General features: G+C 50.3%; 2 protein-coding genes across 2 annotated transcripts; both read right to left on the minus strand.

Annotated features, from left to right (window-relative positions):
• Nucleotides 1–800: 800 nt before the first annotated feature.
• LOC136118061 (plasma serine protease inhibitor-like) lies at nt 801–4765 on the minus strand. The gene is made up of 4 exons (XM_065871192.1): nt 4159–4765; nt 2553–2823; nt 2046–2193; nt 801–989 (listed from the first exon to the last, which is right to left on the minus strand). Exons 1-4 carry the CDS (start codon nt 4763–4765, stop codon nt 801–803), a joined length of 1215 nt encoding a protein of 404 aa, XP_065727264.1.
• Nucleotides 4766–16482: 11717 nt separating this feature from the next.
• SERPINA4 (serpin family A member 4) lies at nt 16483–25008 on the minus strand. Its single transcript, XM_065871631.1, is given in 7 exon segments — nt 16483–16662; nt 17451–17610; nt 18347–18366; nt 18368–18621; nt 22434–23009; nt 23012–23095; nt 24978–25008. Coding segments are annotated over 7 exon segments (1305 nt in total).
• Between the last annotated feature and the right edge of the window lie 34400 nt (nt 25009–59408).

Genomic DNA, 59408 nt, shown 5'->3' on the forward strand with positions numbered 1-59408 from the left:
AAAATGCTTCATTGTTATTGCTGACACTAAAATCCACAGTTAGTCATCAGGGTCTTCAACTGATACTCTAGTATTTGCAACAGGCCTCCATTCTCCCACCCCCAGCCAAGCCCACGAGGTTGTAAATGTACCCACAGGACGGTACAAACCTGGGATGGCCGTGTCCACCCTGCCGTCCACCTGCTTTCCTTAAAAGATGGGTGGCACTTGGATGCATTGAAATCACCTGATTTGTGGGGAACATTCTACACTTTTTATATGATTTCAAGGATCCTCCAGTCCTTGACCTGACCCTTCATCATATATGTGGGGAAACCGAAGTCCAGAGAGCGACAGTATTACCCAATGTCACACAGCTGGGACAGAAGCCCCACTTCATACCCCCATTCCAGTGTCCTTTCCAAACCATGGCAAACTGGTAGCTGGTATTACAGACAGGTGGGGAACTAGGCTTGGGAATATGCTTCCTGGTGGAAATATCTACTGGAACAATCCTCCTGGATTGGATTCTGAGCTTCTCTCTGCCACTGGCATGCTGTGTGGCTTCTCTGGATCTCAGTGCTAATCTCCATGGATGAAAGGTGAGAGCAAAACCAAATGTTCTCCAAAGCACCCATCTTGCAATCGTGTGAAAAGAAGCAATCATCAGTATTTCAATGTTATTGTTATTATTATTATTTGTGGAAGCCTCAGTAGTCAATTAAACCTGTGTATATCACCAGCTCCCAGCAGATACATGGCCATAGGGCACCCTCATCTTCCACTATGGAAGCCCGTGCCTTTCAGGAGAAATCCCCATCTCAAGGGCGAGTCACTTTGCCGAGGAAAAGGATGTGTTTTTTGTTCTCCACAATGAGCATCAGAAAGGGCCTGTTGAATACTATCTTTTGAGAGCTCATCCGGGCAGATCTGAACATGAAGATTGTCCCCGTGGCTGCAGCCGCTTGGGTTCCCGACTCGTCCACCTCCACCATGGCTTTGTGAACCATCTGCAGGGGAGACATCAGGCGTCACCGAGCCACCAGGGGCTGGGAGATGCCATCAGGGGGAAACGGACAAGTTTCTGCCAGCAGCATCACTGTGAAAGTTTCTGTGCTCCTGAGCCATGAAGCAGATAGGAGATGATGTGATTGAACAACCACTGCGCACCATGGCTTACAGGTGAGCGCATGCGTGTCTTTCATTGAATTCTCACTGCCTCTAGCAGTAAGGGTGTGACTCTCCAAGTTTATAGAGAGAAAGGAGGCTCAGAGAGGTCAAGTAATTGCTGGAGGATTCTAGCTCCTTCACACAACGGCTGGTGAGTGAAGGAGCTAGCATCCAATTCTTAGTTTTGATTGCTTCAGACAAGACACCTTCCCCCAAGACACAGTGCTGGATAGGGTTTCCCATTGTTCAGAGGACAAGATGCAAAGTGAAACCTTTGCTTCCTGAGGGAAAAGAGGAGAGAGAGAGAGAAAGGATTTGGAATGAGGAATGGGATAGGATAGGATAGGATAGGATAGGATAGGATAGGATAAGATAGGATAGGATAAGATAGGATAGGATAGGATAGGATAGGATAGGATAAGATAGGATAGGATAGGATAGGATAGGATAGGATAGGATAGGATAGGGTAGGGTAGGGTAGGGTAGGATAGGATAGGATAGGATAAGATAGGATAGGATAGGATAGGATAGGATAGGATAGGATAAGATAGGATAGGATAGGATAGGGTAGGATAGGATAGGATAAGATAGGATAGGATAGGATAGGATAGGATAGGATAAGATAGGATAGGATAGGATAGGATAGGATAGGATAAGATAGGATAGGATAGGATAGGATAAGATAGGATAGGATAGGATAAGATAGGATAGGATAGGATAGGATAGGATAGGATAAGATAGGATAGGATAGGATAGGATAGGATAGGATAGGATAAGATAAGATAGGATAGGATAGGATAGGATAGGATAGGATAGGATAGGATAGGATAGGATAAGATAGGATAGGATAGGATAGGAATTTCTGAAAGCAGGTGCTCAGGAGCTTCTGGGCTCACCTCAGACACCTGGATGTTGGAATGGTTGGAGATGCCTGTCAGGTCAGCATAGGAGGTGAAGACATCTCTGATCCCCAGCTTGGGGAGGACTTTCTCCAGCTGATAGGAGCCCTCAATGGAGAACTTGGGTAGGTGAAGCTCAAGCTGCCTGGAAAGAGAAGACCTTTCTTGGACTCTCCCAGAGCACTGGCTCCCTGAGCTCACATTCCTGCCATCTCCTCTTGGTTTCATAATGCTCCTCCAGCACGTTGCCTACAATGGAACCCATCCTACTCTACACTTGGACCTGGGCTGCCCCCAGAGGTCACTGCCCACTCTGACGGCCCCGCCAGAAAACACAGCTTCCAGCCCTGGTCCCTCTATCTGGGTCAGGCCAGAGGGCTGGGACTTCATATGACGCCTCTGGGCTGGGAGGCGGCTCCCAGGCCAGGTGAGTTCTCCCACCACTGCCGTGTGGCCCTGCAGATGTGCAGCAGCAAGCTGGCCCTGGAATAGTGTGAAGAATACCTCTTCATGGATGTCTTGAGCCACTTCCTCAGTGTTTTCTCTGTCAGGCCATTTTCCACCTGTCCCATCCCGCCCTCGCGGGGGAGAATGAAGAAGGCGGTGGCGTTCCCTTGGTAGGGGACCCCTACCACCCTGCAGGAGAGGTTTCGGTCCAGGAGGTAGTAAAACTGATCCTCTCGTTTCATCATGGGTACCCGCACCACCGTCTCCGAGGTCACGTGGAAGTCCTGCTCGTGGGTGCTTTTGCGGTTGAAGCTTGTCTCCCACTTAGCTAAAGATTAAAATGCAAAAGGAATTAAACATTCTCAGCTGCCAATGAAAAGTGTGCAGACACTAAACCTACCAAACAGACAGCATCCTCTTTGCAGCAGTCTTATTGGCAGAAGTGACTGCCAAACCTCTTGAATATAAAGACAAGCCACTTCCTAATTCGGGGGACGGGCTTGAACTTTTTGTGGGGCTTTATTTCCGCATTTGCAAAACAAGGAGGTTGGTTTTCGTGTCTTCAGAGACCCTTCACCCCTAATGTCGTTTGTCTGAATCTCTGATGTTTCTACCCAAGGTCAAAAATCCCAGTGAAAAGGGTAACTAGTATGTATGGCTGACAAAGCTACACTATATCTGGGTGAGTTATTCTCTTTTTCAGTCTTTTCCCAATATTTGATCTCAATCTGGGTTTGGGAGAAAGGTTGGAAAGGTTCCTGCAAAAACATGATTTTTCCTGCTGAGAAGTCTGTGATTATGCTTCTTGCTTTGTCTGCTTGGGACATTTTGTTCAAAGTGGGACAAGTAATTGTTTCCATTTTCTTACTAGTTATCAAATATAGATCCCTCCCGCATGCCCCACTTAGATTATTTCACATCTGTCCTCTGCAGCCTAGCCCTGGACCAGGGGACAAGAAATCTTAGAGTCCAAGCCTGATACTCACCATCTGTGGCCACGGGAAGAGGGGGGCTTGGTTAACAGTTTAACTATTTTCCTCTATCCTTTTCCCTCCCCGCCCCTCCCCCATCCCCAGCAGGCCCCGCGCAGGGTGCTCAGCGGCTCAGCATCTAGAAGGAGAAGCAGGTGTACAAGCTGAGATGAGTAGGGATATTTACAAGCAATGCCAGGGAGATAAAGATGGGGGGTCAGCTCTTGGGGAGGGGGGAGAGGACTGTTCAGGGGAACAGGCTCTTGTCCCAGGATTTCTCGGTTGAGGAAACAGCCCCTAGGAGGATATGGGTACCAGGGAGCATCTGGGAAATGCCCTCTAAGGCCCTTCTAAGGCCCACAGTCCTGCCCTGAGTAGCCATGCTGTCAGTTTCTCTGGCATCGTGGCCTTGAAAAACTCATGCTTCATGCTCTGTGGAAGCTGTTGCTTTAAGTGCCCCCAGGGGCACAAACAGGAACCAGCTCTTCCCCAGTGGAGGAAACAGCATCCGGGGTCTTTCACTCCACCTTATGCAGTAAGAAGACACTGTCTCACCCAGCTGCTGTTGGCTTCAGTCTATCAACAGGGATCAGAAAAGAATAAATCCACTCCCACTCTTTCATGTGTGTGGGAATTGGCTTGGTTTTGTTTTTTGACAAAAGCATCTTAAAAGAGAAAGTTCAGGGCCTTACCTTTAAAGAAAATGTAATTCACTATGACCATGACCTCGGTGCCATCCAGGCCCTTAACCAAGTCCACAATCTTGCCTTTCGTTTGCTTTGCCACGTAATCATTGATCTGCTTCTGGGCCCCTTCAGAGTCCTCAAAGTCGGTGGGGAAAGTGTCTGCCAGGTACAGCGTCCTTATGGCGCCCAGGAAGGCCTCCTCCATGGGCACCGTGGGCTTGGTGAACAGAGCGTTGCCCAGGCTCAGCTGGAGGCCGTCTCTGGGCCGCTCGAGCTCCCACAGCAGCCGCTGGGAGGCGCTGTGGAGCTCCTCCTCCTGGCCCTCCTGGGGGCTGAGGCCCAAGCCCGCCAGGACCTGCGCCTTTGTGTTGCACCGCGCCCCCAGGGAGAGCATGGCCAGGCTCACGGAGATGCTCAGAGGGGAGAAGAAGATGTTCTGGTCGGGGGCAGCTGCGGCCAAGGCCCTGTAGAGGTCGAAGACAAAGTCCCGGCTGCCAGGGGCCACCGTGGCAACTGCGGGCGGCAGCTCCTGAACTCTCTTCTTCTGGGGTCGGCGCAGGGCGGCCATCCGCGGGCTCAGGAGTAGCAGGCACAGGAGTAAACGGAGCCGCATCGTGGCTGCCCAGGCCTGAAAGGGAGGGTGGGCAGGTCACAAGCAAGGCTGCCATTCCGGGAGGCGGCACCGTCAACCAGCAGCCTCAAAGGGCGATGCTGAACCGGAGAGGCTGTGAGTGAGCGTTTAGGTAGCGCGGGAGGGACCGCAGCACAGAGACTTGAGGACATGGGCATCGGTGGGTGGGGAGAGCAAGCACCAGGCGGAGGGGCGAGATCCCAGGTGGGGACTGGCCACCAAGGCGAGAAGCCTCCCTCACCCACGTCGAGGTACACGTCGCAGGGGGATGGGCCGTGGGGCGGAGGGTTCTCCCGTGTTCGGCCGGGTTAGCGTCTCTGAGGTTACCGGGACCTGGCAGCCTGTTTCCATACACGGCCCCTAACCCTCACTTCCTTCCCTGGGTGTAGCATTTGCAAGACCTCGTGTCCTTCTCTGAGCTCAGGGCAGCTACCCGCCGTGGCCCCTGCCACACTGCTGGATTCGTCCCTGTGCATTGAAGCATCTACTCCATGGCGTGGTGGCTAGCGTGCCAGCCTCCTGCAGTTCATCAGTGAACACACGACGCCATCAGTCCCCCTCTCCTTCCCCAGGGGCTGCTCCAGGACCCCTCAAAGCCATCCTTGTCCGTCATCAGAGGCACCTTCCCCCCTTGAGGAAATTCCACCCTCTTAACGTGAGCCCCCCAACTTCCCTTCTTGTCTGTGATGGGCTGAATTGTGTCCCCCAAATCCATTCATTGAAGTCCTAACCCGCTGTACCTCAGAATGTGACTGTATTTGGAGACAGGGCCTTTCAAGAAGTAATAAATTAAAATGAGGTCGAGTGGGCCCTGATGCAATGTGGCTGGTGTCCTTATAAGAAGAGGACACTAGGACACAGACACACACAGAATGAGGGGCGACCACGTGAGGAATGTGAGGGCACAGGGAGGAGGAGACATTCACGTACAAGCCAAGGAGAGAAGCCCTGGGAGGAACCAGCCCTGCTGACCTTGGACTTCCAGCCTCCAGGACTGTGAGACCATAAATGTGTGTTGTTTGAGCCCCCAGGCATCTCTTCTTCGTGTGTCCCCCAGGTGAGGAGGCCCTCAGCTTCCTTTTGTCTGTCTACAGCCTCTCAGGTGGGCCCTGGGGGCTCCTGCATCATTCTGGCCTTGTCCTCTGCCCACAGTCTCTCGCATGACCACCTTCCTAGACCCCTCCTCTGCATCCAGAAATCCTTCCTGTGCCCGGGCCTCCTAAAGCCCTCCTTCCACCCCCCGTGAACATTGCAGAGACTCTGCAGCCCAGCAGCTTGGGTTCAAGTCTCAGTCCCACTGCTTCCTTCAAAGTGTGATGTGGTACAAGTCAGTTACACCCATGCCACTGCCCCACCTGTACGATGGAGGTCGTGACAGAACCTCCACCAGGGGCTGGGGCTTTAATGATCAACATACGTAACGTGCTTGGAGCAGTGCCCGGTGCAGACATGCTGTCCAGGTGTGAGTTGTTGGTGCGGCAGCGACTGGCCAGAGCCCCACCCGAGACCCCCGTTTCCCCAGCTGTACCGTGGGGTACATGCTTTCACACACACACTCTCGTGGCAGCCTGGTGGCGGCTGGACAACTAATTCCCACGGTGGCCTGACTGACCCCTGATGAGACCTCGCGCTTGGCGTGCATCCCCCGGTGGACGCCGTGTCATCAGGTGCCCCAGGCCCAGGGCGAGCACAGACGCAGAGTCACAGACCCACACAAAACCAAACTGCAAAGAGCCCCAAAGAGCTGCATTGGACGTGGCTGGCGTGGGGGACACCAGGGAGCTTGGGGATCGGCAGTCCTGGCCGTCTTTGTCTGAATGAAACTGACGGACTCAAGCAAGTCATGCTCACCACCCCTGGCCTCTCAACCGCACCTGAGCCCACAAAGGAACTTCATTTAGTCTATTCTATCTGCAGAACCTCCAGCTACCCTGAACCAAATACAGCGGCCCGAGCAGTCCCCATGCCCGTGGGAGGCCCAAGTGCATCGCCAGCACCCGCCACTGCTGGGTGCTGTGCTGTCTTGACATATATCAACTGCTTTAGCCTCACACCCGCCCACGGAGGCAGGTTCTATCACTGGCTGCATTTTACAGACGGGTCATCTGAGGCTCAGAGAGGATGACTTGCTTGCTAGTAGTGGCAAAGCTACTAGGGTTCAGACCTAGTTCTGACCCTCACAACTCACGCTCTGAACCGCCACACCATTTAGCTCCCCCAGATCCCTGGTCCCCCTCCTCTGTATCACAGCCTCCGGATCCTGTATTCTTGGCCTCCACGGTCACCACCGATAGCCCCTGCTCTGCAGAGAATTAAGGAACAGGCTCCCCATGCTGACACTCCCTTTTTGTTCCCACTTTGAGACTTGCCTTCACGGAGGTCTGTAGAGGACACGGGTGGGTGGTGTGACCTCTGTGTCCTTTAGCGTGTGGAGTGTTAGAATCACCAATGTAGCAGGAAGCTGCTGAAGAACCCCCCAGCTCCCAGACCCAGATGAACACCGAGCTGATAATTACCCTAAAAGAAATGCTTTCAAAGAATAGCTACAGACCGCAGAGGAGTTTTCTGCTTGGACGGAGCCCAGGGGCAGCTGGCGGGGGAGCAGGAGTGAGAGTTCCAGTCTCCCATCCTCCCACCCCCGCAGCCTGGTGACCTTGAGCCAGGCCCTCCTTCCCCTCTCAGGCTTCAGTTTCTTCATAAAAACCTAGAGGTCTGGTGCCGTGGCTCCACCACTGCCTGACCCCCCTGAAACACCAGCGATCTGATGGGCCAGAGCCACTTCTCTGAACGCCCCATGAGTCCCCGTAGAGAGCAAGGGCTCAGCTTCCCTCTGGCTCCCCTGGGCTGCAGGTTTGGGACCCAGAAAACCTTGCTCCGTTTAGCTCTCTCTCTCTCCCTCTTATTGAAGCCACTGTTTATTAAGGACCTGCTAGACACTCTATAAATATTACTGCATTTCATCTTTACCAAAAGTGTTATTAGCCCCATTTTACAGCCAAATAAACTGAGGCTTAGCAAAATGGAAAAGCTTGTGCCAGCCAGTGAGTGATGGAACCAGGTTAAAATCCAGATTCTTCTGACTGGTGTACACGCTGCCTCTTGGCTACCTTTTAGGGCTCTGAGGAATGACACATTGTTCCCCCTCCTCTGTGGCTGCTGGTGAGTATCCCTGGGTCTCTCCCAACCTGTTCACACGAATTAGCTCATTTACACTCCTCCATAGCAACATGGAGTTGGTGTCCTTGTCACAACTGTACAGAAGAGGAAACAGAGGGTCAGAGAGGTTACTTCTGAGAAAGTGGAGGCCCAGGGGTGCTCATTTCGGGTTTCCTAGTTTCTAAGCCCAGTCTTTGCCATTACGCTCCTGGGCCTCTGGTACAAATATACAGCTTACAGAGTTTTGTGCCAGCTTTGAGCCAGTGGAGAGTCTGCTCCAGGCTCTGTGAGCCTGGCTCTCAGGACACCAGCCCCCGCAGCGTGCCGGCAGAGCCTGGCCTGGCTGACCCTCTCCTGGGCCCCTGACGCCAGTGTGTCTGCAGAGATGCTCCCGCGTGTCAGAGGGAAGAGAGCAGATCGATCAGTTTTATCTGGCATCCCAGGCCAAAGGGACTTGCGGCGACCGAGGGTGGGCATGGAGTAGGCAGGCCCTGGGCGGTCCTTCCCCTGGTCTCCCACCATCCAGACCCAGAATCTGCTGGCGTGTATTCCAAATGTTAGGCAACAAAGTCCCACCGAGGTAGACTTTGGACTCAGCCATGGGAGGTGTACAGCTCAGAAGGGTCTGTCCACTATCTGCTAATTACGCAAGGAGATAGATACAAGATGTGGAGCCGAGGCAGAGAGCAAAAGACAAAATCACAACTTCCCCTGGATCCTAAAGACCAGGGGGCAGAGCTTCCTGGAATCAGTGACCTGGGGGACTTTCCTAAGATGGGGACTCCCTCCCCATCTCCAGACTATCAGCAAGGCTTGCCAGTTTCTAGCTCCGAATCTGCCTGCCTCTCCCAATTTTCCCTGCCACTATCCTAATGGAAGCCTTTTTTTTTTTTTTCTTTCACCTGGACCCCACTTCTCCTGGGCCTGAGAGCCATTTTACATACATAAGTACATTCTGAAAGAATCCCCTTCAATCACAAACGTGGTCAAGCCGCTCCCCTGCCCAAGAACATTCTTGCTGCCCAGTGGCTTGGTAAAACCAAACTGATTTGCACGATAACCCATGAGGATGCATGCAGTCGGGCTCTGTCTTGCTGTCCCCAGCCTCATGTGACCAGCTCTGTCTCCCAGGGCACACTTCTTCTTTTTCAATTCCTAACACAGAAGCCCCATCCCAGCCATGGGCCCTTGCACACTCTGCTCTCCCTCCTGGAGCCCTTTCTCCACCTTTCTCACAAGGACCAGTTTCTCCCTGAGTCCAGGCCTCCACTTAACCGTCACTTCTTGGCGGTACCTTGTCCACACGTGACCACGCCCTCTCCGCCATTATTCTCTATAACAGCCCCTTTGATTGTTTCTCTCATGGCTCCGTCAGCTACAGAAGTGCAATTATGTATGTGTGTGCTGTTGACCCCTCTTGTTCCGGCCTCTCCCCCACTAGAACATGTGCTTGTAAGAGAAGACCCGCATCTGTGCTGGTCCCGCCGTGACACTTTCAGTCAAGGGGTGATGCTCAGACACCCCTGTGAATGAATGGATGAGTGGATGGATGAATGGATCCTGTCTCCTTCTCTGTAGTTCAGAGGTGTTAGACCACATGCTCGCCACCGAGTCGTAGGAATGAGCCAGGCTGGGTGTCCAGGGCTGAGCCCTCGTGGCCCTGGGGCTAACATGCCAGCTGACCTTGAATAACTCAGCTGACCTTGAATAGCTCAGCTTCAGTTTCCTTTCTCTTTCTTTTTAAAAACCACTTTATTGAGGCTGGACTGACACCCCAAAACCTGTACATATTTAATGTAGACAACTTGATGAGTTTGGAGAGAAGTATACATCCATGAAACCATCACCACCATCAACGCCTGAACACATCCATCACCTCCCAAAGTTCCCTCCCGCCCCCTTTATTCTTCAAGCTGCAGTTTCTGGATCTGGCAATAAGGATGTTGGCCCAGGGGAGCAGTTTCCCTTTTATTGTTGCATTTCATGCCAAAAGCCCCATCCTTAGAAAAACTGAAAATGTCACTCACTTCACATCCACATTTTGTTTATCTAACAAACGGCAAAATGGCATCTGGAGCTCTAACAACCAGTCTGGGTAGCAGCCTCTGGGCAGGGCAGCCTTATCTCAGGGAAACAGATTATATTTGAACATTTTCCCTGGTTTCTAGAGGTCCAAGGTTCCAGGCACAAAAAACAGTAGAAGCTATGGTTTACCGAGCACGTCCTGGGTACCAGACATTTTGTCCCCGTTCAGGGTTTCTCAGCGCTGCTGGCATTTGGAGCCAGATCGTTCTTTGCGGTGGGGGCTGTCCTGTGCTTTGCAGGGTGTTTAGCAGCATCCCTGGCCGCTACTCTCTGGAAGCCAATAGCAACTCCCGCGCCCCAGTTATGACAACTAAAAATGCCTCCACACATACCAGCTGTGCTCTTCACAGTCACACCATGCAAGGGGTGCAATAATTTGCATCTTATCCACGAGGAAGCTGAGGCTCGGCCAGATTTAGTGTCATCCCCAAGACCACACAGCAAGGGGCGGGGTGTCCCCCACTTCTCTGCTCCAGAGGCCCTGGCTCCCTCCACACCACTGTGTCCTGCTCACCCTGGGGCACCTCCAAAGTTTCTAAGCCCTCCAAATCCCATAACTCCAGAGTCCATTCCTCGCCCCCGAGCCCACGGCCCTCCATCCACTGTGCCTGTACTTACTCTGTCCAGCGGCCGAGCGTGCACACAGCAGAGGCGACGGTCGGTTGGGCTCGGTAAAGAGCAGAGGGCTGGCTGGACTGGAGCCAGCATCTGTCACTGACTACAGCAGGGCCCTGACTCCGCCCCTCCCGTGGCCCCGCCCCAGCCAGCCTCGCCCTGTCCTATCCTGGCAGGGCTTCTAGGCCTACCAAGCCAAAGCCGTCTGAGCTCTGACCAGGGCCATCTCGTCTTTGCCCCGAAAGCCCTACACCAGCCACCACCTGCCAGCAATGGCACGAGCATCCCAGGCAGACCAGGATGGACAGGTGACCAGCTGCCGGCTGGTCCAGACGCAGGGAAAGAGACATCCTCTCAAACCTCCTCCCTTCCTCCAGGCTGATCCTTTTGTTTCCTGCAGCCCATTTGCTGCAGATCTGGAGGAGTGAGGACCCAAGCTCTTCAAAGTCTTGTGCGCTTACTAGATTCATGGACCCCCGTCGCCAGATCCCGGTGGAAATTAGATGGATTGAGAGGGTCTCACAATGGCTGAGATGAGGGATCACTGTATCCACCCCTCTTATTGCACTCATAACTGAACCGAGGCTCAGAGAGATGATGGAACTTGTCAGAGATGTGCATCAGTCAGGGACAGAGCAGGGCTGAGTGCCCAGGTCGCTGGCTCCAAGGCCAGGGCTCTTTGCTAAGCAAAGGTCTGTCTCCGGGATTTCTGTGGGCTCACTTGGACTGTCCTTTTCTACCTTGAAATTGGGGCTTCAGAACTCAGGCCCACACTTTCAAGGACATTTCCAAGTGCTAGGGTGTTGACTCAACCCTTGTTTCATTTCCAAGGTCGCCATGCCTGGGGCTTCCTAATACCGGGGTATCCAGTGTGTGGCCATGACCCAGAGGTTGTGTGGGTGACTGTTGCGTGTGGAGTTGGTGGAGGAAACAGAGGGCCAGGCGTTACCCAGAGGAAGCGATCCTGGCGCTCCGCAACCAGGGTCTCTCTACAACCTCTGAGATGTCCCCCTTCTCACTCCCTGATTCTGGGTCCAGTTATGGCCCATTACCTCTTTTAGTCCTTACAACCCCTCTGCAAAGGGCATAATACTGAACTTTATCTCAACCTAGAGATAAGCACAGTCACTACCAGGCATCAGGTGCTTGCTTTGTGCTCCCTGCCCTTGCAACGCGCTAGATGATGGGCACCAGCACCCCCATGGAATCCGTGAGAAGACGGAAGCTGAGAGAGGTTAGGTGATCAGCCCAAAAGCGCACAGCTAATAGGGAGAGGCATTAACAAGGAGGAACTAGGTCCCTTCTGTCCAGGTTTTGCTTTCTGTCTATTGTGCCATGTGACATAAGCAAGAGTCCTTCATCTCATAGTCTAGAGATTCCCAAACTACGTTCTATAGGAAGGGAATCAGTGTTACCTACCTGTAGTAAGATGGATAGCAGTCCCCAAAGATATTCACATCCTAATACTCAGAACCTGTGAATGTGACCTTATATAACAAAAGGAATTTGCAGGTGTGACTGAATTAAGGATCTTGAAATGGGGGGGGAGACTATTATGGATTTCCCAGGTGGGTCCTAAACGTAACCACAAGGGTCCTTCCTTATGAGAGAGAGAGAGAAAGAGAGAGAGGAGAGAGTGAGAGGGAGGGGTGGGAGATCAGAGTCAGAGGAGGCGATGTGATCAGGAAAGCAGGAGGAGAAAAACAATGTGATGAGAGGCCATGGGCCAAAGCACTCCAGAAGCAAACCCTGCCAACATCTTGATGTTGGCCCAGGAACCCGTTTGGACTTCTGACCTCCAGAACTGTAAGACAATAAATTTGTGTTGCTTTAAGCCACTAAGTGTGTCATAATTGGTTACAGCAGCAACAGGAAACTAGTATAATACTCCCAAACAGGTTCCCGAGGAAACTATGTGGGAAAGATGGGACTAAGCAGATGCTGAAGGACTTCTCCAGCCCGTGTGCCCGTCCGTGGAGACAGCCCATGTACCATGTCCCAGTCCTTACATTTTAAGGACTATCTTGAGAATTTGGGGATCGGGGCAAACCCTGACTGCTTATTGTCACTCGGAAGGGTTCTGAAGGAATGGGGGCTGGGAATGGGTACACTTGGAAAGGTTTCGAGGGTGTCTCAGGGCATGGATTAGCCTTCTCTGGCTGCCAGAACAAGATACTACAAACTGAAAGGTTTAAACGGCGGAAATGTGTTTCTCACAGTTCCGGAGGCTGGAAGTCCAAGATCAAGGTGATGTCAGGGTTAATTTCTGGTGAGGTCTGTCTTCCTGGCTTGTAGATGGTGCCTTCTTGCTGAATCCTCACACAGCCTCTTCTGTGTACATATGGGGGGACAGATAAAGAGGGGGAGAGAGAAAGAGAGGGAGGAGAAGCAAGCTCTGGTGTCTCTTCCTCTTATAAGGATACTAGTTCAGTGGGATTAGGGCCCCATCCTTATGACCTCATTGAACTTTGATTACTTCCCTAAAGGCCCTTTCTCCAAATACAATCACGTTGGGGGTTCAGGCTTCAATATATGAAGTTTCAGAGGACACAATTCAGTCCATGACAACTGGGATGAGAGAGTAAGATGGGCCAGTGGCCAGAATATGGGAGTTTAAAGGACCTGGTAAGTCATGCTAGATTTATTTTTCCACTGACATCAAGAGCAACAAAGAGCACAATCCCCAATAGGCGAGCTTCACCCTGGGCAGAGTTGGGTTCTGTCACCCCCCTGAGTGTGTGTGTGTGTGACAATGTGGAACAGAAATGCCTTTCAGTGGGGGCTCTTACTATTCCGCCTGCCTGGTCCCCACCACCATCAGCCCACTTTACCTGTTCAGGTGACCTGCCAGCTCTGGCAGGCATGTGAAGTTGCGACCCTGCTTTAGAGGAGAGTTGTGATAAAATATAACATGAAATAACAATAGTGAACATTTGTGGAACAGCAAAGAAGTGTGCTTTACATACACAACCTCATCCAGAATCTATAGTAGGCTTATGTGTTAGGTAGCATCATCTCCATTTTACAGGTGAGGGAACTGAGGCACAGAGGGATGGCCCAAGTGCCACACCGTGTCATGGGTTCAACTGTGTCCCCCCAGAATTGAAGACTTAACCACCAGTATCTCAGCATGTGACCTTATTTGGAAATAGGGTCATTGCTGCTGTAATTAGTTCAGATGAGGTCACACTGAACTAGGGTGGGTGCTTAATCCAATAAGACTGATGTCCTTATAAAAGGGAGAAATCTGGACAGAGACACACACACAGGGAGAACGCCATGTGAATATGAAGGCAGAGATCTAGAAGCCAAGGAACACCAAAGATGGCCAGCAAACCCCCAGAATCCAGGGGAGAGGCCTGGGACAGATGCTCCCTCACAGCCTCAGAAGGAGTCAACTCTGCCATCACCCTGATCTTGGTCTTCTGGCCTCCAGAAGAGTGGAACGGTACATTTCTGTTGTTAAACCACTCAGATGTGGTCCTTTGTTAGAGCAAAACTAATACACTAACCAACTAGAATACTCAGTGATTGGTAGATTCCAGGTTCAGACACAGGTGTTCTGACTCCAAAGTCCAGGTTCTACGCTCAGATGCTCTGTGGCCTCTTGGTAACTCCTGGAAAGAGCTTGTCACTGTGCCTCGCTCATTGCAGGCGCACAGAGCTTGGAATCCATTAGTCTCAGACCTGCTCTGTCTCAGAAAAGGACTCCTCACCTTCCCAGGCAGACACCCTCCTTCCCTTCACATGCTCACACGTTCACACGCTCAGTCAGAGCTAGGGGCTCCCAGGCCTGTATCTTCCGCGGATCCCACGTGCATCCACCACCCTGCCGCCCACTGCTACAGCTGCTGTGGGGTTACACGCCCACTTACAGGTGCAGAAACTGAGATCTGGAGAGGTAAGAGCTAGCCAGCCCCTCGGCACAGGTAACGGAGAAGCTGGGGCTGCAGGCTTTCTGTCTCACCCCAAATTTCAATTGCCTCTTCCTCCACTGAGGAAATCCCTCTGGCCTCCTGGCTAGTGGCCAGTCTCCACTCAGTAACTCTTTGCTGAGTGAGAGAGTGAGTAACCAAATGAACCCATGACGCTTCTCTCCACACCTGCTTACGAGGGCCGTGAAATTCGTCCCTCCACTGGCACCTGGGTCCCCCAGGCTCCACGATGACACTCCTCGTGACCCTCACTTGCCTCCCTCTGCCCTCCCATCACAAAGTACAAAAAAGATTTCGCCTTTCCTGCCAGAGGAGAATGACAGAAGTCGCTAGCATACCCAGCTGGTCCCAAAGAAGTGAGTGTGCCTCCCAAGAGGTAAAACATAGGTCACACACAGCCCCGTAGATCTCTTTTTTTAATGCTCCAAAAGGGCATTTTGAAATCTGAGAAGCTGGACTAAATATTGACCCGATCAATTCCGGGGATGTGTCAGGGGGTGGTGATGCAGAGCAAATACCTCGAGGACCTTGCTCAGGGCACAGCCTTTTCCATTCATTCGTTCATTCATTCAATCCACCAACTATTGGTTGGGCCTCAGCCACATGCCAGACCATACGATCAGCGCTGAGGCCAGTTACTGGGGTGAGAGAAGAGAATGCAGGGTGAACAGGGTCCTGCCTCTGAGATGTTCCTTCTAAGAGGGACGAGGGTTGGCCGGGATGCGGTGCAGAGAATAATGTCAGCCAATCATGTCTGATGGTAGGATGACAGTCTGCCTTAGGGAGGGGAGGAGGCATTTGCTGGAAATCCTGGTAGACTCTCAGGGATGGGGAAGGGAGAATTCTGGGTGATAGGGATCTGTGGGGACCAGAGGCCCGAAGGTGGGAAGCTATGGGCAACCTGGAAAGACAGCAAGAGTTTCCGTGACTGCAGTCATTGGGTACATGAGAGCAAGAGGAGGGGCTGGGGCAGGAGAGGCAGGCAGGGACCAGATCAGGGAGGACCTTGACTGCAGTTAGAGGAGTTTGAACTTTATCCTGTAGGCAATAGGGAGCCATTGAGTCCTTCTGAGCAAGGGAGGGATGAGATTAAGCAAAATAAGGAGGCATCACCCTCAAGGCTAAACTGCGGGGTGACCGCCCCCCTTTTCTCCCCTTTTTCACACCAGGGCTTCACTTTCACACATCAGCCCAGCGGTGTCATTGCCATAGTAACCCTAGGCCTGCATCTTCTTGCAGGCTTGTCTGGGACTCTTAAATCCACCCACCCCCTGCCTCTGCAGGGGCAGACTGGGGAGTGCGTCAGCCTGGGCCTGACCTTATTTCTGGCCTGTTAAAAAACAGAATCCAACATCCCAGCAGGCACAGGGGGAAATGGACCAGTTAAACCAGGGGGCGGCAAGAAGGGTGTGCATTCTCCGAGCCTTGGAGGGCTCTGGGTGCTGAGCACTTGCAGGTCCTTGACCCTGTAACCTGGAACTGGTGTGATTAACCCTGGGCTGGTCTTGCTGAGCGATGCCCTCCTGTGGGACCTCCCATCTGTCGGTGACTCCTGAGGCTGCCCCGTCCAGCTCAGAGCCGTGTTGCAGAGGCAGACTCCTCAGAGCCATCATTTCGTTTAATCCGTACAACTACCCTCGCTGGGGTGCGGGGGGGCGGTTCTGCCACTTTCCGGGGTGGAAACTTGTTCAAAGAGGTCAGATGATCTGTGTGAGGTGTCATAGCCCTGAGGAGCTGGGTATCAGTCCACACCGGTCTGGTACCACCCACATCCCTCACCTTCACCAACAACTTCTGTCCTGGATCCTCAGCAGCTCCTGTGTCCCCCACTCCAAATCCAGAGCTGCTCCAACTCAGCCCTCCAGGCCAAGTCCTCCTGCTTGTAACAGACAAGCCAGCCCTGGAGGGCTATGGCTTCGTGGAGTTGACAACCTTTCCCAGAAAGAGGATGCTCTGGTGTTGGTGGAAAAGATCTCCACAAGGAAGGGCCTGGTGATTGTCCTGGGACCAGAAGGTGACAAAGCCACTGGTGGCTGCTGCAGCCTGGGTGCCAACCTCATCCACCACCAGGATGGCTTTGTGGAAACTCTGGGAAGGAAATCACAAGCGTTACCTCTGAGAGAGCATGAGCTGGGGCTTAGGGAAGACTAGGGGAACTAGAGACCACTGAAGATCAAAGCCACTTGTTGGGATATCACAGCAAGAATGTCTATACTGGGGGGGGGGGGGGTTATTAAGCTGGATGACATCTTATTTATAAATAGCCATTGCAATCATTAATTGAGCACATACTATGTGCCTATGCTCTTTTTAATCTTCATAACCATCCTATGAGGTCAATGTATTATGTCTGTTTTATAGGTGAGGAAAATAAATCCAGAGACTGGGTAACCCTTTGAGGTCATAAGAGGCAGAACTGGAATTTGACCTCTCAAACCCAAGACTCTACCCTCTAGTGCACCTTTGTTATATGTAGCTGAGGTCATAGGTCCCTTTCTCTGGTCTAAGAAATTTATGATACACACACACACACACACACACACACACCTCAGCCTCATCTGTATCCTGCCTCTGTTTCTGTCATTGCATTTGTCAGTCTCAGTTGCCATGATCTATGAGGGCGCTGTGTCTCCTGGACTTGACTGGAAGAGCTCTCTGAGGGCGGGGACCTGATGGACCCTAGATCTGCAGCACCAGGCACCACGCCCAGCACATAGTGGGTTGCTTCTTGGGCTCCCTATGCCCGTGGATGATTAAATAAAACTTGGACTCTGAGACTTCACGTGGTGGCAGGGAGAGCACCCATCACCCAGCACCTTCCAAGAGGTGGAGGTTCCCCTCTGAGGTCTCTAGGAGTTGATATCCATTGATGTCACCTTGGACACCTGCAGGTTTAGCTGTCCAGTGATGCCAGACAAGTCAGCCCGCTACGAGAACAAGTCCGTGATGCCCAGCTTGGGCAAAATCTGATCTAATTTATAGGAGCCAGAAATGGAGAATTTGGGGCTATACGACTTGAGCTTCCCGTAAAAATACCTGAAAGAGGCACTGGGTTAAAACACTGGACTCAGGAATCAGCCAAGTGTCCCAGCCGGCTGTGCTCTCCTTGATTGCACTTGTTCACGGCCCACCCTGCATCTGAGTTCTGTGGTCACAAACACCCTTTGCCTGTGCCACTCCCTCAGATGAGTGCTGCCAGAGGCTTAAAGCCAGGCTCCTTCTCTGCACTTTGTTGGGACCCACTGATTTCTTTGGGTGGAATTCCTCCACCACGTGGGCTGTGTGAATCTTCCATCCACATGTGGCCTTGGCCTGAGGTCTTTTTCTTATGTGTGGCTGGAGACTTTTCCTGCTCATAGCCCCGTGGTGATGTGAAAGCTTCCCTGCCATTTCCTGGGGTGGGTGGAAACCTCTCTACATCAGCTCAGTCAACCATCTTGATGGGAAGTCTACCCATTCATTGCACAGGGTGGACCCTCAGAGAGCCAGTGTCACTTCACCCCAGACTTGTGAAGTACAAGGGCTACATCTAGAACCCAGACTCCTAACTCCTAGTCTGGTTCTCTTTTCACTGAGAGCGAAATCACATTTTGGGTACAATAAGAGTGTTCCTTATTTAAGGAAACCCAAGGAAAGCCTTGAAGAAAATAAGAATTCTTCCATGATTTGGTGATCCCCTCCACTCCCATTTGGGGCACTGGCTTTCATTGGAAGGGTCCATGTGAAGGGCAGTGCTACAGACTCTACACCGCACGATGCCCTGATGGATTACCTCTTCTGAAGCAGATTACCTCCACCTTGTCAGCATCTCTGGAGTCAAAACCTCTTCCACCTGCTCCATTTTCCCTCAGTTAGGAAGGATGAAAAGGGTTGTTGCGTTTCCTTTGTAATCCATCCATAACACTGAACAGAGCAAATATCTGGCGTGAAGATACCAGTGGTGTTGGGTATCCTGCAGCATCACAGGCACCTTGACTACTGTATCCTCATCAACATAGAAGTCATGGGGAGAGGTCATCAAGGGGATGGATGGTGTCTCCCACAGACCTGGAGGAAAGAAGGGAAGAAGGTACAGGGCATCTGTGGACCAACAAGCTGATCCTCCAGCCAGGGAATACATCCCCCCATCGTCACTCAAGACTCACCCTCCACCATTTCATCAGTTCAGCACCTGACCTGCATGGGGAATGGATCTGGGGGTTCAGGTAGGTTCTAAAATAAGAGACCCCAGAGGATATCAGCAAGGTTGTTTCCTGCCTTCACTGATTACTTGAAATCATTGGACTTAAATAATTTTGCCAACCTGATGTTTGTATAGTGGTGGCTCACTGTGGTTTTGACATGCACTTTCTTGGTTTAAAATAAGGTTGAGTAGGGCTTCCCTGGTGGCGCAGTGGTTGAGAGTCCACTTGCCGATCCAGGGGACACAGTTTCGTTCCCCGGTCCGGGAAGATCCCACATGCCACGGAGCAGCTGGGCCCGTGAGCCATGGCCCCTGAGCCTGCGCGTCCGGAGCCTGTGCTCCGCAACGGGAGAGGCCACAGCAGTGAGAGGCCCGCGTACCGCAAAAAAAATAAAATAAAAAATAAGGTTGAGTAGTCTTTAGTATGTTTATGGATCAACTAGAAGTTTGGGGGGATTTTTGTTTGTTTTTTTATTTTATTATTAGTATCTTTTAGTTCAGTGCCAGTTCACTATTTTACCCATATTTCTATAGGGCTGTTTCTTAGTGATTTGCAGGAGTTCTCTGAACTCTAGTTGTCTATCAGTTCTGTGTGTTGCCAATGTGTTCTCTTCCTCTCTGACTTGTCTTTTCACTTTCATAATTGTGTGTTTTGATGATTGAAATTCTTCACTTTATGCAGTGAGCATACCAGGTTTTTCCTTTATGGTTAGATCTCTGTGTCCTGCTTAGGAAAAATTTTCCTACTTCCAGGTCATGAAGATACTCCCCTATTTCATCCACAAGGTTTACCCTTTCCTTTTGCATTTAGGACTTTACTTCATCTGCAGTGAATGCTTATGATCTGTAGGACGGAGGAGTACGAAATCATTTTTTTCCATGAGGATACTGTCCCAGGACTGCTTTTTCAAAATCTATCCTTTTTCTCAATGCTCTATCATGCAGGCTTTGTCAAATATCAAGTGTCCATATATCCATGGAGCCATTTCTGGGTTCCATTCTGGCCTCTCTGTTCTGTCCCATTGGTCTATGCATACCACACAGTCTAAATTAATACAGATTTATAACCAGCATTGCTCCCCAGCAGACAGGTTCTCTCTTTTTAACTATTCTTGGCCCTTTGCTCTCTCATATACACTTTAGAATCAGCTTGTTAACTGGTACCAAAAAGAATCTTTTAAAAACCTGTTGGGATTACTTTAAAATATTTCGATCAATTTGGGCAGGAACCGACATCTTTACCATGTTAAGTCTTCCTATTCATAAATACGGTATATCTATTTTTTATTTGTCGACTTTAATATCTCTCAATATAATTTTATCTACAGAAATTCTGCATATCTTTGGTTTGTTTTCTTCTAAGTACTTTTCATTTTCTAAGATAAGCCACAGTTGTTCTACTACTGTCACCATGTAACCTAGACTGAGGTCTTGGGGCTACATTTGTGTCCCCAGAGCGATAGGCAGATGTGTCAGAGGGCAAGATTCTATTTCTGGAGCACCTCCTTCCCTGTGCCACGATCACTAACACAACTGCAGCGAGGTTTCTTTCAGGAAGAGAGCACCAAAATCTTCATTATTTCTGGCCAGAGCTTTGGGTGTGGTGATGGTGTATATTACACATGTAAATTATATTATATTTTAAATGGAATGGAGTCAAAAATATTGTGCAGCCACTAAAATGAGATCTAAATAAAGTTTCCAATAACGTAAAACTACACACACACACACACACACACACACACACACGAGTGCGTGTGAAAATTGATAACATCCGAATAAAGTCTATAGATTATCACCAACGTCAGCTTCCTGGTTTGCTATTGTACTACAGTTACATAAGATGTTATCTAGAGGAACCTGAGTGAAAGGTACATGGGACCACTCTGTACAACTTTGCAACTCCCTATGAATTTATAGTTATTGCAGAATTAAAAAAAATTTTTTTTTTAAGTTTTTAGTGGTGCCTGAAAATTCCGCATGTAAAAATGCAAGCAGTGACCAGTTTGGATGGATTATTAGTCTGGGACTGTTCCCCAGAATCTGTTTCCTGTAGATTCAAGGTGGTTACAGCAGGGGATTGAGAGGCAGATATGAAGCAGCCATTGCCCGCTGAAGGCAGACGAGACGATGAACAGACCAGAGGGGCTGCATGCTCCAGCTTACCTATGCTTTCCGCCAAGTTCATTGTCCAGCTCTACCCTGCTGACCAACAGTGTCTCCAGACCACTGCCAGGTGCTCAGCCTGGGCCTCTCCCCAAGCTCTCCCTACATGGAACCACTCTGGTGGCTGGATGTGCCTGGCATGTAGATTTCCTGATAAGTTCCAACTTGTCCACCAGCTCCAGTGACTTGTTCTCTGTCCCTCCAACTCCCTCTTCCTCCAGACCTTCACTTCCCCAGTCCTTCCCACAAACATGCCAGGACTAATTCCTCTCACAACCCCCTTTCCCTTCCCACTCACGGTGACTATGCTTCCTGGATGGCACCCTAAGTGATACACACTGTACAAAACTCTTCCTACCTGTGATTTCAACTCTATTAACATATGTGTGTGAATGGAAGACTGGAAGGAATTAGGCTAAAATGTTAATGTTGGTTCCCTCAGGAAGGTAGGATTCTGGGCGATTTCTAGTTTTTCTTTTATACTTATATGTATTTTTAAAGGTCTTCAAAATTGTTATCATTAGAATAATTACAAATACTCTATTTATTGAGCGTATATAATGGTCAGGGGTTGTGAAACTTCTTCTGCAAAGGGCAAGAAAGTATATATTTTACGCTTTACAGGTTATTCTGTCTCAGTAACAACTGCTAACCTCTGTCCCGTGAAAGCAGCCAGAGATAATACATAAATGAATGGGCATGGCTGTGTGCCAATAAAACTTTATTTACAAAAACAGGTGGCCTTCAGGTTTGGCCAGGAGCTGTAGTTTGCTGATCCCTTCAGGCCCTCTTCTAAGGAGTACTCAAATATGTGACATCATTTGATTCTCAGAAACAAAACTTTGAAGCAGGGACTCTTATATCCTTATAAGAGTCCTTCAAGCAAACAACCTGCCCTGTTTGTACTGTTGGTAAGTGGCAGAGCTGGCTATGAATCCAGCAGTTCAACTTGTCACCATTGGGTAGAATGCATTTCATACATTGCTGTTATTTTTTTTAAAAAATAAGAAAATAGGGCTTCCCTGGTGGCGCAGTGGTTGGGAGTCCGCCTGCCGATGCAGGGGACACGGGTTCAAGCCCTGGTCTGGGAAGATCCCACATGCCGCGGAGCCTGCACGTCTGGAGCCTGTGCTCCGCAACAAGAGAGGCCGCAATAGTGAGAGGCCCGCGTGCCGCGATGAAGAGTGGCCCCCGCTCGTCGCAACTAGAGAAAGCCCTCGCACAGAAATGAAGACCCAACACAGCCAAAAATAAATAAATAAAAAATAAAGGAATTCCCTTAAAAAATTTTTTAAAAAATAAGAAAATATGTCTAAAGATATGAAGGGGTGGAAATCAATACTACCCAAACTTAAATATCTGAGGCTCTAACATTAAATTTTCAGAAGGCTGCTCAACCCCATCAGACCCAATCCATCCACTTTCTGTTCTGTGGGAGTTTCTTTCTGCTATGTGATCCTTCAACGAATTAGGGGGAAAGGGAAGATGTAGGATCCACCAACAAATTGACTCTTATCTTTGAAGTAAATGTAATTCACCAGCACCATCGTGGTATCCGTGCTGAGCTCGTTGACCAAATCCACAATCTTCCCTCGAGTTTCCTCCCTGACTTGGTTGTTGATAAGCTGGGTTGTGCCCTCAGAGTCGTCGAAGTTGGTGTGGAAGAGTCTGGACTCATAGACGGTCATGGAGTCATTAAGGAATCTCGGAAGGAGTGGCAGCTCCAGGCTCAACAACAGGGTGCTGTCCACACGTATCTCCAGCCTGTCGGCCGGGAGGTGGAGAGTGTGCAGAAGGTGCTGGAAGCCCCTGTGCATGTCAGATACTGACACCTCTGTGAGATTGAAGCCGAGACCCTCGAGGATCTGGGTCCGGCTCTGCTAGCGGACCCCCAGGGACAGCATGGCGTAGGCGGCGGAGATGCTCAGCGGGGAGAAGACGTTGCTCCCGTAGGGTTGGGAAGCCATCAGGTGGTAGAAGCGGACAGCAAAGGCAGTATTGCCTGCAGTGACCTTGAGGCTGGGGGAGCCTGTGCCCGGAGCCTCCTGATGGGGGCAGTGGATGTGACCCTGGCCGTGATGCTTGGATGCCACTGACCTCGAGAAAGGACCAGTAGTCCAGCCAGACGGAGGAGCAGGCAGTCGGTAAGCTGCAACTTCTGTGCTCTCAGGTCTACAGGAGGAAAGAATGTGCCCAGGAAACTCCCCAGCAGAATGCCCAACCCCACTGAGATGCCAGGCAGAAGGCAGGGCCCCAGGGATCTAAGTGATACTCTCAACTCCTGCAAATGAGCTGGCAGGGGAGTAGCAAACACCCAGTACCTCCACGTGTGTGGTGCCACGACACTGTAGCAGGGCTTCAGATTTACAAAGCAGCTCTTTGCCCACCATCCCATTTCCTTTCCCATCTCTGTCAGCTCTGCACGGCACTGGACTCCATTCTCATTACAGAGAATGGGAAACAGAGACTCCAAAAGTGACTTAACCAAGTCACCAAACTAGTAAATATCTGAGCTAGAACACAGGTCTCCGGACTCTCAGCCTGGGGTGCCTTGCACCATCTGAGTTTATTTCCTTAGCCCAGTGACTCATCGCGTCAAATGTGCTCATTGCCAAAGGCTATGTTAGCAACTACCCCACAGACATCCGTGGTGTGTTTTACACTTTGCAGAATCGCTTGTGTGCCATTTTGTTTGACCCTCTTATCCAGGTAGAGGTCAATAGAGCTGGTATTCTTGTCACCACTCTGTACAGATGAGATCACTGATGCTCAACACATGATTTGTCCAAAGTCTCAGGGATACAATTGGTCCCTTTCCCTAATGAACTTAACCTGCCCCAAAAAGGATGCTCGATTTTCTCCACCAAATCTTCTCTGCCCCATCAAATGGCCCTACCATTACCTAGTTCTCAGCCCCAAACCCAGTTGTCACCCCTAACATCCATCTGGCCTTGCATCTATCCCACCCCATTCAATTCCTCAGTCCCTCTTGACACTCATTCAACTCTCCATCATTTTTCACCCAGACCAGAGGTCAGGAAACTTTTCCTATAAAGAGCCAGATAGTGAATCTCTTTGGCTGTGGGGACCATACAGTCACTATTACATCTACTGAACTTTGCTGTGCTCGCTGGAGAATGACCATAACAAGGAACAACCCCCCCCAACATGGCTTCCTACCAACCTATAACAACCACTCCTCACCCCCTCTCACACACTTCTCTCCGGCTTTGCGGTGAGATTACCCAGAAGCTCTGACAGGAGCTCTCCGAAAGCAACTGGAGCCGGAAGACCTGCGTCCCCAGCTGTACGTGGCCTTGCGGGAGGCTCTTCTGGATCTGAGTACCAGTTCCCTGCCCAGTGCAGCAAGGAGGTTGGTGCAATCATATGTAGGGGTCTTTCTAGCCTTTGTCACCTCTAATTAGCATGACCAATTGTTCCAGTCTGCCCAGGACTTTCCTACTTTTAGCGCTGAAAGTCTTGTCACAGAACTCCCATCCCTAGGCAAACCGGGACGGTTGGTCATCCTCCTTTTAGTCTCTACTGTGACCCTTGTAGGGTTACTGATGGCACAGTCAATCCTGGAGTGGCCCCTGGGTGCCTGTCTGAGCTCTAGATGTAGCTTGGATTTATCAAGCCCAGGAAGATTGGAGAAACCTCTCTGCCCCACCTACCACCTCCCTGATTAGGTGATTATTAATGAACCGACCCATGGGTACAGTGTGGAGTCTCAGTATAGAGAGAAACCTCACTGCAAGTTGGCTCACCTCCTCCCAGGAGAACCCCCTTTCCCTCCTGGGGGGACCAAGAGAGTTCACCCCTTCCTGTTTGTGTTATTTGCTGAGGTTCACCTGACACTTGCTTTTCCTGCGGCTCAAGGGAACCCCTTAGTGGGCCTGGTCTCCACTCTGACCCTCAACTGCCATGTGAACTTAAGTACCACCATCCCCCTCTCTGGGTTTCTGTTGCCCCACACCACCATTTCAGCCATATCCCTGCCCCTGCAAATAAAGAGTTGGGCCATACCAGGGGCAGCAAACTCCAGCGCCCTCACGAACTCGGGAAGGCAGCTTCCTGGGCGACATGGTGGGAAACTGTGGGCACACGGAACTGGTATCAGCTCTCTGTGGCCAGACAAGACCCATATAGAGGCTAGATCCTTCCCAGGGCTTCCAGTGTGCAATCCTGGACTACGTGATTTCTGAGAAGCCTGCCAGCTTTATAGCGGCATGGTTCTGTGATGGAACCTCCTAAGATGTCACATGGTAGACTGCAAGGACGGCGCACCCCAGGAGCAAAGGCGGGAACAGATGCCTCCTTGGTCCAGGAATCCAATCGCTCATTTCCTCTCTAATCACGGAGCTGAAGCTGCTCTCTTGTAAGTAATCAGGGAGCCTCAGCAGCCTTGGATCATTCTGGACAGCTGCAGGTAGCGGTGATGTCTGGCTGTTTCTCAGGCCATATGGCTCAAGGAGGAGAAGACTTCAGCTGATCTCTGAATCCACTCTTTCCTTCATTCAATCAATCATCCAGCTCCTTGCTGAGCTCCTGCTATGGTGAACGGCATTGTTACATTCTCATTGGCTGGATACACACACTGTAGGATATAGTTGTGAAGGGTAAGTTCAGGAGTTAGGATTGACTATACAGGGAATTACTCTGGCCACAGGTGGAGACGGAGGTTAGGAAGGGTGTCCTGGGGAAGGGACATCAGAGCTGAGACGGATGAGGAGTCCCCAAGTTAAAGGAGAGGGGTTAGAGCAGGGAACAGTGTTCCAGATAGGGGAACAGCATGAAAAAATGTTCTGCAGAAGAATGAATCATGGAATAATGATGGGTGCAAAGACCCCAGTGTGCCTGAGGTGGGAGAGGATGGGAGAGGCAGCATCTGGGACACACAGGTGCACAAGACATCACCTTGACCTTAGGGGGCAGGAGACGAGGTGTGACCAAGAGCAGCAACAGCATGAGGCAACCCTAGGCACGGCCATATGCCTTAGAGCAAGGGATTGGAAGGGAGAGACAGGGCAGGCTTCATGGAGGAGGGGGCATCTAGGTGGATCCTGGTTTGGTCTGATCCAAGGGCATTAGACTCCTCTCTCTCTCTGACCGTGCTGAGAAGTATCATCTTAGCCATGAGGATTTCCTATCTGATCCTAAACAGGTGATTCCAGAAGGTGCAAGTCATTCTGAACTAAGAGGGAAGGGAGGGGGTGAGGATCTCTTCTCTTCAAGGGCCAGCCGAGTCTTTCAAACTCTGTCTCCCTCCCTCCCATGTCTCCAGCCCCCACCAGGCCCTTCTGTGAGCACTGCTGGTTCTGTGCAGGTCTAACCAAAGGCAGGTAGAACACACAACCTAGACTTTGAGCCCCTCTGGACCCGTCAGCTCAGAGCCACCTGGGTCTCAGCATTTAGGGTTGTTAAGGATAGTGAGGTAAAGGAGGATGGGGCTTTATGAAAGATTGTGCAGATATAGGGATTTGCAGCAGGCTCTCGTGATGGAGACTCACACCACTTTCTGACACTTGGTGGCTGACCGCTTCTAAGCCGCATCTCTCCTTCTCCCCCTTCTGCCCCACGTCTGGGCGAGCTGATGAGAAAGCCCACTGGTAGTTCAATCCTCACCCCAGCCCCTCCCACCAGCCACTGTAAAAACCCCAAGCCGGCCTCCCATCCCTGCTTTCTAGGGCCATTTTTGGACCAGCTTGGGAGCCTGCCTTGTCCTCCCCAGCAAGTCTCATTATGTGAGCAATAAACCTCCCCACGCTCTCTGGCTGCACGTGTGGTGTCATCAGTCTTGATCTTCAAAACAAATTTTAGGTGGGGGTTTATTATGGGATGAATTATGTGCCCCCCAATCATACGTGCCCCAGAATGTGACCATATTTGGAGATAGAGGTCTTAAAGAGGTAATTAAGGGCTTCCCTGGTGGCGCAGTGGTTGAGAGTCCGCCTGCAGATGCAGGGAACACGGGTTCGTGCCCCAGTCCGAGAAGATCCCACATGCCGCGGAGCGGCTAGGTCCGTGAGCCATGGCCGCTGAGCCTGCGCGTCCGGAGCCTGTGCTCCGCAACGGGAGAGGTCACAGCAGTGAGAGGCCCGCGTACTGCAAAAAAAAAAAAAAAAAGGTAATTAAGTTAATATGAGGTCATGAGAGTGGGGCCCTAATCCAATATGACTGGTGTCCTTATAAGAAGAGATTAGAGAACCTACTCTACAGCACAGGGAACTCTACTCAGTGATCTGTGGTGACCTAAATGGGAAGGAAATCTAAAAAAGAGGGGATGTATGTATATATATAACTGATTCACTTTACTGTACGTCAGAAACTAACACAACACTGTAAAGCAACTATACTCCAAATAAATAATAAAAGAAGATGAGGTTAGGACACACACGTACAGAGGCAGAAAACCATGTGCAGACACAGGCTATAAGCCCAGAAGGGAGGCCTTGAGCACAATCATCCTTCATGGCCCTCAGAAGGAACCAACCCTGTTGACACCTTGATCTGAGACTTTTAGCCTCCAGAACCACAAGACAAAAAATGTCTGTTGTTTAAGCCACGTATGTAGTCTGGGCGCTTTGTTACGGCAGCTGAGCCGACTAAGACAGGCTTCATCCTGCCTCTGGTTCTCAGCAAACACCTCTCTCTAGAATTTGCCCCCAGGGCCATAGCCAGACCTCTGCCTCTGTCCCCCGATCGGAGCTGGTGGCATAACTGTGAGCTGCAGTTCTGGCCGAGCCTAGAAAGGCCTAAACCCATGTGGCTGAGCCCTGGAGTTGTCCTTCCCATAGTCCACTTGCTCTACATTCCACTGGATTCCATGAAGTTCTCCAACAGCCTTATCATCTTTCCAATAAATTCTCATTTTTGATTTCTCTAAGCAATCCAAAGTGTCCTAAGACTCTTTGCAAGCAAAAGGAGTATAACTGGTACAATTGTTAACATATTTTAATGGGGTTTCCCTGGTGGCGCTGTGGTTGGGAGTCCGCCTGCCGATGCAGGGGACGCGGGTTCATGCCCCGGTCCAGGAAGATCCCACATGCTGCGGAGCGGCTGGGCCCATGAGCCACGGCCACTGAGCCTGCATGTCTGGAGCCTGTGCTCCACAGCGGGAGAGGCCACAACAGTGAGAGGCCCGTGTACTGCCAAAAAAACAACAACACCACTTATTTTAATGAATAACAAGATGCTGATCTATTAAGTAGGGCTGATATTCTCCCTCAATTTTGTCCTTCGTAAGAGTTTACACAGGGTTTACTGAGCAGTAAACCCTTCCTTTGTATTAGCCCATCACTTGGCTTAGACATGGTGTAAATAATTGCAATCTGCAAGTTAGTGGCACTGGGTGAGGCCCTAGCTCACGTGCCCTGGAGTATGCCTTTATCCAGGTCCTTTAAACAGGGCCTGGGAAGGGATCAGTCCCTGTGATGGATTAAATATGGCTGCACAGTCTGTGCTGCTCCTTCCATCAGGAGGTGGAGTCTATTTCCCCTCCCTCCCTTTGAGTCAGAGCTTCCCCTGTGACTTGTCTTAATCCTCTGGGGTATAAGTGATGCCGTATAAACTCCTGAGGTTGAGCCTTGAGATCAGCAACTTCTGCTTTCACATGCTGGTACATTCTTTCTTGGAAGCCAGCTGCCATGTAAGGCGGCTGATCTGAAGCTGCCATGTTGTAAGGAAGCCCAAGCTAACCAAATGGGCGGGTGGTCGGGGAGAGAGAGAAAGGGGGGGAGGTGTCACGTGAAGGAGCATTGAGGCAGCAGACACGTGGATGAAGCCTCCAGGGACCTCTTTACCCAGTCCAACCACAGTCTGAACACAGCCAAGCAAATGACCCCAGCCAGCACCCTGTAGAGGAGAAGAACCACTTGGCCAAACCCTGCCTGAACTTCCCACCCATCTAACCCCGGTAAAAGTGAGAAAGTGATTGTTGTTTTCAACCACTGAGGTTTGGGGTGGTTTGTTACATAACAATGAATCTTCCAAACAGTCCCAGACTTCGGGTTTTCCTAGAGCAGTTCTTTTTCCTTTTTCTTTTGGAAGAATTCTGAACACAGGTCACCTGACAGACACTAAGTAGCAGGACACCACACTGGACAGGTGATCTTCTCAAGGGTGAGGAAGGCGGGAGAGGAGGCACAAGTCCATTCACTGAGTCATCAGTCATTTACTGAGAACCTACTATGGGCCTGGCACTGTGCAGGGCTCTGGGAGTCGAGCCTTGGGGAGGACAAAGTCCCCGCCCTCATGGAACTTACATCCTAGTCCAGGTGATGGACAGGAAACAAATAAACACATAATAGAATTTCAGATCAGTGCCAAAAGGAGCATGGGGAGAAGAGGAGATACAGACTGATTGTGTCACAGGGAAGAGGCAAATCTGACTACACATTGGATCTGTTTCTTTTACTTTAACCCTTGCTTCCCGTTGCTTTTGTTCACTAAAAGGATACCGTCTATACATAATGGCCTGCCTTGGGGAACCCTGCCCCTCTGCCTGAATGTTAAACCAAAGTGCCTTTGTTCAGGGAAACATCCGGACCCTGTCCACCTGTGGATGGCTGCAAGAAAGAAAATACATCCCCTCCCTGAGACTGGCCATTCCAGGGGATATTTGCAAAACTTACGGCCTTTTTACTTTACTTTCTCATCTCCTCCCCATCTCTGTGCTATAAAAGAAACTGGCATCCAGACTCCGATAAGATGGTTATTTAGAGACATTAGTCTGGCATTTTCTTGGTCTGCCGGCTTTCCGAATAAAGTCGTATTCTTGGCCTCAACACCTCCGATTCATCGGCCTGTTGTACTGTGAGCAGAGCGAGCTTGGACTCAGTAACAACTGGGGCTGGGCAGTCCACCCCGAGGAGGTGGCATTTGAGCCAAGACCTGCATGAAGAGAACGGACAAGGACGAGCATGCAGACAAGTGTGGCCGGAGTCCAGGCCGAAGGGAAAGTGCGATGGCCAAATCAAACAGGATGTCGCCGATGAGGCAGGTGGCGGGGCATCTGAGCAACCCCAGGGGAGCTCTGAATCCACAGCTCCCGTTGCCACACTTTCTCAGAAAGAAAGTGGAGTCGCTCTTCCTCATTCCTCAATCACCATAGAAACCCTGCCAGAGGGAACCGGAGCAGGGGGAGGAGGAACCGGCCAGGGGGACCAACCTACCAACGTCTCACAGATGTACAGGCAGAAGTCAAATGCATCAGAGACAGTTAGCTGACAATTAACTCTGCATCAGTTGCAATGACTGCTTTCGGTGCAGGGATGGCTGTGTTGCATGTGCCTGGTGATGGCTGGATCACAGTAAGTTAAAAAAAAAAATACAACCCTAGAAAGAGGCTGCGGAGTCACTCAATTGGCAGGCTTCCTGGGCTCTGCTTAGTCAGACGCCTGCAAGCCCCCGGCGCTGCTGCGAATGTGCTGATACCATGAACTCGAACAGGGAGGTGTGAAAGTAACGGGCTCCCCCAGCTGAAGGCAGCGAGGGCGGCCGGGTAGCTGGGGACGGGAGTCAGGAGGCTCGGGTTCCAGTTCCTCGATGGTCAGTGGTCTCTGGGCGGCCTTCAGCAGGTCCCTTTCCCTCTCTGGCCCCAGTTTCCCCATTTGTAAACGGAAGTGGCTGGACCAGTAAGGGCTGCACACTGGACCTTCTCGGGGACCAGGCTGTTAACAGGATAATGAGGCAAGTCACAGGAGCACCGCAGGAAAGCATCAGTGGCCAGGGCCACGTCTGCCATGTAGTAGATGCTCAGTAAATTCGCTGAAGGTCTAGACAGACCTGGTGCCTGATCTAATGATGGCGCCAAGAGACCTTCTGATTGTCCCGGGGAGTTGGAAATCTGGATTTCTTTTTTAATGTGAACTATCCCAATTTTAAAACATGGGCCCCTAATTTAAATGAGCTTTTTTTTAATCCATCCATTTCAAACAGTACGGCTTCTACCGGTTCAACCTGTTTGCTGCCAGTTTGCAATAACCTTGGTGCTAGCAGATTTTCAAGGCCTTTTCCAGCTCTGCATTCTTCGGAGGAAAATATAATGTTTATGTCACACTTGATTCGTTAAAGGGTTTGAGGCTGGCTTAGGGGACCTCCCCAGATTTAAAGTTAAAAGTTAAAAATTAAATCAGACACACCGTCAGGAAAAATATAAATGAAGTTGGAACGCTGATCAAAGCAGTGATAAAAAAGAACAAACCTGGAGGGCTTACCCTAGCGGATTTTGAGATATTATCAAAGTCACAGTGAATTAACAGAAACAGAATGCCACAGCTAGAAAGTCCAAGAAAGTGCTTATTTACGAGCTAGAAGTTTTCACAAGGCTATTTGCCGCTAAGCTTCCTAGAGACCAAAGTCACGAGGGTCACGTTCTCTTACATGGTTTTCACTGCTCATGTGGGCAAGGAAGCTGGTTCTTCATAAAGCAGCCCCTAACTTCTCCCTTGGGAACGTCTCCAGCTCCCTCTGGCCACACACCCTTCCCTTTCCCTTCCTAGGATGCAGAGGAGAAGGGCTGTCAGGACGGCCAGAGCAGGGAGCTCAGGAGCTGCCTCCCTTGGGTCCACTGGGAGAGAAGGAAGAGCTGTGGGCTCAGGCCTGTCTCAGGCCCAGGCTGGGGGAGGATGATAAAAGAGGAGCCTTCAGATTGCTCCAGGTCCAGCCCAGTGTGTCCAGATAAAGATCGGCTTGAGATGCAAAGCCGCAGATGCACCGTTGGTTTGCTCGCTTCCTTAGCTCGTGCTGTTGTCCCACCCGGGTGACTGTCTCCTGTTCCTGCTGACCAGGAGCCCCTCCCTTCCCTGATCCCCCCACTGAGCCCCCAGTGCCAAGTCAGAGATGTTCCTTCTAGATGCTCCTTCATACCACTGTGGATGTTGAGGTCAAAAATGGCCGAGCACCAGCCATTCATATACTTCAATCTAACACACAGAGCTTCGTGGCCTGCACTTCCCACCCAGCATTAGACTGTCATTCCCCGCATTACAACATTCTTCCAAACACCCAAAATATCGCCTCTTCAGGATCTGCCGTCATTTATTTAGGCAATCCCCTGCCGCTGGACATTTCAGTTACTTCTGAATTCCTTTTGAGCCTTAGGACATTATGGGGGATGTACATCCTTAGACCTAAATGCACGTCCGTTCCCCATCTCTTCCTTAGGACCGAGTCCTTGAAGCAGGATCTGGGCTGTGATCCTACATTGGTCTCCTAGGGTTGCTTAACAAAGCACCATAAACTAAGTGGCTTAACCAACAGAAATATTGTTCTCTCACAGCTTTGAAGGCAAGAAGATCCAGATTCAAGGTGTGGACAGGGCCAAGCAAAAAAGCAGCAGACTCACAGATATAGAGAACAAACTAGCGGTTACCCGTAGGGGGGAAAAATAAGGTTAGGGGATTAAGAAGTACAAACTATCATGTATAAAATAAGCTACAAGGATATATTGTACAACACGGGGAATGTAGCCAATATTTTGTGAAATACACATTGAAACTGTCAAAAAATACAATTAGCAGAAACTAACACAACACTGTAAGGCAATTATACTTCAATAAAAAATAATAATAAATAAATAATAATGTGGAATAGGAACATAGACATCCAGATATTTTAGAGCCAGCTTTCGTTTGTCAAAAAAACAGCACTACATACAAGGGCAAGAAAGGAGAAGTGAGTTCAAGCAGGAAGTCAGATACTCAGACAGAAAAGGCAGCCCCGAGGTAAGGAAGGCAATCAATTTAGTTTTTCCCTTCTTTACGCATTGGCCTTCAGCCAGCTGGGGAGAAGCATGGTGGTAATCTTCATGTGGTCCCTGCAGGTACCAGCAACTAATGTTAAACATAACCCCACATTCGAATCTAAAAAAGAGTCGATATATGTATATGTAGAACTGATTCACTTTGCTGTACACCTGAAACTAACCAAACATTCTAAGTCAACTATATTCCAATAAAAATTAAAATAAAATAAAATAGTCAAACTCAGACAAATAAGTAAATGAACAAATAAATAAATAAAAGTGTTATAAAAACCTTAAAAAAAAAGCCAAAAACGTGTGGACAGGGCCAAGTTCCCTCTAAAGGCTCTAGGGAAGGATCCTTCCTTGACTCTTCCAGCCTCTGGAGGCGCCATGCATTCTTTGGCTGTGGCTGCATCCATGTGGCTTCTCCCATATGTCTCTTTGTGTCTCACATGTCACCCTGCCTTTCTCTTATAAGGACACCTGTCACAGGATTTGGGGCCACCTAGATAATCCTGGATGATTTCATCTTGAGATCCTTAATTATATCTACAAAGACTCTTTTTCCAAATAAAGTTGCCTTCACAGGGGCCAGGGCTTAGGACAAGGACATACAATTCACCCCACTCCAGATACCCTTGACCAATTGCCCTCCATGGAGAAGCTCCCCCACTTCCCACACCAGTGACACATACCAGGATGCCCCTTTCTGTCACATTTTTGCAATGGCCTTGGGGAAACCTTTTGCTTCTCTGAGCCTTGTTTCCCCTCCAGTACCCAGGGATAAAAGTCCCTGGTTTTCAGTGGGTCGGAGGAGATCGGGGGCTTTGGGGCTGTGCTTTGCCAGCTGGGGTCCAGTGCGGGTGTCTGCCTGTTACTCTTCATCCAAGGCAGCTCGTGCAACTTCAGGGCCCCCCGGGGAGCACGTGGGACCTCACAGCCTGGTGTGTGGAGACCCAGAGGCCCCGGCTGTAAGTGCAGCCCGAGAAGGCAGCCCAGTAGCAGGCGACCCGGTGCCTGGGAAACAGATGGGGTGGCCGGAGGTCCTGGCCTCAGGAAACAGGTGACAAGGGCCCGGGCTCAGCATTGAGGTGGGGAAAGTGGTGGGCAACGGCAACCCTCTCTGGGTCGATATTCCCTGAAGTTGAAAACTGAGAGGGTGGAGGAAGCCAGTACAGCTCGCTGCTCTTGAGTCTGGTGATTCTTAACTGACCTGCTTTACTGTGGGACCCAATTCTTTCACTCTCGGCAGGCCTACCCTCAAATAAGCTGCCAGGGCTCCTTCCAGTACATGCCAGCTCAGCCCCACGGTGTCAGAGTCACGCAGACACCCACATCCTGACGCTACAGGATCACCCGCGGATTCCAGACCCCGCACTGAAGCTGCCAACGCAGCAGGCCAGGTGGACCTGGGCATCTGTGCGTTCAATCTCATCTCCAAGGCAAGACTATGCCAACAGGGTCTGGGAGTTGCCGGAGCAGTGGGAAGGGGGTCGGCCCCACTGGGCCATCAAGCAGCTGAGCGAGCACCCCAAGATGAGAGGACAACCCCCAGGTCTCTCGAAAACCTTGCAGCTGCTCCCAAAGTGGCAGACAAGACAAAAAGAAGCCTGGCACTGTGGCTCTGGGGGGACCTTCATTTTGATCCATACTTAGACCTAGACAGTTCAGGCTTTCAATCTCACCCCTTCCTCTGTATGTGCCACAAACGTTGTCTGTACTTGGTTACACAGCGGTCTGCATACCCTCTGTCTCTAGAATCTCCACTTCTCTCTACAGACACGGATGATTTATATTCTATTCTATAATGAGAGTTCTATACGACATGTTCCATATTCTATTCTATTGCGAGAGTTCTATATAGCGTTCTCTCTATAGACTCAGATGATTTACATTCTATTCTATAATGAGAGTTCTATACGACATGTGTGAGCTCGTGCCCACACTCCCACAGCAGAGGAGAGAGGAGGAAGAACTTACGACTTTGTAGGAACAGAACCCCTAGGTGCGACCATCACTGGGTTTTCCTCCTACAGGAAACCGGCAGGGAAAGGGGCCTCAGGGGCACGCGGCCAGACTTAGGGCTGAGGTTTTTAATGCAGGCCTGATGAGGGGCGGCGGTGGCACTGCCCTCACTCAGAGCCATGCAGAGGCACGTGGCAGGTCACTGCTGTCCACACACACAGGCCTGCAGTCTATGGCCAGCGAGGCAGTGACACTGACAGAAGCAGCTGTCCCCTCCCCATCTCCCCTCCCCACCCCCAGCCTCCAAAACACAGCCTCACGTGACAGGAGTCCTGGCAGAGACAGAGGGGAAGCCCCCCACGGGAAGAGAGGGCCATGAGAAGGCCACTGTTCTCCAGGAAGAACTTTCCAGAAGCAAATGTGATTTCTCTCTTGGCAGGCCTTAAACTGGGGGGCTCTGAGCAGATACCCCAGACCTGCTGAGACTGGAGTCCCCACGTCCTCTGCTGGAAGAGGGAGCAGGGCTTTAACGGGCTCCAGTATCTCACTGGGGGGATTTTTTTTTTTTACACCTTTATTGGAGTATAATTGTTTTACAATGGTGTGTTAGTTTCTGCTTTATAACAAAGTGAATCAGTTATACATATACATATGTTCCCATATCTCTTCCCTCTTGTGTCTCCCTCCCTCCCACCCTCCCTATCCCACCTCTCCAGGCGGTCACAAAGCACGGAGCTGATCTCCTTCTGCTATGCGGCTGCTTCCCACTAGCTATCTACCTTACGTTTGGTAGTGTCTATATGTCCATGCCCCTCTCTCGCTTTGTTACTCCTGCCGTTGTGCCAAGGAGTAAGGAGTGCTGCACGCCCCCGGCCCCCATCCCACAGAGCTGCCGGCGCTCTTGATGCAGAGGCCGCAGAGGGGATGATGCTTCAGCATGGCTGTCTCCGCAAGGTAGCAGCCCACGCCCCCCAAGTGCTGATGCGCCGGGACTCCAGGCCATGAAGGAGACATTCCAGACCATGGAGGGAAAGCCTCCATCCACTCTCCCAAGTGGCCCTGGCTCTAGGCAGCCATGCTGTACAAAGCTTGCAGTTACACCTGGCCTTGGCCCTTGCTGTTGGCACGTCCAGGGGGTAGCGACTTCCCCAGCTGGGCCTCAATTTCCACATCTGGAAAATAAGGACGTCCTTCCAACCACAGAGGGGTTTCTGAGGATCAGCTGGAAGAGGAAGCCGAAAAGAGCTTTGTGAATCTCCAAGGTCTGGCCAAATGCACGGAGGCGGTTTCAGACACCCGGTCAACCTACTCGCTTCAGTAGACAGGCCACGTCCCGGTGCCCCTCCTTCTTTTCCAGAAGCCACCGCTCTACCCTTCACCAGGTTCTCCTTTCACTGACTGTGTCCTCCTGCCCTTGACGGCACATACGTGGCCGTGTAGTCCTGAGTGCGCCGCCTCCCTCCCCAACCCGCACCTGCCACGCCCTCAGCCCCCTGAGAGTGACCCTACTGTGTGCCATGGAGTTCCCTGCCATGGCTTCGGCTGGAGGTCTCACCCACAGCTCGTTCCCCCTCCCACGGGGGCTAGAGGCCTTGGGGGCCATGGGAAGTGCCCCTGATCTGGCCCTAAGCGCGGCCAGTGACTGGTTGACCAGTGAGGGCCCCGCTCTCAGGGAGGCACGGCACAGAGTGCATTAGCATGGGGTGGTGAGGTTCAGGAGCCCCGAAGCTGCAGAGGAACTGGGGAGGCAGAGGCAGAGGCAGATATAGGAACAGAGGCGGCAAAGGTAGGGAGGAGTTGAGTCACCTTCAGGACAGTGACATTCGCCCCCTCCTGAGAGCCTGGCAGCTGAGTTGATTGTGCCCCAGGGTGGTTCCAGCCCTGAGTGTGAACGGACAGTGTGGCTGCCCAGCCCCTCCCTCTCCCCCCTTACTTCCCCCAAATAAGCTCAACTACTGTGTAAGCTTACTACTGCTGGTATTGCACCCATTTTACAGATGAGGAAACTGAGGTCCTGAGAGGTCAACTACTTTCCCCAGCTCACTCAGGGAGAAAGTAGCAGAGCCAATGTTCAAGTCTGGTCTTTCTAACTCCATATTCTGCATTCCTCAGAAACGCCGGTCACAGCAATCAGCTCGCTTGTCCACTCAGCCCAGGGCTGGGTCTGCAGGAATCATCATGTAAATGTGTGCTGCTGGTGGGTTGCTTGCTTCACAAGGAGGGAAAACAACCATGCTGACTGGGTTCCAAGCCGCCTCTGATCCTGCGTTATTCCAAACACATTTCCCATGAAGTCTGGGGCGCTTCTCCAGGCTCCTCGCGTGTGTGTCGGAGTGTATAAGTGTGCACCCAGGCCCAGGGTCTGCCCCAGGGGGCAAGGAACACTCTGGGAAGCTCAGTGCTTGGTTTAGAGCAGAGTTTCTCAACCTGACACTCTTGGCATTTGGGACTGGGGGGTGGGTGCTTTCCTGTCCAATGAAGGATGTTTAGCAGCATCCCTGGTCTCTACCCACTAGGTACCAGTAGACCCCGCCACCACCCAGCTGTGACGACCCCAAACCTCTCCAGACATTGCCAAGTGTCCCCTGAGAGGCAAAGTCACCCCAATGAGAAACACCGGGGTAGAGAAGACCGCAGCTCTTCACCAAGGACCCCGTCAGCCTTGGTTTATGCTCTAATGTGTGAATCTTATACAAAGCACAAACACGAGTCTTACATTCTCCATTTTCTTTTCCAGCCCTTCCCCCAGGCTAAGCCTCGGAGCATCCATCTCCCAGGGGTGTTTCCATCTGGCTGATTGCAGGGCAGTTCACCAGGCTCGGCAAGGACAAGGCTTCGAGTCGCCAGCAGATGGCGCAGAAATCCTTCCCAGGTCTCTGTGGATGCTGATTTCTTCTCTGTGTCCTGAGTTAGTCTGAGAATCTTGTGCTGAAAGGGGCTTTAGTGCCCCCGTCCTCAACTTGGGATGGGGGGGATTTTGCCCCCCAGGGAACCTCTGGTGATATCTGGAGACATTTTGGATTGTCATCGTTGCGGGAGGGATTGCTACTGCCATCTAATGGGTAGAGACCAGAGACGAGGCTGAACACCCTATGATGCACAGGACAGCCTCCCGCACCAGGAATGATCCAGCCCAGAATGTCAATTGTGCCGAGGTTGAGAAACCCCTGTTTATAGATGGGTAAACAGAGGACACAGAGGGATAACTTAATTGTATGGTGGCTTCCCAGTATGGTTATAGGATGTAGTGATAAGATGAGATGAAAACTGTGATGAGGGTTTATAAGTACTGCTTGAGGGCAGGGGGTCTGATTTCTTTGTCTCTCTCCCTGCATCCAGCAGAAGTGCTCAGGAAAAGTTGACTGAACTGGATTGAATCGGCCCCTCCACGTCTGAAGATGGGCAATAGCTATAGGTGCATTTTGGCGCTGCCTCCTGATCAGATGTTAACAGCTGCACGGGGTTGAGAGGTGCTGGGCTCAGCAGGTAAGAGTCCTAGGATCAATTAGTCATGTCTGCTATGAGTGCAGAACCAGATAATCAGGAATTCAGCCGTTTTGCTTATCCTAGAATAGATGATCAGAAGACTGGGAAGAAAAGATTCCCTTAGAGAGGACTTTTCTTAAAAATCATAAGTCCTCTGAATTGATTCACTGTAAAACAGATAAACAAACACCAAGATGCATTTAGAGCATCCTAGAAAACATGGAAGAAAATATTAGAACTTTGTTTACCTTTTATCGCTTTAATAAAAAAGAAATGAAGCTCTGCTCGTTTGTAATACGTGGTTAGCACTGACTCTCTTACTCAGTTACCTGTCACCCAGGCAACTCCATGTGCAGAGTCCAAGTTATGTTGGTGGGGGGAGCACCCCACGGTGTGCAAGGGGCAGTATTGTCCTTGGTCCTTGGTTCAACTTCTGACGATTGGTTCACATTGCAGTTTCTGGCTCAGCGCACTGACAGAGCATACAGACTATATTACCCAGGGGTTAGTTAAACTAACCCTCACAACATGAATAACCCACTTAAAGAGATTCCTACAAAGCAGCTATGGATTATGGATAACAAAACCAATTGTGCAAAGAGAACTGCACAGTTGTGCAAGTTGTGGACTGCACAAGGGCACTCGGGCAGGAGGCAAGTGGGGGCTGAAATCCATCTCTACTCCACTGGCCAGTCCTTCCTCCCAAGTGCGGGGCTGTATCCGTCTAGACAGAATGCCTTTTCCCCACCTGCCCAAAGGCTGCTCTGGCCCACTCCTGCTCCGAATACTGGCTTCCCATCAGCCCCAGCACAAGACGCTCTGAAGGTCAAACCACATCTCATAAGGCATCAGCCAAAGTGCTCCAAAGGCCTCAAAGATCATTTGAAATACGGGTTTACACCCATGAGCGTAACCACTCCAGGCCTCACCTTGTGACCCTGATCAATGCTTCTCCAACAGCCAGCCTCTCCTTCTTGCTAGCAGAACCCCAGTTTTATACAGAGCAGCCATGTGCTCTACAAAAAAGCTCCATTCCTAGTTTCCCTTCCTACTAAAGATGATAATTGAGCAGAAATCTGGCTAAAGAGAACTAAAGGGCCATCTTCTAATGATTTGGGGAGAATTTTCTTTTTCTAACGTAGGTAATACCCTTCCTCCTGTGGCTTCCTCCTTCCTCCTTTCTGAAACGCAGATGTGATGACTAGAGGTGTGGCAGCTCTGTTGTGATCTTGAGAGAAAGGACAAAACAGTGGTAAAGACTAGTCCTGATGTCTGCGAGCTGCTGAAACAATGCCAAGAACTGTCATCTTTCTGTTGTATGACAAATCCTTCTAATTTGTTTAAGCTGTTATTTGGTCAAGTCTTGTGTTACTTGCAACCGAACACAGTTCCAGAAGGTTGACTCCTCAGTAGATGTTATTCCCTGAAATATTAGCTCTGATCGTGTGGAATCGTCACAATTAGCCAGCTATGTAAAAACTAAGACCAATCTCAAGATCTTTTCAGCATTGTCTAAACTCATGTATTCAATCTGTCACATTACAAAATGCTATTCATTTTAATAACACATTTTAGAAATCTCTTTAAATATGTTTTATTGAAGTGTAATACACATTTAGAAACAAGCACGTATTATAAGTGCACAGCTCATACATTATTCACAGACTGAACCCATCCAGATAGTCAGGATACAGATCAAGAAAGATAATGTGACCAGTTTCTCAGGAGAAGCCTCCTTTTAGATATCTTTCTCAATAATGGAAACAAAAGGTCACGTACTGTTGGTCTTAGAAAAATGACTGAACCTGTGCATGGAAAATAATATGGCAACAAACTAAAATGAATTCGTTTGTTAGCAAATACTGTTTAATGAACCAGAGAAAACGTTGCTGAAGATCTGAAGCAGGGATTTGACTCAAACAAATTCCTCCTATGGGTGGTTTGCTCTATAGTTAGATGACGGTACGGAGACTAACATGTCTCAAATTAGGATGTTTGCTAGAGTCTTTTCAATCTAGAAGTTTGCTAGATTCTGTTTCAGCGGTGAAATATACCTTAAAAACTATTATTTTTTTGGTGAAACACCAAAGGAAACGTTACTGGAGAATATATTTTTTTCAACACTATGTTATGTCTTAAGTCAAAACAATATTTTATGGGGAAAGAGTGTAGGCACAGGGGCTTCCCTGGTGGCGCAGTGGTTGACAGTCCGCCTGCCGATGCGGGGGAGACGGGTTCGTGCCCTGGTCCGGGAAGATCCCACATGCCTCGGAGCGGCTGGGTCCGTGAGCCATGGCCACTGAGCCTGCGCATCCGGAGCCTGTGCTCCGCAACGGGAGAGGCCACAACAGTGAGAGGCCCGCGTACCGCAAAAAAAAAGTGTAGGCACAGATCCAGCATTTGTTTAGACTAGAAGATACAAAGAATTCAGGGCTATGTTTATACAAGTAGCACCACATGTGAAACTCCTTATATAAGTGAAAGCAAGCTATGTTATCAATGTGTGTTATATAATCAAAACACACTTTATGAAGTAAGACAGTCATCTTCAAAGTCTTTATTTGAAAGATATTGTCAATATAATGAGTTTTATAAAATAAATATCTCAGATTGAATCTTTCGGAATCATAAGATAAGGAATTATTTATATTGAAAGCTTTGATAGCACACAGAAATGTTCTGCTTATCTTACGTAAGGTACTTGAAAGTATGATTCTTAAAGATGAACTGTACATTTTTTTTCTTTTACACAGGATAGGTGTTTCAAATGTGTTGACTTTTTCCTCTGCAGTTAAAAATGGGTCTCATTTCGAAGTGGATTTATTTCCAAAACACAGTCTGTCTCTTTGATATAAAAAAGGTTTTAATCATGAGTGAGAAAGCAACAGTTTTCAAAAGACAAACGAATAAAAACCAGCCTCATGCTTTGAAAATCTCTTGACAACAGAGGTATGGAAACATTTCTATTGTTATGCAATGTTGCTGCTGAAAGCCATGTAAAGGTGTCACCTGCAAATACCCTCATATCTGTAAACCTGAAAACACTTGGCAACAAAATTCTCCAGTCTATTTAATTTTTTTTTCCCAGCAAAGAGTTTCAGGGATTGTGAACCTGGAGTAGACTGCTGCCCCCTCCCTAAGAAAAGTTGATGTGCTGACTCTGGGCATTCAAGTAAGTGCAGAAGTGATGCATGTCCCTTCTGGGACCAGGTTTCACTAGCAAGCACAGCTCACACCCTGCTCTTTTCCCACCTCCACCGAGGCTGGGAGGGAATCTGGGTTCCAGAGTGAAGGTGATTTGGGGCAGACCAGCAGCCAGCCCGTGACTGACATGGAGCATGGGGCCTGCAAATGTGGCAGGGGATGGGTAGTGATCTCATCTGACTGAACCGCAGGGTAAAAGTGGCAGAAAAAGAAGAGATGAGGTCAGAAGAGCAGGTCGGGACCATACTGAAAAGGAGAACAAATGCGACTGGAGAACAGGTTGTGACTGGAGGCCCTGAGCAATCTGGGAAGGGTTGTGCGTCGACGGGCACCAGGCAGGAGCTCCCGCTCACAGAGATGAATAGCGCATCTTCCCCAACCAGAGCAGAGGAGAAATGAGATGCATCTGAAGCGGGTTCACAGTTGGCGGTGGAGGGGAGGGCTCGGAACTGTGAGGCTGACAGAGTGAAGGCCCGTGAGTTCCTGCAAGTTTATCTGGAGCAGTGAGAACGCTAGCTTTGACCCCCTTTACTGGGTATTGGGGTCTGTAACGTATACTTCACAGGCATGGTAAGGATTATAACATTAGCTTACATTTGCTGAGCGCTCTCACACCAAGAATAGGGACCATTAAAGTCTTCATTTTTCTATGTGTTCATGATCTTAGGCATCCCTGGTGTAGGTTACAAACATCACCCCGACTCTTCACCCCTTCCTGCACACATTCGCCTTGCGCATCGATGTGTAGTGCCCTCCGCTCGGATCCCGGGTTCGACCACAAGACTTACTTTGGCCAGCAGACTAAGGTTACTAGTTCTCAGCCCTGGCCTTGCATATTTCCACTTGAGTTCTTTTGCCTCTGTCATCACCAGGAGAGGAAGATACCCAGGCTGGTCTAAGGGAGAATGAGAGATATGTAGAACAGAGCTGCGTCACTCCAGCATCCTGGGGGAAGCCAGCTTAGATTAGGTGGCAGTCAGCCAACTTCCAGACATGCCAGCAAAGCCCAGAAAAAAATCAACAGCACCCAGTCCCCTAGCTGACTCCATTCATACACACCACCAGTGCCGATCATGTATCACTGAAGTTTTATGGCTGTTTGTTACGCAGCATCATTATGGCAATAAATAACTGATCTCAGGACTTCCCTGGTGGCGCAGTGATTAAGAATCCGCCTGCCAATGCAGGGGACATGGGTTCGATCCCTGGTCCGGGAAGATCCCACATTAGGCGGAGCAACTAAGCCAGTTCACCACAACTACTAAGCCTGTGCTCTATAGCCCGCGAGCCACAACTACTGAGCCCGTGTGCCACAACTACCTAGAACCGGTACCTAGAACCGGTGCTCCACAGCAAAGAGAAGCCACTGTAGTGAGAAGCCCACGCAGCGCATTGAAGAGTAGCCCCTGTTCGCCACAACTAGAGAAAGCCCGCATGCAGCAACAAAGACCCAGTGCAGCCAAAAAAATCATTTTTTTTAATTTACAAAAAAAGATCATGTATATCAAAAAAAAAGAAGAGCAAGAAGGATGGTGAAAGATGGAGAAGGGCAACCTGTCAGGTGAGTATTGCAACAGCTGATGACAGGTGCTGGCAGCCTGCGGTTGGCTTGGGGGTGTGGTCGCCGCAGAAGATTGGTGGCGCCAGGACCTGGTGATGAGGGACAGGGAAGGGGCAGGGGGACTGCAAGGATCTGGGCTGAGTGCCTGGTGGACAGGCGTGGCGTCCCCGAGGTCATGAACACAGACAGAAGAGTGTAGTAAGGACTGGGGACGGTGAGGCCACTTGGGGCCTGGGAGCATTTGGTGAGATGTCCAGGGCAGTTAGACAAAAATAACCCGATAGAACAGCGTTTCCCATGGCTGGCTCCTTCTCCACCTTCAGCACTCGGATCAAACATCTCCTCTTCAGAGAAGTTTTTCCACACGCTCCCTCCATCCAGGGTGGTTACCTCCAAGTCACTCTCTGATCCATTACCTGTCCATTCTCACAGCATTTACAGTATCTTGTTCGTTTATTTGCTCGTTTCTAGTCTCTCTCCCCACAGGTCTTTAAGTCCCACATCGTTTGCCGCCAAATTTCAATTGCTCAGAACGGTGTCTGCACGTGGCCAGGACTGGATCAAGATTTGCTGAATGAAAGAACAAACGAAGAAGCCCAGGAGAAGGCCCAGCGCTGCTGGCTGAGTTGGAGTTTGGGTAGAAGATGCTTGGTGGCGATCAACACCTGTGAACGGAAGTGAGGGGAGGCAGGATGGAGCAGATGGGAAAGTGGAACTGCATTACCAGCCCCACAAAACTTTGGCCAAGAGGGAACCTTGTTCAGTAGAGTTGTCCGTCTTGGGCTGAATTGGCTGGACTGTTAAATCCCCATCTTGCTCCGTTAAAGGAGCCGAGAGCTGAGCTCTGTCAGCTGACCACACCCCCGTGGCTGAAGGCAGTGAGACTCCATGTCCACCAGACTCGGACTGGACAGACAGGTTCATCGGGTCATGGGTGCTCTTGGTGAAAGTAGTGTTGAAACCAGGGCAGTGAGCAAATGACACGCAGCAAACAACCCATGAGCCGTGCCCTAGGAAACGTGCAGGTCAGGTACAGTGGGGAAGAGAAGGGTGTGGCCTCTTCTAACTGCAAACAACCCCGGAGACTCTCTGGAGGTGTTGGAATTTGACTTGAAGGATCTATTTGTCTGCAGCTATAGGGAGCTGGATGGGAGGGAGTTTCCAAGAGGCAGTGCAGCCCCGGGAGGTTTGGGAGAAGGGATGCGCAGCGTTAGCTGCAGTGTGGACATGTGAAGGGCTAGCAGGAATGCTTCTGGAAAGGTGGGTAGAGGCCAACGCATGGCGGAGTGATGAGCTGCAGAAAGCTCAGCTGTGAGGACAAACGCTTACCCGGCAATGGAAGATGCCCTTGCTTTCTCTTCGAAGACCCAGCACCGCAGCAGAGAACCAGACTCCTGTGGGGGCTGCTTCGGAAACAGGAGCAGGTCAGCCAGGCAGACTGATGCTGGGAGGTTGGGTCCCCTTAGAAAGTGACGTTATGCAACGGCTCCAGAATCAAAGTCCTGTTGAGAGAGAAGTTCAAGGGAATGTTGGCTTAGGGCATCTCTTTAGAAACTGCTGGGAAGGACAGAAAGGAAACAGGATCACGAGCAGCCCAAGAAGTGACAGAGAAAGCTGTTTTCTACCACAGTCCTCTAGAGGCAGAGTGGAGCTTTCATCATCCAAAGAAACCCCTATAGCTGTGGCTGTCACCATCCAGGTGGGAGATGAGAGCTGCTGGCACACTTTATCCCTTCGATTAGAGATAGAGTGGGGAGAAAAGCCATCGGGTGGCACGTGCCAACCTGGAGATCACCTGACCGTGCTCAGTGCCTCCTGTCCGCACTGCAGGGGGCTCTCCCCAGGCTGCATTCCAGGTCCAGAGGGGCTTCTGCCCGCCTGGACCCCTTGGCCTCCTTCTCCCCTCCTTCTCACTCCCTCCCAGGCGAATCCTGAAGCCCCCAAAATTCCCAAGACTCTGGCCACCCTGATTGTCACTTCAATTCCTTTGCCACTCGAGCACGGAGTTCAGCTGAGGGGTTATATGCCTGTATTTTTTTTCCTTTTATTAAATATCTGGGTTTGGGGACTTAATTATCTAGATCAGCAGACTGTGACATAGCAAACCTAGAGATGAGTTTTTAGACCTTTCTCCCACTGGATTCCAGATAAAAGGAGAGGGAGCCATTGTATTTTTCTAGGGAAAACCTACATTTGTGGCAACCTGGGGGAATATTTTAGCGTTGTAGCCCCGGAGGCTACCACAGCGCTAGGCCCAGAGAAACAGTCAGTGAAGACTTGGACAAATGAATGAATGCATGGTAGTGGAGGGGAGGCTGAGAGTGGGAATTCCATCTTGGGGACCCCCTGTCCCACTCTAGGAACCCTCTGCTATTTCTCCCACCTGTCTGTCAAAGGCTACCTGGATCCCTTCAGAACTTTTATTCCCAGTTAGGGATATATGACCGAAAACACATCAAAGCTGAGGGGTTTGAAGATTAAAACATATTTCAAGAAAAAGGGATATAACAGCACTTTTTCTGTCATCCAGAAATTGTAATTAAATATTTATTAGGATAAGGATTTGTTGACTGTCTGCACCGCCTCCACCACTGTCACTACTACCACCATCACCAACACTACACCACCAGCACCACTATCACTATCACCACCAGATGGCTGGCCCCCAGATGCAGGGACCTTCCACAGACTTCTCACCAGCTCCCAGAACCCTAGAGGACCTCATCCCTGGAGTAATCCCTTATATCCCATCACTCACCTTGGTTTTGCTGCCCTGACGGAAGCCCAGCTGATCACAGCAGAAGCCAGTTTGCAGAGAGAGAGAGAATAAAGCTGGCACACAAACCAGTGCAAAGGTCGGAGCAGGTGGAAGCTTCTGGTAGCTTCGCGTCACAGCTCTCGCAACCCGGGCCATCTTGAAGCCCAGTATCTCCCTCTGACTCAGATGCTGTGAGCTGAGACATTTCCTACGTTTCTCCTGAATTATGCAGTTGAGGAAACAGAGGCTTTGGGAGATGCAGGAATTTGCCAGGGCTGAGGTAACTAGCTAGTAGCTGAGACAGTTATTCAAACCAGGTCTGTTTGACTCAAAACCCACAGCATGTCCCTGCCATGCTGCCGTCTCACGAGTCCCCGTCCAGTGTCTGACTCAAGTCCTTGGCCTCACTCAGGTTTCCCAGCACCCCACAGGTCTGTGCCCTGACCAGCCACCTAGTCTGTTCCAGGAGCTGGGGGTGCAGCTGCGGTCAGTGCCAGGTTCTGTACTCAAGGAGCTGGTATCCAAACGCTCGAAGGCCAGCCATGCAGAAGTAGGCAGGCAGATGAAAGACCATTTCAGAAGCGCTGAACTCTATGAATAAACTAATCCAGGGGGATGCGCTTCAGACTCAGGGAGATGTGGCAGAGACCACAGCACAGAGAGAACGGCAAGGTCAGAAACTGACCCCTGCCCGCCCTGCCAGAGTGAGAACGTGGGAGAAAACAGTCTTCGTGGCAAAGAAGAGCTCCAGGGAACGCGCTAGGCGATCAGAGCAGTCTTCCAGGTCTTGATTTATAGCTTCTTCTCCCTGTCCTGCACCCGGCCTCTTGTCCCCCTGCCCACTCCCACCCGCCGTGGCCTGGACTCCACTCCCCTTCGCCCGTGGCTACTGAAGGCCTGACTCAAATGACCGTGGACTCAAAGCTCCACCCCCTGCCTGTCTCCAGCCACCCGTTGCCACCACCTCAGAAGCCCCTGGGCCCTGCACTTCCCATGGGCCCCCTAAGTGCCTACACTGGCCTAGATCAAGTCCCTGGGATCAGATACACTTGTCCAGAGAACATCTGGGCCCACCTGCAGGCCTCCTCCCGAATGCCTACATGGGCCCACATCTCATCCCACCCCAAGGTCAGCGACCATGCCCAAATCAGACTTCAGAGCCATCTCCAAAGACCCCCGCAGGGCCCCGCCCAGTCTCCCTCACACCCCCCACCTGGCACTGAATTCAGAGCATTGCCCCCCACCTCCGCCAGCTGTACCTGAGAGTTGAGTCATAGCCGCCAAGGACTGGCTGAGAGCACCTGCCTCCTGGTTCCGGCATCCAGCCGCGCCCACACATCTGTGGCACAAGCCTCCTGACCAGCCCGGCGCACCCAAGGCCGCCAGAGTGTGCCAGATGGGAGACAGCTGCGATTGGGAGGTGGGGTGGGTGTGGCGAGATGTGGACGTATCTGTGGAGATGCTCTGCCTTCTGTGGCTCCATCTCCATAACCAGTGTCACCATAAAATAATAATTTAAATGATATATAATAATGATAATGATTAAGCAATAATTCCCACAGAGTGCCTCCATGTCTCAGACACAGCTCAAGGGCTTTGCATGGATTATCTCAACAGAGGGGAGGTAGATAGGATTATGCCCATTTTACAGGTGAGCAAGTTGAGGCCCAGAGACATGGTAAGATTTGAGGAGGCACAAGGAATCTGACCTTTTCCAGACCCACACCTCTTCTCAGGCTGTGAACCCCCAGGAAACAACCAGAATGACTTGGCTGGTCATTTGAGGAGGGAACTCATTTCTGGCCTTGGAAGCGACACAGGAGCTGACTGGTCAGGTTTTTCTGGTGTTTAGAAACGTGCCTGGAGACTGTTGGTGGTTGTGTGATGTGTAGGTTTTAATCCTAACACCACACAGATTTAGAGCTAGGCACGCAGTATTTTTTTTTTTTTTTTTTTAATCTCTGAAGGGAAGAGAATGAAAGCTACTGGTCTGGCCCTGAGGGACCCCCTGCAAAATTCCAAAGTCATGGAACAGTTTATACAGAGGCAGGCAGTGATGGTTTATACCGCCCCTATTACAGGCACTAGTTCAATGAATCCTCCCAGTGGATTTCTCAAGCATTCCTCCCCAATTTTATGGGTGAGGAAATCAAGATCATGAGAGATGAAGTATCTTGAGGAGGTGGTGCAGTTGGACAGTGGCAGATATGGAGCCCAGACCCAGATTTTCTGCCCCAGATCGAATCCTTCAACCCCTGCCCTTCTTTTTCCCCGTTCTCTGATCTCTCCCGACTCAGAGGTCTTTCTCTCCTGCTTCAGATTCCCAGGGCTCTGCTTGCCCCCATTAATGGTATCAGATAGCAGTCATTTACATCTTAGTATGAGTAAGTCTCAATCAATATATTCTTTCTCCAAAAGCAATTGTCCTTCGTTTTATTCTGGATTGTAGAGCCAATCCTCTGTAAAAGGACAATCTGGTATAAGCAAACAGGCGATGTCAGCTGAGAGCATACCCTTGCAAGTAAAGGGCACCTTCTTACCAGCCCATGCATGGTTTTCACCAGACTGCTTTCTTTCATCTTGGAAGGAGTGCTGGAAACATGGATGAATGAAAGGAACCTTCCTTCCCATTTTCCTGATATGCCTGGTGCCTCCTTCCATCCGCAGGGTAAGCCTGTGACGACAACTGCCAGAGCTCTGTCATTCCTCATTTCTGCACTTGTGGCTTGTGGCTTGTCCTGGACCCCGTGTGGGATTGTGTGCAGCAATGCTGGAAAATGATATATAGCCTTGGGGGTTTCCACATCACTTCTTCGCCCACATAGCTCGGCTTCCCCAGCCTTTGGCCCTTTCCTTGGTCTCAGGTAGACAGCCATTTTGTTTTCCTCAATTTCTAAAAACTCAGAAATGAGTATTTCCCATCCTTGACTGCATTGTAGCACATAAAACACCCAGTAGTTACCCAAAGACGGACTTCTTTTCCTGTGCTAACTAAATTACCTACAGACCTCAGCCTTCCTTAAAACTCTGTTCTCACTGCCTGATCCATTATTATAGCATTTTCTATCTGATGGGGAAGAACTGCCCCGCTCCTGGGCCTCCAGCAGCATTAAGTCCCCAACACACTCTCTCTAGATGCCAGAGGATGAAAATGATGAGCAGTACGTGACTTGGAAGACCAGAATCAGCTGTTCCTCATGTCTGTTACTACTACTACTATTATTATTAATTACTGCTATTATTACTAATTATTATTAAATTGCCACCTTCACATTGCCTGTTGCATTTGATAGCATTGCTAACATCTTGGTGGAGTGGGCAAAGCAGGTACTTCTGTGATCCCATTGGACAGATGGAAACAGTGAGGCAGAGAGAGGCGAGGTGACCTGGGCCAGGTGGCCCGGCTGATGCGTGATTGGCCGGGATTAGAATGCAGGTCTCCCTGGCTTTGGGACCTGTGCTGCATCTCGGGACCACAATGCCTCCCTGAGAGTGGGGCTGAGAGCGGATGAGGGAAGCCAGATGCTGCTGGGTTGTTTGGAGGCCTTGACTTCGTTCAGTGTGCACCTGTGATGGCCGCATGCAATGGTGAGCCCACCCCACCCAAGTCTCTGCCTGTCCTTGACTTGGGGTGGCCAACAGTGTGCTGCGGCTTGAAGCAGGATCTCGGTTCCCTGACTGGGAATCAAATCAGGCCGCGGCGGTGCAAGTGCTGAATCCTAACCACTGGACCACAGAGCCACTTCCAGTGGCTGGAAGCAGGGCCCTGGCTCTTGCCTTCTTCAGAGAGAGAACTTCAGCAAAGAGGCGGAAATCCGTAAAGCAGATAGAGCATTTATTAGAAGCAAATTATGTGCAGAAAGACACACGGGTGGGTTCAGAGAGTGTTGGCCGCCTTGGGATGGTTTAAACATTTATACGGGGGACAGTTTTCCAGGTTCCCTCTGGCCAAACATCTCGCGTTGTCTGGCTCAATGTCCATGTTTGGTCTGACTCAGGGCCCTTCCAGATGTGCATGACATCTTTTAGCCAAGAAGGATTCCAGTGCGAGGGTCTCTGGGATGTCAGCAGGACATATTATGGGCTAGTGACCTCTCCCTTCTCTGACCCCTGAGGGACCTTTCTGCGAAGGTGTAGTTTGGGAGGTCTCCTTGACCTCAAGAATGAGGAATATGTAGCCTCCTTATCATTTTACCCAAGCAGGGCTCAGGTCCTCTCTGCTCCTGCCATTATATTGATCTTGAAGTGTCTGTCTTCAGGGGACAAACTGCAGCTACTCAGCCTGGGGCCCATCTACCTCCTGCCTCATCCCGTCTGCCCACTTCCCTTCTCCTAGCCTGCTCAGCCCTGCCCTTCTCTTCTCTCTGGCCCCGCGCCCAGCGTGATGGGAGAGTTTGACAAATATGCTGCAGGCTGTCCCCAAGAGCTCAGCACTTAATAGCAGTGACCTTAAGTGGAGCTGTGGAGAGAGTCCCAGCTTTTCCTCAATTTCTCCCAAACTTTTTCCAGCTTTTCCTCAATTTCTCCCAAACTTTTTCCGCTAATAGTTTCTACATTTAATTTTTTTCTTTCCATTATATCAAGATATTCTTAGGAGGATGTACATCCACTTACTAACAATATGATATTCGACAGATTGCTCACTATCCCGAACCTCAATTTTCTAATCTGTATAGTGGGAGTTATAGCAGCCCTTCCCTCATAGAAAGAATTAAATTTATATACGTGTGTGTGTGTTTGTGTGCGTGTATATGTGTGTGTGGATGCGCAGACACTGCTGGAATCAAATTGGCGGGTGTAGTATTGTGATATAATAAGAAATATGTGTTTGGTTTTTTCAATTTCCAGCATTGAGCTCCGAAAACCCTTGGAATTTCCTGTGATGAGATCAATAAAGATGCCTTTTGTTATGTTAATGAGGTGACTTTTGGAAAGCCCTTAGGTAACCTAAGGTTGAGGGGGCTGGTTGCCAGGAGAACCAACTGTGAGATTAGAGGACTGGAACTTTGCATCCCACCCTTCTGTCCTCTGGGGAGAGGAGAGAGGCTGGAGGGTGAATGCCTGCCAAAGGCCAATGGTTTAATCAATCACGAATATCTAATGAAGTCTCCATGAAACACAAAAGGACATGTTTCAAAGAGCTTCTGAGTTGGTGAACACAGGGAGATCTGGGGAGAGTGGGGCTTGGAGAGGACATGGAAGTTCCATGACCTTTCCCCCTACCTTTCCCTATGCATCTCTTCCATCTGGCTGTTCCTGAGTTATCTCCTTTTACAATAAACCAGTACTCTACACAGTAAATGGGTTTCCTGAGTTCTGTGAGCCACTCTAGCAAATTAATCAAACCCAAAGAGGGTGTCTTGGGAACCTCTGACTTGCAGTCATTTGATCAGAAGCACAGGTAACAACCTGGACTTGTGACCGGCATCTGAAGTTGGGGGAGAGGGGACGCTGAACACTTAACCTGTGGGATCTGATGTGATCTCTGGGTAGATAGTGTCAGAATGGAGTTAAATTGTGGGGCACTCAGTCGGTGTCCAGAGAATTGCTTGGGGGGAGGTAAACTACCCATCCCCCTATTAGAATTGGGATCTGGACACTTTTAGTGGGCTTATCCTAAAGGGTAATAAAACCTTAAATTAGGGGCTTTGGGGGGCAGGGGAGGGGGGAGGGGCTTCAATTTACAAAGTTCCTCCCATGAAGATTTTTCTGGAACGTTCTGTTCCTATATATTCTGTTGTTCTGCTGTTGCACTAGACTCTGGTCCTGGCTAGACTTAGGTCTGTGTTATTTAAAGGGGAACTGATTGACAGCATTGTTACCAAACCAGGCTTGTATGCCTGACGCACAGCAAGCCATGCGCTGAGATGCCGAGGTCTGCAGCAGAGAAAGTTTATTGTCAAGGCAGCCAAGTGAGGAAACAGAAGAACAAACGTCCACCAAAGGCGAGAGACTTGAGATATTCATAGGATAAGTAAACTGGGTGGTCTTAGATGGGGGGAAAGTGGGTTGGCAGGAAGGAGAAAGTGAGGGAATCAGTGTTCTTCGCAGGTACATCTGGGTTACATGCTTCTTCATGGGAAACATGTTCGAAAATGGAAGGGCTTAGTATAATAAGAGGGCGGAGTTTTCAGCCCTCCAACATCAAAAGGTCATCCGTCAGACACCTGTGCTGGCCCAGTCTGGAAGTCGGTGGTCCCAACCAGTCTTGGCCACCTTGAACTGGGCAGGCGCTGACTCCAGGTTTCTGGAAAACAACTAAAGTCCCCCGTTACTTTAGTGCCCCAAACATCAGAGGTGTTACCTATAGAGGTGGTTAAGAAGTCTTGTGATGTTACCTTGGCTACATGAAGCTTGGAGGGTACGCAATTAAAGGGAAAAAAAAGAAAGCGGCTTAATCAGTAAAGGCGGGTTACGGGCAGAGGGGTTTTTAACAGGCTGTTCCCTTGTCTGCTGTTCTGTAACGGCACCGAACACTCAGTCCTGCACACTCAAGGATTTCTGTTAAGGCACCAGCTTCTGTGCCTGTGAGGCATGGTTTCAGGATGACTAGCAAGAGATTGGCCCCCTCCGGTAACCATAGACCCAGTGCAACCCCCTGGCCCCCACTGAACACGTGGATAAACTGAGAGCCAGGACAAGGGATGGCTTCCCCAGTCACCCAGTACGTTATGGGTCACCTATGTCTGGAACCCAGAACACAGGCCCAAGCTCGTGCTTCCAGACCTCCCAGACTGCCTGCTTCCAGCCTGCACCTTCGAAGTGGGGCAGGAGCCAATGTCCGTGTCATGTGACTGGTACCCTACAGCAGTGCTAGGGCGCCAACACCCCTGTTTTTCTGCCCCAGGGGAGGAATCTGGGATGGATGGTTCTACTCCCCTTTTTCTCTGAGGTTTACTGGGTGTCAGACACTCGGTCCTAGCAAGCCAGGCCCACGTGGTGCCATCTGCCAAGCCCCCATGGGTGTGCCTAGCACAGTGCTAGGTGCTATTTGGGAAGGGGAAGGAAAAGCAGGCCTGAGCTGTTCTGAGGGCTGAGAAAGGGAACCAGACTTGTCGCTCTCTTGGCGTGAACGCTTGCTGGGAGGCTGCAGAACTGGAGACAAAGGGCCAGGAGGCTGGGAGCAGCAAGACCTGGGGAAGGCCACAAAAGACTGACCAAGGAAAAGGAGGGGCTGCGGAGGTTAACCCAGGCGTGTGTGTGTGTGTGTGTGTGTGTGTGTGTGTCTGTCTGTCTGTCTGTCTGTCTGTCTTAGGGGAGAGAGCCAAGGGCCAAGGTGACCACTCAAATAGGCATCCTGCATCCTTTCCCATGCCTTGCTGTAGGGGTTAGAGCACCATTCTGGACAGGGGCTTCAGGGATCAGTGCTGGCTGCCAAAATACTATGGCTGTTGACTTCATTTATGGCCTTCCAGAGATGTCCCTAGCACAAGGGATTTGGAACCAGAAGATCTGATTTTTGAGTCCTGGGTCTGTTCATTATCTGGGTATAAGAACCTCAGTTTGTGAAATGAGTCTAACAGCATCTAACTGACAAAGTTGACATAAAAAAATACGCAATACCTATCAGTAAATGTATCTACTAATAAGGTTGATGAAATAAAATTTATCTTTTAAGGCAGGACAAGAAAAATTAAACATAAAATTCTCTTCATGTGTTTGCTTGGACCTCCTCCCTCCTTCCTCAACGTGCAGTGTGCATTACGCATTCACCAGAGCTCCTCAAAGACGGGAGCGCCCTGCCCCCCTCGGTAAAGATCAGGTTGTTTTCTTTCTTCTGTTGCTACCAATGTAACTCCTTAAAGGAATCGCTTTCTCAGCTCTGTAGGGGATCACGGTGACTCCTGCTTGCTTTGTACACGTGCATACCCGGACTATGGATCCTTGGTGACCTTTATGTGAAATATCCGTGTATTATTTCGATGTATGATCCTTTGTCTTGAAAACGTATATGACTGCGCCCTCGACTTCTAACAGGTGGAACAGTTCTCAGAGCTTTCTGAGGATCTGCTTCCTGGGCGATAATCCTCAGTTTGGTGTGAACAAAATTTCCTTTTTTTCTTCTTAACTTGAAAGTTAATTGAATTTTTGTCAACAGTATGTATGAAAGTGTCTGGTTCTGACGAGATAAGGGTAACGAAGAAGGTAAGATAAAGAGAATGAGATGAAGAAAAGCAGAGCCAGACCCCATTCACAATGCTTCAATGCATGTTTCCCCACATTCCTTACCTGCCCATTAGGGAGCATATATGGTTATTACTGATGCATAAGAAGTCTCCATTGTGAAGACCATTAGGTCTCTACCATGCACACATGTTCCTGTTTGTGATTGGTCCTTATTTTGTGTATGCTGTGCAGAGTTTTAAGACGTTATATTACTTTATATCCATCTTTCCTTTCATGGTTTCTGGCTTTTGTATGTATAGTGCTTAGGAAGTTTACTCTAACAGATTTTCCTTTAATTTAATTTAATTTTTAAATGATGTGTTCATTTCCCAATATTTGTAGAATTGATTACCTTGTCTCCATTGTTTCAAAATGCCATCTTGGATGCAACAAGTTTTATTATTTACAGAATACTTCCTAAATTTCTTATGACTTGTATTTATACCTCTCTTCTTTTTTTTTTTTTTTTCTTACCTGCCTAGATTTTTTTTTTAGGAAAGAGTTTCAACATTTTGTACTGAAACCTCTTTGGTGTGACCTAAAGTCTTGTTGGAAATTGCTTTAAAAATAAATGTTTAGGGCTTCCCTGGTGGCGCAGTGGTTGGGAATCCGCCTGCCAATTCAGGAGACGTGGGTTCATACCCCGGTCCGGGAGGATCCCACGTGCCGCGGAGCGGCTGGGCCCTTGAGCCATGGCCGCTGAGCCTGCGCGTCCGGAGCCTGTGCTCCGCAACGGGAGAGGCCACAATAGTGAGAGGCCCACGTACCATAAAAAATAAATGTGTTGAATGAATGGATGAGTGGAAAGGTAAGTTTGAGAGTCACCGGGTCTACTGTTGGTGTTTAAATCCATGACACAGAATGAGATCCCTCAGGAGGAAGAAAAGATATACAAGAGAAGAGGAGCAGTGGGGAGCCTGGGAGCACGATGGCGATGAGAGATAGGCAAGGAGGATGAGAGGAGTGGCCGGTGAAGGACGGGGAGAGCAGAGGGCATGGACTTGGGTGGGAGCGCTTCGAAATGGAACAAAGCATTGACTGTCTAGTGCCGCTCTCGGAGATTTGACTGCTGGCTTTAGCAAGGCAAGGTCAGCGGCAACTCTGGAGAAATGGGTTGAGGCAATAATGGGAGAACGTGGAGATGGTAGAGACAGCTTCTGCCCTGAAAGAAAGAAAAGACATGGGCTGGAAGCTGGAGGCGTGACTAGGGGCCAAGGGAGATGTTTTTGCTTTTGATTTGAGGATGGGGGTTGTTAGAGCCTGCAGTCTGCCCCGGAGGGTGATCCGGTAGATGTCATTTATGGACGGTGCAGGAGAAAAAGGAAATGAAGGCAGGAATGAGGTCCTTGCAGAGGCAAGAAGAAATGGGGTCCACGACCAGGTGGACAGGAGTCCAGGGTCCACAGGTGCCTCAGGACATCTGACCCCAGGCCCAGGGCAGGGAGGCCAACCCAGGTCCCACCCACGGAGGACGTGAAGCTGCTCCTTCAAGGCCAAGGGGAGAACACTTGCTGATCACTGACGCTGCTGAGAACCTTCCACGCATTCGCTTTAGCCCTCTTCTGGCCCCGTGGTGCTACCATCGTCATTTTCATACAAGTGGCTTAGAGAGGTGAAATCATCTGCTCCGAGTCACAGAGCTCATGGAAGGCAGAGTGGATTTGAACTCAGTTCTGCCTGGCTTCTCATCTCAGGGCTCTGCTGCTTCTAGCACCAGATCGCTGGGGTCACGATTAGCTCAGGGCTTGGGCATGGCTGAGGCTACAGTGGGGAGACCCTCAATGGCTGCACTGAAGGCGTCCTGAGACATGGGGACTCGAGGACATTTCTGTGGGTGAGGGCACGGGCAGTTTTGATGGGAAATAGGAACACAGTTCAGAGAGCATGGATGTTTTAAAACCCCATCCCAGGCTTACGGAGCCTCTCCTCATTCTGTGGACAGAGAGGAGTTCTGAGACCTCAGGGGCTGGGAGGACAAATGCCTCATCATCACCTCTCCTAAAGCTGCCTGGAAAAGCGGCAGGGTCCTTCTGCTCATCTCTGTCACCTTCTACTCCCTAGGGTCACAGATGTGTTTGTGCCCCGGTTGTTCATCACCGGAAACCTCCACCTGAAGAAGACTCTTTCCTACCTGGGTATCACCAGAATCTTTGAGGAACACGGTGATCTCACCAGAATCTCCCGTCATCGAAGCCTGAAAGTGGGTGAGGTAAGCCTGCCTGGCCCGACACTGCCCCCTCCAGCACAGGGAGCCTTCATACAGCCCCAGGCCAGAGCCACTGTCACAGCAGCCATACGAGCCAAGAGTTCACCCTCCAGTCAGGCAGGGCTCGAATCCAGCTCCGCCTCTAACCAGCCGTATGATCCTGAGCAAATCGCATAACCTCCCAAGCCTCGTGTTTCTAGTTTTTAAAATCTGAACCATCCATCTCCTGGTCCTACTTTGGAAGTTGATTCAATGCAACAAACAATGGATGGAGGCTTGGAACATTCATCAGGCCTAGAACTGACCCAGGCTTGTGAGGATTAAGTCGTGAACATGTTCTACGTGATGTAGAGATAAGCAAGCAGAGGACTCCGTGGTCTCCAGCAAGGCAGAGCACCTGCCTATTGGCGGCAGTCAGAGAGGACCACTCGGGGTAGGGTGCCCAGATTCAGCAGGTAGAACACAGGACACCAGTGAAATTCAAATTTCAGGTAAGTGATGAATGGTTTTTTCTTGTATAAGTATATCCTGAATATTGCATGGGATATACTTGTGCTAAAAATTTCATCGTTTATCTGAAATTCAAATTTAACTGGACCTCCTGTATTTTATCTGGGAACCCTACTTTTAGGCTTAAAGGGCACTGAGAAAGGGGAAGATTTCAGCAAGCAGAGAAGGGTGCGGGCAAGATCTTCCTGTAGGGGGAGCAGCATGGCCTAAGGACAGGAAGTGGGAAGGCGGTGGAGCCCAAGTGGGTGGGGATTGGCTGGGGCTAAATTCAAGCCAATCTAGGAAGGATCTGAGTTGCCAAGATGAGCGGACAGTAGGTGGCTCACTCAGCTGTATTTTCTAGCTTGCAACAGGGAGAAAGACAGTTAATAAAACTTCATTGCTTTTAAAAGTTTTCCTGCTGCAGACTTTGCATAAACCTTCAATACCACCTGCCCCTTTCCTATAGGCCTTCGTTGAGTTCAATGGCCCTTTTCTTTTCCGAAGTCAGATGTGTTGATAGCTGCGATTCTATATGTAAACATCAGCTCTCGGCTTGCCAGTAAAATTGTTAGCATTTTGTAGAATGGAATGAAATGTATCAGTATTTCACAGAAGCCCATCAATTTCCCAGTGTCAATGACTTAGTGACAGATGTTGATGCCTTTCAGGTGGATCTGGGGTCTGAGTCATCAGTCCCTGGAATCTGACTCCTTCTTAACGTTCCACCAGGATGAAACGAGTGTGAAGCGGGCTGGAGGCTTTGGGCCTGGGATGCCACCATCTCCCTTCCATCTAGCTAAAGTTCAGGATAGCCTTTCTGCCATTATTACCATTGATGCTGCCCTGTAAGTCATGGGAGTCATAGCAAACCCCACTCTGTCCCCCTCCCTGTAGCTGATGCTCCCCCTGCATCATTTCTTTCCTTCATGCTGCATCTACTTGTTGAGCATCCTTCAGTGATGACAGCAGAAAAGCCAGGAGCCCTGGGGCAGCTGGCACCAGCCAAGTTACTGCTGTGCTGGGTGACTCTTGCAGAGGCCTCTCCCTCTCTGGGCCTCTTGCCGGCCTTTGCCCATCCAGGACCTCGCAAGCACTGACTTCGCTCCTGTTTCCCTCAGGCGGTGCACAAGGCTACCCTGAAGATGGATGAGGAGGGCACAGAGGGGGCCGCGCTGAAGATGGATGAGGAGGGCACAGAGGGGGCCGCGGGCTCCGGAGCACAGACACTGCCCGTGGAGACACCGTTTAAGGTCAAGATAAACAAACGCTTTCTGCTGATGCTTAGGGAGAATGGAATGAATAACCTGCTCTTCCTTGGAAAGACTGTTAATCCTTCTGGGATATAAGGGGGAAATCCGACTTGCTACAGACCCCAACTATGTTCTGGGGTTGAATGTGTTTTGTCTCCCTGGGATTGAGACCACAGGGACTTTCTCACCTAATCTCACACTGTCATGCGCTCCCCAAACCACTGTCCAAACAGACCACACCACTGACTTGAGGCCCTCAGTTTTCTCCCCATTCAAATGTCAGGATTAGATGCCCCACCCACAACCACTTGACAGTGATCTTCTCCCCCCCTGGCCGGTGGAGGGGTTTTGTGATTCAATAAACAACACCCCCAAGGTCTGCTGACTGTTGGTGGACAATATGGGGAAGCTGTGAGCCAAGACGAGTACCTGGGGTTCGGAATGAGTGAGACCCGGGTTCTAATCTTAGAAACAAAGTGTCTTTGGGAAAGCCATACCCTCTCTGTGCCCCTGTTTCCCTATAGAAATAGACAATGATTGAGGACAAATGATAATCCCCTCTAGGGCTCTGAGGAAACTAGCGCACTGCTTCAGAGCGGTTAATTCCCCTTTGAGAGCCCTTGGCTTTGAGTGTTTGGCATGTGACCTACACAGATATCTCCCCAACAGGGTCCACACGGGAGCTCTGGACTCAGCCCGGCAAAACAGGAGTGGGGCTGGTCCAGCGTTAGAGTACATGCAACCTAGAGTAGCCGCAGTCAGGACTCAATGCCAGGTTTGTCTGACTCCAGAGCCACTATTTCGGCCCAAAGCGAAGAGCCCTGGGGCTTGAATCTGTCAGCAAGCTCAGCGGAAGAGTGAATGGGGTCCTTGCACCGCCGCTGGAAAGCATGCCCCTGCAGGGTCTGCGTGTGACCACTAGGAGGCACCAGCGTTCACAGGGCTAAGAATATGAGTATCAGGTTTCTTTAAGCACTTGATTCCGTTGTTTGCTGCTGTGAATTCCCAACGCCAACGCTGAAGGTGTTTTGGGAGGAGGGGAACCTCGCTGGCTTGACCCTAAGGAGCCTGAGCTGGAAGCGGTTGCCAACTGCTGTGAGCATTCACAGCTCACAGTGCCTTTTGTGTTCTGGTCTCAGCTACCCCTCCGACATTCATAGGCCAGATGTGGAAAGTGAGGCTCAGAGAGGTGAAGTGACTTCCCTTTGTCCTAGTGGCTAGGCGCAGGCAGCAAACAGCTGTGTCATCTGGTTTGGGCAGGAAGGGAGGGGCTCCCCATAGACCTGGGGGTCCGGCTAGTCATTCCTCAGCTCCAGTCCAAGGTAAGAGAGCTGCCCCGTCCCGGTTAGCGTGTGTGTGTGTGTGTGTGTGTGTGTGCACCTGTGTGTATTCAATAAGCACCTTCTCCTCTGTCCTGGGTACCCGCAGGGCCCTGGAGATCTACCCCCCACAAAAGACGGTAAGGAAGGCAGCCTGGAGAGGGATAGAGCTGGTTTAGGGTGTTACGTGTCAAGATTGGGGAGCACCGGAGTAAGCAGCCTCTCTCTGAGAGGGTGGGGAGGGCAAGAAGGTTGAGATCCTGCACCCAGGACACAGATGTGGGAGCAAAAGGACCCCCATGGAGTACTTTGCTGACAGTCACCGTTTCCCT

The sequence above is a fragment of the Phocoena phocoena genome, chromosome 2, assembly GCF_963924675.1.
Source record: "Phocoena phocoena chromosome 2, mPhoPho1.1, whole genome shotgun sequence".
NCBI lineage: Eukaryota > Metazoa > Chordata > Mammalia > Artiodactyla > Phocoenidae > Phocoena > Phocoena phocoena.

Bases quoted from the DNA above. Each gene is read 5' to 3' on its own strand.
- LOC136118061 (XM_065871192.1), bottom strand. From the start codon at position 4,765: ATGCGGCTCCGTTTACTCCTGTGCCTGCTACTCCTGAGCCCGCGGATG. The intron at 2,194-2,552 runs GTATTCTTCACA...TTCTCTTTCCAG, and splicing joins CTCAAGACATCCATGAAGAG to GCAGCTTGAGCTTCACCTAC. The intron at 990-2,045 runs GTGAGCCCAGAA...TCTCCCCTGCAG, and splicing joins CCAACATCCAGGTGTCTGAG to ATGGTTCACAAAGCCATGGT.